Genomic DNA, 54,326 nt, shown 5'->3' with positions numbered 1-54,326 from the left:
ATTCTTGAGCCATCATGGTGGAGCTAAGCATTGCAAGAACAAGAAGCATAGCCGATGCCTTCATTGATGATGCACCGCACATCTGAGCCATCAGGGAAGAATTGAGACAGGGCATCAAGCAAAATGATTGTGTTTTGTGATTAGAGATAATGATTGCTATTGAGGGGTGTATTTATAGTAGTTGTAAGGGGTGTGGTAAAAGCGTGTGGGACATAATAGAAAACGTGGGCAGCCGGACTGAGGGACAGTTAGACAATTGCCACGTTTACTTTGAGTCCAACAAGTAATTTGACAAGAGGAGTAAATTAATTGGGAAGATACGGTAGAAGAGTTTGGAAGCTGTGAGGGTCACGTATCTTTGGAAGTAGGCCAGCTGTAGAGCCATATGGCACGGGTAGGTTTAATTTAACTATTATAAACAATTATCTTACTAAAATCTGAATTTTGGCCTCTCTTAACGTGGAAGTAAGTAAGTTTAATTGGGTAGGCAATGCCTGAGTTAGATGAGGTCAGTATAGATTTTTTTTTTTTTGGGTTCCTTTTAATCCACCAACCCTTCCCATGCCCTTTACTACATCTAATTACGGGGCATGACAATCAAATCTGAATCTGGCAGTGAAGATAATTCTAAGAACCCTTCTTTGGCCATTGAGCACCCCAATGGTTAGCATAGATTTCTGTAGCTATGTTTTGGAATAATTTCAGTGTTTTCCAACTTTTTTTTTTATATTTCTCTATCTTACATCTCTCAATCATTAGATTTCAAAAAGTGTTACAGTATTATTTTTCTAAAATTTTTTCTAAATTAAAAGATGCAATCCAAATCGTTCCAATTAATTATTAGATTATAAGCTCATTCATCATTAAGACATGCTTTTGCGTTTTTGGCTTCAAAGAAACCAAGGCGCTGCAACTAAAACACTTTAATTGGTTCACAAGTTCACACATGCCTCCTAGATGAGAGACTTGTTTTTGTAATCCCATCCTCTTTTGGACAATTAGCCCTTGGTGTTTGATGACAAACACCTTAATTATCCCTTAGCACTTTGTTCATTAATTTGAGATGCCTATGTTCACAAAAATGTGCTAATTTACTAATTAATCATATTGATTATCCTTTAGCCAAATACAGATAAAAAAAAAAAAAATTATCCCGGTAACTAATTAAAAGGGAAGTATGATATTACAACAGCATTGTTAATCATGCACGAGGCACAACTTGTTTATTTTTTATTTTTTGGTCCAAAGAAAGCTCCAAAACCTTGCAAGGAGAAAGAGAAAAAGAGAAGGCTTGAAAGTCGAATCAGGAATCTCACGGTCACCTGATCAATTTCCTTATCGGCAAAACTTTTTTCATTCTTTATTTATTAATAAGGTTGCGATTATACATGTTGAATCATAAATAAATTGAGTGGTAACAAAAAGTTATAGGAGCAAATACAGCATCGTCGTTACAATTCAGTTCCCTTAAAGCAAGAAGAGCTAGCATACATTTGCAGCATTTGGGCTTCCACTTTTCTGCAAGAAATTGCTGAACCATCTTGCAGAGGCCTTGCATGATCTTTTCAGTGACTTATTCCCGTAATTTACACGTATAAGTCCAAAATTGAGAAAATAACCATCGAGCCACTCGAAATTATCCATTAATGACCATACGAAGTAGCCTTTCACCTTTACCTTTTTATCACTGGACAAAACAGTACAGGAGATTATCAAGCTATAATCTTTTGAAGAGGCAATGTATGAAAAAAAAATTAAGGTTTGTATCAGTTTTTAGTTCCGCATTAGTAGAAAGAAATGGTTATAGAAATCACCATTAGAGAGAGGAGTCATATTTGATATAGGTTGAGGTGAATAATTGAACATGGAAACATACAACTTTGGTTGTCCTTGTTTGGAGAATGGTTTAACTTTGGTCCTCCATGTTTTAGGAGAAATAGATTTAGTTCTTTAATAATCAATTTAGACCTGTGAAGAAACATTTACAATTTTACTTTAAATTCATGACTGAAAATGTATTATTCCTCATTGAATCAGTGTATTTAGTTGGATTTGTAGTAAAAATCCAAAAGGTGTGTAATGATACCCCTTTGATCTAGAGGTGGATTTCTTTCCTTCGAGTTGAGTTCTCTCCAAGTATGAATTTTTTTTTTTTTTGAAAATGTAAGATTTACAGTAAAATTCTAAAAGGCGTTCAATGGTATTCTTTTTTTTTTTTTTTTAAATCTAGAGGTGGATTCCTTTACTTCGAGTTGAGTACTGTTTGAGTACTCTTTTTTTTTTTTTTTTTTACGTTTTAAATTCAGGATCTCCTACTTATAATCCTTCTCACCGTATCACCCAGTCCAACCCTCACATCTTTTCAAGTAGAGGTTAAAATAGAATAGTGTAAATGTTGCCGATTGACAAAATAAAAAAGGTTGTATTTAGTTGCTTAGAATTTGAACATAGCAATCAGTTATTGTGATATGATTTTATTAAATGGCTGTAAATTATTAGTTTGGATTCCAAATAGACTACCAAATAAAAGCTAACAATATCAGTTCTCGTAGTACTTACTTGATGGCACGTCGAAGTTCCGTTAGATGCTTTTGATGGTAATTTACTCTCTGCAAATCAAATGGTTTATCCCATTCGTTGTGTCCACAAACTCCTACAAATTGTAATAGGTTATTAAATAAATAAAAGAACGTTGCTCCAACCTGAAAATGAAAAAATAAAAATAAAATCTCTTACCATTTTCTGTCACATAGATTAGTGGATTATTGTATTTCTCTTTTATATGGACTAAAATTTTATAGAAGCCTTTTGGATAAATATAAAGCCAGCCTGCTCCACTCTGCAAAATCGTTCGACACAGTTCAATTTCAGAATTAGTAATGTCTAATAGATACTCTCACAAAAAAAAAAAAAGTTTTTTTTCTTCTTTTACTTACCACATGCTTAATTTGTTAGTACAGTGGGTAAAAATCGTTTTGTCCCAATTGAGGTTTGGAAAATTTTCTTTAGACCCATTACGAAATTATTTTTGTAGATTTTTTTTTTAGTTATTCCTATAAAATGAGTATCTTACCTACATCTTTCTAATCCTAAATCCACTCTTCGCTTACTTCACCAAATAACAAAAATGTAAAGAAACAAATTAAAAGGAAGATTCTGACTAGACCTTATGTCAATTAATTTTATAAAATAAACTTCTTCAATACAATATAATAGCATTTTTATGGTTTAGAAAAAATCTTAGCCTGTTGAGTGTAACAACAACTAAGATTGAAAAACATTCAAAAAAAAAAAAGAAGAAGAAGAAAGGATCGAATTCATCACAGCACTGAAACTCTTAACAACATAATATCTCTTACTAATGCCACAAAAAAAAAATTATGGACTTTCCTCCAAATAAAAAGTAAAAAATCAAATGGAAGTACATTAAGATAAATGATTAATTTTCTATACACTGATAGTGTATACATTTTCATCATTAAATGCATGACACATAATCCGAATTTGAATTTGAAACTCAAATATTATATATGTGTCATATATCCAATCGTGATAGTGTATACACCGTTAACATATATATGATTTACTCTAAGATAAATATAAGCATATTAGCAAAGAAGAATTTAAACATTGGAAAGGCAAAAACTCTAATGCAATAGAATTGCTTTTGCAAAAACCTCATGTTAACGAGATCTCCTTTTGGCTGCAAATAGAAAGTCACAAGTCACAACATTGTATTTTTACAATGGTATTGTCAAAAATGAAAAGGGAAAACGAAAAAGAATAACATATTGAAAAAAAAAAATCAATTAAAGCAAATGTGTTAAGGAGAAGTTAATTATACAAGTAGAATCATAGATGTAGAAATATAAAAAGGCAGGCCTCTCTGCGTCGAAAGAAATGGGGACAGAAATAAAAACCCCCAAGGCCGCTTTCTTGCCTATAGCCTATAGAAAAAAAGGACTTTTCTAAGCAAATGCCTTCTGTAGCCAGCTTAGCTTAACATTACTATAACCTTTATGTCCATCAACATGAATGAAATTCTAAATAACTAATTGATTGTAAGTGATCATACCTGTAGCCCGATTGGTTTTCCATCTTTGGTATCTGTTGAAAATATTTGCAAATTGCAACTTTGTTGGAATCGTATATAGAAGAGAGATGCAAACTATATCATAGATGATTGGTCTAACTTACAAGTTAGAGAAACACACGAGTCTGTCAAATAGTTTTTCTGACTTTTATCACATGGAATATCCTGTGAGTATTGAGCTGTGTAGTAGTTGAGTCCAATGAAATCATAGGATCCTTTCACCATCGCAGCTTCTTGAGGTTTGAAAGTTGGAAGACGTTCCTTATCAACATATTTAACCATTTCTGTAGGGTAAGCACCTCTAAATAAAGGGTCCATATACCTGCAAGAAATCACTTAAAAAGTGTTAGAAAACATGCAACTCAAAATTATGTGGAAAATATGTGTTAATGATCTTTAAATATGCTTTCAACTAATCAAAGAAAGCAGTATAGACGCACAATCCAAACATGAAGTCAAGTGATCGATTTGCCGCGTCAACATCAGTCTGTGAATTAGGATCATATGGCTCAAACCATTGTGTAACAAGGCTAATACCAATTTGACCCCCTTGAATTTTCTGCAATAAATAATATTGGAAGCCATTAAGTAGTAAACAAAACATTTAGGAACAAATTTATTGCCCTTCTATATTTAGTAAGATCTATATTAAAAGTATGCCCTATTCCTGAACTAGATATTTGTACATTAGCTGTTGGTGGTTTAATTGATATCTTTGAAAAAAAATCTACAAAGTTACCAGAATAATTTTTGTATAAGGTGCTTGGCTTACTCTTGTGTAAGACCTGTTAATTATCTTAACACTAAAGTAGTACAAGATCTGGAAGCTTGGGGAGAATGTGTTCAAATTTGATGTTGAGGGTGCAAAGTGAGAATAAATCATAAATTAAGGGTGCAAATACAAAGCAAAGCAATTTGTATACTTTATTTTCTTTAGCTACACTTACCTGGTACTTTTCCCTGTAAATTTTGACAGCAGCAGCATGAGCAAGAAGCAAATGGTGGGCAACTACATAAGGTTCAGTTCCAGAGTTTCCATACAGACATCGAGTATCGGGGCTACCAAATTCCCTATTTGAGCATCTATTTGGAGGAAATTTTCCAAATGCATATCCCATTGTAGTATACGTCCATGGCTCATTCAATGTTATCCAATGCTTCACTTTGTTACCAAATAACCTGAAGCAAAGCTCTGCATAATTTGCATAGTCTTCCCTGTTCAAAATATTAGATACTCATTACCATGTATATATGGCAACTAAGGTTGGGTGAGGTGGCGGCTACAAAATTAGTTCTTTTTTAAGGGATTTTTTTGGTTTTTTTTTTTTTTGGAAAGGGAGGGGGGGGGGGCATTATTTGTGTTTGTGAAGTTGCAAATTCATGAAAAAAGATATGACAAAGTTTTGAATCACTTACACAATCTTTTGGCTTAGGAAACCTTTATATTCTTCTTCAAGTTTTTGTGGAAGATCAAAGTGGAATATGGTCACAAAAGGTTGGATGCCTGGGTAGAATAATCCACCATTATGTCTTAGTGAAATATAGTAATTGATCACAACTAAGACTAATTATCATTGGAAGAAACTCACCTTTAGAGATAAGGTCATCAATTAGTGCACTGTAGTATCTTACCCCGCGGGCACTTATGCCACCGCTTATCCTTCCAGCTTGTCACAAAAACATTTGAGAAAATGTCGGTATAAACTACTCTAAACTTTAAGATATTGTCCAAAAAGAAAGGAAGATATTAATCTACGCGAGGCGTTAGAACAATTTTGCAACCTTAATTAGAATCATAGAGTGTTTGGATTGAAGATATATTATTCGAATTTTTACAAATAATATTGTCAATTTGCATTTGGATCGAATGATTGGATAAGGGATTTGAAATCTTTTGAAATCCCTCTAGTTGTTTAGAAAACTTAAAAAGTATTTGGATATATAAATCACTAATTATTCTAGTGTTTAAAATGTATTTAGATAATTGCCAACTTATAAATCCAAATGCCTCTTAAGTAATCCAAATAACTAGAGCGATTTGAATGGATTTCAAATCCTTCATCATATCGCTCAATCCAAACGAATTATAATGTGATGCATGTGATAAAAAACAGTGATTCAAAATATAGAAACATAGTTAGAAAATATGTTTATGATGTATTTTTTTTTTCAAAAAATGGGAATTCAAACACTTTTAATTGCGTTACCCCATGAAGTCGGAATAAACTAATGACTAACATTCAAACACTTTTCTTTGTTACATGGAAGATATTCGTGATCAACATTTTAACTTTTTCGGACAATTCAAAGTCAAACACCAGCAACTAATAAGATACTTTTGGTGAAATCTGTGGAAAAACCACCCACACTTGTAACTTTTTTTTTTTTTTTTTGTGAAAACCCACATTTGTAACAGATACAACTAGAGTGGAACTTGGATCAATTAAAGACCCATACTGCATTACAGAAAGAAAAAAAGAAAAGAAAAATCGTTACTTGGCAATATTCTGGTCCACGAAATGGAAAACCTGTAGGCGTCAAATCCCAAGCCACTTAGGAGACTAACATCTTCCTGTAAGATGAAACCTTAAGCTTATTAATAATAGCAGAGACTAATGAAGGAAATAAATACACCTTCTTGGATAAAATACCTATTAACATCGGGTGTAATTTTCTAGCTGCAATATTAAAAAAGAACCTAATACTTTCTATCCTTTTTTCTTGGGCCAGGAACTTGTTGATACGTTGAAAATCTAAAAAATAAAAAATAAAAAATCACAGAATACCTTGTAGCGATGATATGAATCAGCTGCAACAAATGCGTCGCTGTGGTTAGATATCCTGTCTGTTGCAAATAACAAAACTACACGTGAGGTTGACTGAGAATTACTTTCGAACTCAATCGATTCTTTTTCTTTGTTTAACCTTTTATTTAATCAATTTCGAAAGTGAAGAATGCAAGTTTAATCTTGGGTTTTAGGATCCACGAACATGTCAAAACCATTTTGCTATATTGTTGCATATGATGTTGTAAATTTGCGAGGAAACATTTATCATAGGATAAGGGCATTAGCATGAGAGTATAAGGCACTGCAGATTCACTATTTGCAGTAGGATTGTGAACGGCCTACCTTGGTGCTTAGAAACGAAGACATCCCAGATATTTTTTCCTCTAAGATTTGAAGCACCTTCAATCTACAAAGCCATACATTAGAATGCTGGTGAAACCTTCAGGGATTATCGGAATAATTAATGAAATCTGAAATTTTAATTCATGGCTATAACATCGCTTACTTGGTAAGCAGATGTTGCAGCTCCAAAGACGAAATGAGATGGAAAGCTGCTTCGATTTAAGCCATTAACAAGAGGCACATTCTCATCACAATGAGACACCGAGATAATGAATGCAAAGAGAAAAAGATGAGCTAGAATGAGCTTATACTTGAGGGCCATTGCTTGTTGCTTTTGGTTATGAGGCATCAAAGGCCTCCCAACCTTGATTTATATAGTGCTATGGCTTCTAGTCGGTGAAGTGCTTTCAAGAAAATTGTCAGTGCGTGAGAAACACAATAATGTGGTTTATAACTTATTTCATGAAAAATGTATTTGTCCACTTTGGCTGACTTGGGTTTTGGGATTTGTTCCTATTACGCGTGCAACTAAGCTACTTTTCACGAAATTCCGATTGAATACAGTTTCTAATTTAATCATCTGGCAGGGGTCAAATTAACTGCAGTTACGCAATTTTATTTATTACTCCCTCTGTCCCGTTTTGGTAGTCTTAGTTTTTTTTTTCACACAATTTAAGAAAAAGTAGTTAATTTTATTGGAATAATAAATTTAGGTTGCTATTTTTCTAAAATACACTTACATTAAATAGAGGACAACTTTATATTAATTATTTATGGAAACTTGAATTGATGATTTATGAGAACTTGAATTGATGATCAAGAAATAATCAATCCTCATTTTACATTATTTCACATTTTGGCTTGAAAGAATAACAAAGCTGGCTTTTCATATATCAATATGTTTTGGAAAATCTAAATGTATTAAATGGAGTAGGTTAACAATCTATATTAAATAAGATAGTTTATACTAATAACAACCTGCATTGAATAAGGGTATTTTAGAGAAATTAAAAGATAACGACATTTTTCAATTGGAAAGTGAACTACAATTTGAGACAGATAAAAAGGGAAAACAGGATTATCAAAGTGGATGGAGGGAATAGTACTCTTGGATTTTCTACCGGGGTCATCATTAATTTGGTTACAATTTACTTATTAAACTTGGATTAGGGATGAAAAAAGAGTTAATCAAATTTATACTTGAATTGAACTCGTTAGCCAAGACTTCGTTCGCACTTATTACGTCAACTGATTAAGCCAAACAGGAATATTTTGTGTGCATTGAAACTTTCAAACTAAGCTCAATTTTGACGCAATTAGCATAATTCCAAAATTTTTATGTAAAAAATTCGAGTTAGTCGCGGTTCATTCAAGGTCAGCTTGATAAAATTTTTAATTAAATTCGGCATGATAAATAAACGAGTCAAAGTTAAATCCAATTTCAATCTTTTTAAAATAAATAAATTAGTTTGAACACTTTTTGTGACCACTAAGCAATCGCGGTTGAAGATGTATTCCAAATTTGATATGATGACTAGTTCGTTGGGTGCAAGTCTGCAAGATCATCACGAAGACTATTGTCAATCAATGCGAGTCTATGGTAAGGGGAAATCATGAAAGCGCCCGCAGTGTGGAAAAATAGAGCAATTCTCTGTCAGCTTGTCTGGTCTAAGATCTCACGATGACACAAGAGTCAATAGGTAATTCTTTTGAAGGGCAAAATATTTTATGTCAAAAAATTTAAGGTCGAGGGTACAAAAAATCAATGGGTTGAAGAATAAGTACAAGAACGACAAAATGTACAAATTACTTACATGACAAATTTTGATTCGCCTCCACAGAGTACCGATAACACACTATAGCAGATGAAACTAAAGCTCAAAGTCCAAACTCCCAATATTAGAACAGATTTTGAAATGGAATTGGAGCACTTGTGAACTAATAAAACGGTATCGTACTGTCATATTTTAACATTTTGCCTGGAACCTGCTTGGTCATGGAAGACATGGAGTCAACGGTTTCTGTGTAACCGACTAACCATTGCCGGGAGAACCTGCTTGGTCAAGGGAGCCATGGAGTCTACGTTTTCTGTGTAACTTTCTGGGTCAAGGTAAATAGGGAGTCAACACGCGGGATCTCTAGCCCGAATGGCACTGCCATTATGCTCATCCATTCGTCAACGGTTAGTTGACCAGGACGAGCCCTTTTCATAAAAGTCGTTTGTCGAAATTCGATAGTCGATGCAAAGAGTGTATGGATGACTGGTCTGAAAAAATTAAAGGTATAATTTAACACGTAATGATAACTAGAGTTGAATACATCTGAATTTTTTTCTACTAAGAGAAAAATTATACTCATCCACTCCGCAAGAATGAGAGACCAAAGAAAAGTTCGTTAACACCTTATATATGTCTGCCCAAGGTTCGTAGAAACTGGGAGGAGACAGCACGGAGACAGATTGACCGGCAGGAAACCCAGACTTCGTCCAAGTCCACTCTCTAGACCCGATTGTGGTGGACCGCGCAGCGCAGAGTGTATGGGCAACCACTTTTATGGTGAGTTTTTCAGATTTTCAGCATGGTAGATGTAAATGTTTTATTTCCCTCTAGAGGTCCATATAGCCATGAGCATTTTAGGAGAGCAATATAAAGGGGAACGAGAAACGCTAACACTGTTGGTTGTTAATTAACTTGATCCAAGGGTTTAATCGTGAAAATTAACTTGTGGTTTTTCCAATGCTTTCGCTGTGAAAATTAACTGCTTCGGGAAATAAATATCGGAATGCATAGATCTTTTTTTCCCTTAAGTATAAATTGTTTCGAGTGTGTGATGCAAAGGCCGTAGCATAATCAACTGGAGATGATTGCTAGCATATTCTTCTTTAAGCAATAACGCTAGGGTAAGCATTTGCCCATGATCATAAAGGCCTTGTGCATTTTGGCATGTCAGTTGGCAATTCTCTTGAAAGCCATGTTTTTAAACTTGGACCGGACTGCTTGTCCAACCGATCGAATCGGAAATTGATCAAGTGCTCGATCCCAGTTATCTTAAAAACTCGGGTTGGTAGAAACTCGATCAAACCAGATCAAAAATTGGGTTTGACCAGAAATTGGAAGAACCGGTAAAAATCAAGTTTTCTTATTTTTCCTTTTTGTTGAATCTTTTTTCCTTCCTTACCTCTAACTCCAAATCCTTGCGAGCTCTCCTCTTCTTTGCAATTCCATTTTCACTCTTTCATTTCAATTCAACCATCAAATCAATACTTTAACCTTTCTTTTCTAAACAAAATCTAATCTTAGATCTTGTATTCAAAAGAAGAATAGACCAAAAAATGCAAAAAAGGGAGTGGAGAAGAAAAAGTACGAAGAAAACGGATAAAAACTTGATATTTCATCAGTTTGAGAATAAATAACTAATAAAATAAGAATGAAAATAAAATTTAAAGAAGAAGAAGAAGAAGAAGAAGAAAGGAACTGCAGAATGGAATGTGTTTGGAGGAAGAGGAAGTAGTTGTGCTCTATGGAATGCGCCAGGAGTAGAGGCAGAAATGGGAAAGTGTGATGTGGGGTCAAAGCATTTTCAATATTATGTTTTGACCCGTAAGTTGTTAAAAATTATTAATATATCTCAAATATTTCATGCTTTCTAAATGTTGTCTTAAAGTTTGGTATTATTTTTCAAACAAGTCCATAATTTTAAGGGTGTAGCTAAAGCCACACCGTCTAGGCGTCTAGTCTAAATCCATACCTTTTACACCAAAATGTCTATAAAGCCCATACTATTTATCAGGATTTCATAGGAATTTTTTCAATACCAAAACTAACCTTTTGTGGTGGGAAAAGATGGTGCCAATTAAGTTTATTTTTCCCCCCACTCAATTGCATTCTTTCATCATCCCTATTCCTTACCTTTTGATATTCTAACCGCACTTTCCTACAAGTATATAGGGTCGATCGTAGTAATAGAATCGTCTGGAGTATTCTAGGGGTCAAACCCAAGAGACGAGTTAATTTTCCTTCTTTAATTACTATGATAAAAGAAATTAGAAGGGTGAAGAACTTAGAGAGAAAACTTGATCATTTCAAATAAACCAAAAAAGGTGGGGTGAAAGTTCTATGACTATTTGAGCTTCAACTTCATCCCTTCTTTTCTTTTTTTTTTTTTGTTTATTTATCTCTTTTTTCAATATGAGTTCAGAAATCTAATAATTCTTTTTCGTAAAACATTTTCATAAAACTAAGAACAAAAGTGTGGCTAACTTAGAGGAAAGGGATGGGTTGGATGGCTCGGAGAGACGGAGTGTAAATAAGAGATCCTGAATTCAAAATCTTTCACTTACACTTTAAAAAAAAGGGTAAAATACATAAAACTCCCCTGTGGTTAAGGAAATTGACACGAAACCTCCTCATTGTTTAGAAACTCCCACTTAACCCCCCTGTGCTTTGGACTTGTTTGGATTTTACCTGCTAACTGGCTGGGGAGCTAGCGAGTGATATTTACGCGACTTAATGGTAACTTGTGTCTAGCAGAAACTCATTTCATTCCAATTTTGTCCTCCATGTCTCTTCCAAGCTTGCACCCACCATAGTTGTAGATCTGCAAATGAAAAATTTCGACAGAGATGCAAAACGAAGACCCAAAGTTTGGACGGGAAGGGCCAAAGATGCAAAACGGAAGAAGGTAACTGTATTGCTGAGCGATGCGAGTTATTACTGGGCAGCTGGAGGAGCAAACAGTTGTAAATCAAAAGTCGCACCATATTAAAACTTCATAAATAGTCTAAGGATTAGTTAGCAAATTTTCCAAGCCTGTAAAAATAGCAAAAACCACGTCTACTGCTTCCCAATCTGAAACCGCAACCCAGAAAATGCAGAAAATCAAAGCCAAGGACAAAACGGGAACCACGTCTACTGCTTCCTCCACGAACCCCAAAGCCGAAACCCTTTTTAGCAACCCTCTCAGCCCTACCTGGGCCGTCCTTGATTAAGCACTTAGCCTCTTGCAACGCCTCAATCAAATCCCAATCCCTCAAGCTAATTCAAGCTTGGCTGTCAGACTCTCAAACCGAACTTCCCGAGGATGATATGAAAAGGCTGTGGAAGGGGCTTTTCTATTGCCTTTGGCATTCGGATAAAGCTCCTGCTCAAGGTTTACTCATCAACCGTTTGTCTTCCTTGCTAATTACGCTTGACCCTTTGCTTTCTTTGCAGTATTTTGGCTGTTTTTTGGTAACTCTTCGTCGTGAATGGACCGGCAAAGATTCTTCCCTTTGCTTTCATTCTCATGTCTATGGTGCCGCTGCCGGTGGCCTATGCGATGGAACAGGCCATTCCTCATGCTGATTTGGGGGATCTTGATCTGGACTTGCATTTGGGTCAACCGGGGATTGAAGTCCCACGGCATCCAGAGATTGACTGGGATGGATTGCAAGAAACCCTTTCCCAAAATTTCCAACTCCACCACTTTTCCGTGCCTCGCTTTCCTACTCCGCCGCTGGTGGAAATCCAAGAACACTTATTTCTGGAAAATAGAAATCTTCCAGAGAACCTAAGGCGTCCCCTGTCCGAGGCTGAAGAACTACTTCAGCTGAAAGACCGAATAATCCAAACTATGTCCAAGGTAGAGAATAACCCGGTTTCTCTCTCAGTTTCTTTCATCCGCTCCAGATTGACTCATTGCATCTGTAACTTTTCACATATTATATATGAGGGTATTTTTGGTATTTCATATTATTACCGGCTCCCCAGCCGGTTAGCAGGTAAAATCCAAACAAGTCCAAAGCACAGGAGGGTTAAGTGGGAGTTTCTAAACAATGAGGAGGTTTCGTGTCAATTTCCTTAACCACGTGGGGGTTTTATGTATTTTACCCTAAAAAAAAATGTGTGGTTAACTTTGTGCTACTATTTTTCTTTTTTTTTTCTTTTTTTTTGGTCTAAAAGATGCGGTATACTGTTTAAGTTCCTAAAGTGACTTATTTTTATACTTCCTAAATTTCTTTTTACTACAAACAGATGGTAGGTTTCCAAATTCTAAACCGAAATAAAACAAGAGCATTAAGCCTCACAAAACCAAAAAACAAAAGACCATTACAAACTTAGAACTCTTTATCCTCATAAAATGACAAATTGAAAGGAAAAGTACAATTTATTTTAAAAGAAGGCATAGAGTAATAAATTTTAAAGACTTGTAGAAAAATAAAATTTCAAAATATAAATAATAAATTCAATAAAAATGGCAAAACAAGCAAATCATATATGATATTCTAATTTTCTTAATTAAACAAATTATATGCCCTCGGTTTACTAGGTTTATTTTTAGGAAAAATGTTAGACGTGTCATTTAGCATGTGAATCCCATAAAATAGCTTTCCAAAATATGAAATAATTAATGCATTCATTAAGCAAGTTGTTTTTTTATCCATATTAGTGGATGTCCAATGAACACTTGTTAGAAAATCTCGTAATTTATGAAATCATTCTCAACCACTACGATTGTTAATGTCTATATCGTGTCCACATTCATTATCTCAATGTCTACATTCATTATGGCTTATGTCCTCATTCTTTGCATTCATATTAGACCATTGATGAAGATTGACATCCCTAAATTGTATGGTTACCTTCGATAGATTAGCCTTTCCAATTTTTGCTCACATTACAAATATAAGCATTTTATAATTTATATACTTTTTGTTTATGTTTTAATACTTGTATTCTTAAGATATACTTTGTATATCGCTTCTTCCTAATCTCTATTTTTTCTTTTGTCCAAAACTTTAATACAGTTACCAGCGAACCATACAGAATACATAAAGGTGCACATTTAAAACTACAAAATACGGGTATAAAGTTTTAACAATTAGAAAATGCTATCAACCTAAAAGAAACTCATAATTGGCCAGGTGTTTGTTACTATCATAAAGTGGAAATCTTTTAGTTAATTATCCGTTTTAATGTATTATAAGCGAAATGAGATCAAATATCTAGTAATTTAAACTACATTTTCGAATATTGAAATCGGAAATAGAGGAGCAAATTTAAATGATTTTTCTATGTGCTTAACAAAAAAAAGTGGAGCCAATTCGAGTAATAGCTTGTTGAAGGATGACTTTAAAGAGTTTAATTGACTCGGTGCTCACACAAAGCATGCAATTTTTTTTTTTTTTTTTCGACATAGGGGTATCCGGGTCAATCCTTACAGGGCCCGACTAATCTCCTGCGGCCCGGGCTCGACGCTCCAACCCAGCCCGAACACGTTAAGTGCGCGGACACAAAGCATGCAATTAGTCTAGTGAAGAAGTGAGCTACTTTAGATACTCAAAAGGCTTTTAGAAGATTAAAATTTGAATAGTAATGACGTGATATTCATCTAAACCTACTTGTATATGAAAAAAAAAATTTACATTGGTAAGAGATTAAAGTTCATCTGATCAAGAACCTGAATCTTTGCTATAGCTTTAATCCAATCATTCAGAAATTCAACTGTTAAAAGCAAGTGCCTCACTATGATCTTTCGCAACGTGTAAACCCTCCAAACACTGAACAACTTCCTTCATGTTTGGCCGTTTGTCCCATTGAATACAGCGCATTGCTAGATCTGTAATTTTTGGTCCGTCCCGCTCATCAAAATTAGGATCATTCTCAAAGGTTGCATTAACAAGTGAACCTTGTGGCTTTCTACTGAAGAATGACTTCTTTGGCATATAAGCTTCCCGTGCCCAGAGATCCACTGAAGTCTCGCCTGGCCTTTCCTTGTCTGCAACTCTTTTGGCTATTAAACTCAGAAGTATAACACCATATCCATACACATCACAATCTAGACATGTCTCTGAACCTGTCAAGCAATTCCAGGGAATTTGGGAAAGGAAGACAAGAAACATTTTATGTCAGTGGATTGAATTGGCAAGCATTCGGCAGCAGGACGAGATGAGACTTGTAACCAAAATGAAGATAACGTATTTAACTAGTCAATTCGTCAGAAACAATCCTGAGAACAGGGTTTGCGTACCAGCATTAGATGATTGTCTAAGAACGGCTCCCCTTAACCTCCTTTTCCACAAAGTTGACATATCACTCACAACACCATCACTCAGTGGTACAAATTCAAATAGAAGGGGGTTATAGTCCTAAACACCAAATGATGAACGATAACGGTGAAAATTTGAGAAACATGCATAAAACATACGAAAGCACAACAAATATTGCACAACAGACACACAAATACGAACCTGATCAATCATTACTTGGGTCGCATCAATCTTACGAACCAAATATTCTGCACCATTGTCGGTCAAAAACTCTAGCAAGCGCGCAAATCCTAGAGCAACCTTAATTCTTTGTAGCCAACCGAAGTCATCTGGAATAGCAAAGTCATTAAGATGGGAGGAGGGCAGCTGCAATCCCAAACAGTTTACTTCTTCTACCTCAACAACAGTTAAGACGTTTTGGAAGCTAAAGAAACAAGTCAGAAAAAATAAATTTGGAACACTAGCTCATATACATTTTGTATGAAAGAGCTGCCAATTTCTATGGGAGGGAATTTAAGTTAACGGAAGCAGCAAATCATCTCTAATACTGGATCAGTAAGCACCTTGAACCAGCAGATTTTGCAATATATCCCGCGGATTCAGGTCGTAAACAACTCCCAGAGGCTCTTCCTGGTCACTATACCCTATCAAATTCACCAAATTGGGATGACTCCTCATTCTTGGCTGCTGCAATACACGTACTTCGTCCTACATCCAAAAAATGAATTTTTCCAATTACAGAAAAATGGAAAATGCAGAGGAAGCTCGAAAAAAAAGGGCTGCAAAGACTAAATGGACAACAACAGGAAATCAGGAAACAAACCTTCAATCTGGAGCACTTATCAATTCCATCGATGTACAAACTTTTTTGGTTCTTCCATATCTTCACAATCACCTCCTTTGTCTGTCCTACCTCTGGGACATTGATGATCTTGCCTCGAAATAACATACCAAACATTGTTTGACCCAAAAAATTTTCTTCGCTAAATCCGGCTGTATAGTGATTCAATTGCTCATTTGTGAGTTCCAAAAGGTCAGATTTCCCAGCCTCTGCCATCTCTGTCATCTGCATATATCCAACTCAACAAGTCAAATATGGTGCTAGTCGGCAGCAAGAATGGCGGCATTCATACATGTCTCTTACCAAAATGAAAAACTCCAACAATTATATTGTACCACACTAGGTACAGTTGGGTATCAAAATATCCCAGGATAAAAAAGATCCCGGAAACAAATTCTTGTCCCAAAAAGTTAGTTTCTTTTTTTATTTTCCTGTCAACGCAATATGAAAATCTCAACTTGGGCCCACTAATTCATTTTCTTTTTCTTTTTCTTTTTCTTTCCATCAATGGATATAACACATGCAACATTCTCAATCTATCAAAAGTAATTTCACAATAAACTAGTCACATATTCATAAAAGAACATGTAATTCTAACAAAGAAACATGACTGCATATGCCAAAAGAAATCAAACAAAGATAATATAGCAGTCACGCAAACACCTCCATTCAACCGGTTGTTGTGAGAAGTACAACCATGTTGAACTATTTTGTTATGTTAAACAGCCATGAGAAGTATATAAATGCTAGCACAACCAAGAGGTACTCCAAAATGGAAAAAAAATCTGCATTGCATATTCTAATGCAATAATTTTCAACAATTAAGTTTCTTTCTATCCATTGTGAGAGCATTAGCTTATCACTCATGAATCATGATAAAGGATCTGTTCCAAGCTTTTCTTTCATTTATCTAAATTTGAGTTCTAACTGAGGACATGCAACCAACATGAGAAAACAACTAATTTAAAATCAGAATAGCTATAAACACATAAAACACTACTGCAGGTGGCCGGCTTACAAGATTAGAGGTTCTGAATGCCTAATTTTTTTTTAAAGTTAATTCTCATGATATGATCATCACAAACATAAAAACATTCCTATAGCAATTAGAAGTGATACCAATAACCAAAAACTTATCTTTTCTATGATAATCAATCATTACTCAACTTGAAGTCTGTGAATCCTTTTACGCGCAATAAAGTAATCTGTTTGCGCGTTCACAGTTTGGTTGCACGGCCAATAGTGTTGAAATCTTAAGAATCCACTTTGAAAAGAAAGTACATTGGCTTCCTTAAGTTTTTAAATGGAGGCAGCCCCCAATCTTTGAGGTTGAAATCCGGTAGGGAACTCAGAACCTGATCAGCAATTTCATGATATAAGTTGTCCAACCTAGGATCAGGAACCATAACAACAGACATCCCAGCATTTTTAGCTTTTACGACCAACAAAAAAAAAAAAAATCACAGCTTATTCAGAAACCATAATTTCTTCTATAATGCATCTATGAATGCATATTGTCTGCATATTCTTTAGAATACCAGCCCTTGTCTGTGTATTAAAAACTTGCAGAATTACCAACTAACCAAATGGAAACACCAATACGAATGGAAAATCTTACTTGAATGTTGGTGTTGCTCGACTGTTAATCAAACCTAAAAAAACAGCATAAGATTTCTGTTAGTTATTAACAATTTGCTTGAATTGAAAAAAAAAAAAAACAATGAGAAGTAAGGTTAGAAGGATTAACACATATGATGATGGCTAAGATTTGAGAGGGTGTAGGTTATCGCAGCAACGCAGAGGGATGGGAAAATTGCTATGCATCAAAGGGATGGAGGGAGAGAGAGCAATCCAGTTTTCTTATTTCCTATGCTCTAAGTGTTCTTATCACTGATCCTCACGCCAAAAAAAAAAAAAGGTGTACAATTTAGGGGAATTGACACGTAAACAGAAATTGACCCAAAATTAATCCAAACAAATATTGATACGTAAGCCTAAAAAAGATCAAAAACAGTAAAAAGAACAACGAGGGTGGGAAATAAACGAGGGTTTTGATTAGGACAAAAAAGTTTTTACTGTTTTTTCTCACCCTCTGCCCCACTCTAGGGTTTTGATTAGGACAAAAAAGATAAACGAGGGTGAGACCCCTGGGCTAGCTGTAGACGGTGGTAGGCCGTAGATGGGGAAGAAGAGAGCGGAGAAGAGGCGTCAAGAGGAAACCCACCTTCAAAAAAATGTCGACGGTGAAGAGCGAACAGGAGGAGGGAAAATAGGACTACAGCAGCCGCCTGTCTTGAGTATGAGAAAATTCCAAATTTATGATGAATTTCAAAAAATTTCTACAAAGGGGGCATTTTTAGTATGGAATTCTGTCCAATGGATCTTTGCATTCAGCAAATGCGAAACTCCTCAATGCGAAGTTACTCTGAATATTTAGACCCACAAAGTCCAAAAAAATAAATAAATAAAAAACCAGACCTCGCAAATTTGGTAGTTGCTCAAAAGAGTGGAACTTTGAAAGGAACTTTTGTGGAAGCCATTTTTCTAAACGTGAGCTGTAAATTTTTTTTTTTTTTATGTTAGTGCTAAACGCGAAGTCACGTGACTTATCAAAACGCGACTTAGCAAAAGTCGCGTTTTCTCCACTTGCATTGCTAAGTCGCGTTTTCTTCACTTTCCTTGCTAAGTCGCGATTAGCACTCCAATCGAGGCTAATTTGGTTTTGGGCTTAGTCTTGATTGATTATTTTATCTGCAAGGACTATATTTTGATTTTGAATAATTAAATTTTGTAGTGTTGTCGTACAACTTTTTATGTTCAAATTATAGATTTTTTTCACAAATCTATAATTAAAAAGAAAAAGGATTTATTCCTCTATGATAAATGTCAATTCAAAAACAAAAATGATTGTGAGCTCCTAAATCGGATTCCCATGCTATCTAAGTAAATCCCTATTGTTAAGCAAGTTATTGTCTATCTAGGCATACTTAGATAGCATGGGAAGTGGTTGAATTTAAAAGGGATTTACAACACGCACGAATCCGATTATGGGATTAGGTCATATTAGTACTCAGTATGTGAAATTCAAGATCAATGGATGATAACCTAAAAATTCATTCTCCGTAATTTTATAAAATAAAAAGCAAAACCCACACTCAACAGAAAAACAAAAACAATTTGCTTGAATTTATATATAAAAAAAAATGATGAGCTTGAATTTATTAATATTAAAAAATCAAAAGGTTTCAAATCTCGCGTATGTTAAATGCGAGGTCTGAAGCAATTGTTTTTTTTTAGATTTTTGCAAAATCAGAAATTCAATAATAAATCGCATTCGGCAAATGCGAATGACGTGCGCGGGGTATACATATACAATTAACTCATTCACAATCAAGTTTTACATTTATAAACTCCTAAATACCCCACACGCGATTTATCGCAAGTATACGAATCATGAGCGAGTATAGGGTATTAAGGGTCGATCCCACAGGGAAGATTGCAATTACCGGTGATTTTCGAACTCCTTTATTATCTAGACTACCATAAATATAAAAGTAATGAAAATTAATACTAGAAAACTCCTAGAGATATGGAATTCCTTACTACTCTTGCAAGTGAAATTACCGGTTAAGTTAATGCTATTATCTTGACTAGTTATGGCGTAATTTCCTATTGTATGTGAAACCTACTCTCGTAGTGAATCAACTATACTTGTAATTAAGCCATACCTACTCTCGTGGTTATGAAATTAACTACAAGTTCATTTCTTCTATGAAATTACATGAAACAAGTCACTTAAACCACATAGGTGCACCTCTACTTTCGTGAGTGCACTCCCTATGTTTATCACTTCCTTGAACTAGTGTTAAATTCCAATTCTTATTGCAAATTTAACACCTTAGATAATCACAATTAATGGCCAGTTAATTATGATTAGAATATCAAAAGTGATAAATAACTTGCTCAAAATAATATCACCAAATAACCAAATAAACATCACTAACAAAATATAGAAAGTTCATCCATACTCTAGGCATTAACTTTAGAAATACATAATAAACATAAAATCCAAAACTTGTATATTAACCATACTTAAGAATCTAATACAAAAGATAAAGAGTTGGAGAAGAGATAACCCATGTCACTTGAGTTTCAACTCCTTCTTCTTCATCTCCATCTTCATCCTAATTTAGCTAATATACAGGAAGGATGAACTAACTAGCTAAACTATCCTACACTAAGGAAATGAAGAACTACATTTTTGTGGTAATTCTTGCACTCTCCAAGCTCCTGCAAAAATTGCTAGCCCCAGAGAATATGACCAGCCTCAGTTTTTATCCTAAAATTCTGATATTCTCCCTTCACCTACCGTATTTTTCTTCTCCCCTTTGATTCTCTAAATCTGGTGTTAACCAAGTCAACAAAACAAAGTTCTAACCTCTTGATTCTATCGTATATTTTTTACTTGACAATAAGCTATTTTTCTTTCTTTGTGCATCAGAAACATGTGCAACCTACGTTTTCTCTCCAACTCTAGCTGGAAAGTAGTGTGAAGATGAGAAAAATGGCTGAGCAAATTGCAGAAATTTGGCTGCCATACGCGTTTTTACTTTTGACCTCAATTCAACTGCAATTTTCTCTATGATAGCCACCGAACTGGCTGTTATGAAAATACAAAAGTTGTAGCCCTTTGAATTAGCGTTCCAATGCTTCAAGAATCATCTAATTTAGAGATCGGTGGACGGAGATATGGTCGAAATACCATAGACTGGTCAATTCTGGGCTTCAGCTTTCGACCATCCAGATAAGTTTCTGTGTTTTGACTTTTTGACCAAGAAAACGACTGAATTGGACTTTGATGTCTTCATACCAAATGTAGATATATCTCTTAACTTCAAAATGGTACCAAGATCACCTCGATCCGATCATTGTAACTCGAGATATAGCCGAAATACCAAGATATGTCGAAACTGTCTTTACTTGAATTCCCTCAATTGAATGTTTTGTACTTCATAGCTTCTTTAAACCACTTCAATTCATCAATTATCATCCAATTTTCTTCTCAATTCACTCCAACTGATGATTGAGTCCTTAAACCTACAAAAACATGAAGTTCTTTCCGTTAAAATCTATATAAGTGAAATTTTTGTCAATCAAACCACAACATAGATATCTTGACCAAAACCCTAGTTAATTAACTATAAAACTAGATAAAACACACCAAAAATAACTAATAAAACATACTAAAAATACGTAAAATATCCACTTATCAGCGAATGATAAGAGTTTATTTTATGTATTTTTAAGTACATTTTATTAGTTAATTTTGGTTTGATTATTCAATTTTATAACTAAAATAACTAGGTTTTGGTAAAAATATACAACTTTTGTAAAAGTGGCTAATATGGCATTTCTATTGATTTTAATGATAAAAACTTCATTTTCTTGCAGGTTAATGATCCAATCACCAAAGGATGTCAAATAAGGTGAAAAGTAGATAATTGGTGATGAATTCAAGTGGTAAAAAAGAGAAATGAAGTGAAAAATGTTTAAGTAAAGAAGTGCGGTTCAAGACAGTTTTGACACTCTTCGGTATTTCGACTATATCTGGAGCTACACTTATCGGATTGAGATGATCTTTAAACCATTTTAAAGCTAAGAAAGAGACCTACAATTGTTATGAAGACATCGAAATCCAATTCTACTGTTTTCATGGACAAAAAGTCGGAATACAGAAGCTGCATTCTGTGGTCGAAAATCGAAATAGGGGTTTGACCAGGTGATAGTATTTCGATCATATCTCAGGCTACAAAGCTCCGATTTGGATGATTCTTAAAGCATTGTAAAGCTAACTCAAAGGAATACAACTTTTGTGTTTGCACAAAAGTTAGTTCGGCCTTCATCACAGAGAAAATCGCAGTTGAAGCAAGGCCAAGTTGAAAACGCGAGTTGATGCCGCGTTTTGTGTAGTCGCGTTTTGTAGCAGAAAAGGTGCAAATTGCTCAGCTATTTCTCTTGTATTCATACTACTTTCCAGCCATAAGCTGCAAGGGAATTCGGTGCACATGCTTCAGAAGACAAAAGGACAAGAAATGTGGCTTATTTTCTAGTCAAAAACATTGGTTATTGACTATCCTAACAAAGTTGGGATTTGGGAATCAAAAGGTGGAATTTGACTTGGAAAAATGGAGCTCTTGAGCAGTTTTTATGTAGAGACATTGGGAGAGGTCTGGACATCCCATACGTAGCTAGATTTTCTGATAGCAAATTCTCTCTAGCTAGCAAATATTGGGAATAGAGAGAGGTACGGGAGAAAGTTTGGACTGCAAAAATGTAGCTCTGCCATTCTTCTTAGTGTAGGATAGTTTAGCTAGTAGTTCATCCATTCTTGTTTATTAACTACCCGATATATACCCTAAACTACTAGTTGACCTGTATACTTGCAGTGAACGGGTGTAATTCGATTTTTTTTAACTTGTACGTATGTAAAATACTCGTCGGCGAACTACCTATACTTAGAAACCCCAACACAAACAACCCCTCAAATAGAAAACTTTTTTTTTCATAATAGTTTTAGAATTTTCTCTCTTGAGTATAGAGTCTATAGACAACAACGTTGTTATTCATCTACACAACAACGTTGCTAGTAGGAATACACTAAAAGAGGAAGAGGACTAAAGAAACCTAATATTTACCCATCCAAAAGGAAGTTACTGCCTACAAAAGGAAGGAGAAAAACTTGCGTACCTGACGATGAGAAAACAAAAACTTTCCAATCTTGTGTCTGCATATATGGTTTGATTGACAATATTGCGGATGTAATTATGTCATTTGTGTTTGACAAAGAGAGAGATGATTAGTTATGAATCAACAATCCTATTTTTTTGTTATTTATACTGACTATGCATCTTCACCTTTAAGCATGTCAATGGATAAGGTCTTGATTGGATTCCTTTGATCAGATCCAAAACCATTTAATTTAGTTAGACCCAGTCCCAGATTCAAACCCTTTTGGGTCTGAAAAAAATAAGTCCATATCCAAACCTTTATAGATCTGGGTATCCAATGGATATCCATGAGTATTTTTTGAACATACTAAAGTAAAAATGTATTTAAAATATATAGAGTTCATAAATAATATAAATACCATCCAATTTTTATTTTCAAATAATAAAATTAACATTCAACAAGTTGAATGCAATATTGTGAATTCAAAGAAAGAATTATTATTGACTACTTCTATATATTTTCAAAGATTCAACTGCATCCACATCCAATGTTTCATTTGTTTGCTTAACCTTTTCTCCTTTTCTTGAAAAAGTTTGTACCAATTACACTAACAACTAGAATTAGTTTTTAAAAAAGAAAAAAATCATAACATATATAAATATTTAGTCTTATTAAAAGAATGTAATTTTTTTACCTCTTTTTCTTATTTAAACCTCAATGTTGGTAGATGTCTCGCAATCCAACATTAAAATAATGAATGAGATAAAAGTCATTTGACTAAGGATCGATGACAAATAAATAATAAAATAAGAAAATTTACAAAAACTTCATTTTTTTGATTCAATCCAATCATCAGTAGTCACTAATATTTCAACCATATCTAGAAGCAATTTGACACAAGTCTTATCAATCACCCAACCACTAATACTAAATACAGATTCTGATGCCATAAAATCTAACTGTATTCGATCCAATAGCCATAAAATATTTTATTATTTTATAAATTTACTAATATATATATTATTTAATTAAATATATATGGGTTTGGGTAAGATCTGGTGTGGATCTGGATTTGGATATGGATTCTAGAAAACCAGACCCTATCTAGACCCACGACTCTCTCACAGGGTCTGGATCTAGGTAGGGTTTGGATTTAAAAAATTAAATCCAAACTCTATCCAAATATATTGGATCTGGATAAGACCCGACCCATTGACATGTCTATTCACCTTCATCTGTATGCATGGATAATGGGGAATCCATTTAAAAATTGTTTTTATATGCTAAATAATGTGAACTTTAACATTTCTTAAAATCAGGAGATAAGATATCCCATAGTAGAAGTGAATTCAAATACAAATTATGTATAAGGGTTATTATCACTTTACCCTTAACGTTTAACGTCACTATCAATTTCCCTTTTAACGTTATGTTTTAGTCATTTTAATTCCAAGACTAACGGGTTAAACTTAACGAAATTTATTAATTCAAGTGATAAGACATATTTAACCTTTAAAATTATTATCACTTTATCCCCATAAACTATAATCTTATTATCAATTTACCCCATAGAGTTATTTTTTAGACAATTTATCCCACCATTAAACCAATTTAATAAGTTAAAAAACTTGAAAAGATAGTACCCTCTTTTTTGTATAATAAAAATAATAAAAAATTTAGAGTGCTCCTCTCCTTTTTAGTATGAAGAAAAAGAAAGTCAAAACATTAATCTCTTTCTTCTTGGCAATCTTATTAACATTGAAAAAAATAGAAAAATAAGGAAGGGAGAGAGAGAGAGAGAGCTCAATTCTTTTTTTTTTTAATACAAACAAGAAAGAATTCAATATTTTTATTATTTTAAAATTACTTTACTTTTCTGTTTATTATCCAATTCCAATCCTAATACCGAGGACATTAAAATAATATGATAATATTAGCTTTTTTCTTATTTTCTTTCTTTGTAAAATCTAATTTTCTGTCTGCTTTTGTCCTATCTCCTTTTCTTTTTCAAGTATTAATAAGTGTGAAAAAAGAAATTTGAGAAAACCCTTTTATTTTTATATTTTTGGAATCTTAGAGTGAAAAAAAGGAAGAATAATTATCCCAACTTTTTTATTTTTAATTATATATAAAAAAAGGTAAATACATTTAAACATTTTTTAACATACTTTTTAGATTAACGTTAGCGTAAAATATTTAGAAGAGAGTAAAACGATTATATCACTATAATTTAAAGGGATAAAGTGATAATAACAATACAGTAATGCTATAAAATAAAAAGGTATTTTTGTCAAATATTTATTAACATACTAAGTTGAATTACCTTTGGGTGAAATGACTAAAAGATAACATTAGGGATAAATTGATAGTAGTGATATAGTTTAAGTGGATAAAATGATAATATCCCTATATATAATTGTACGTATGAAAGATAAACCACCGGTGTATTGGACTTAAAGTTTCAAGTTAAAAGACCAATCTGATTAGAAATCAAATTTATCAATGAGTAACAAAAAATCGGTTTAACCCAATCTCCAAATGATCCGTAAATAACCTGTAAATGCTAATCAACTAGGGGTGGCGCGCGGGTCGGGTACCCGTCCCATTCACCATTTGGCTGATCCGACCCGCACCTTGCAGGTCAGTCATTTTCTGACCCTTACCCGCCCCGCATATCAGCGGGTATCCGATTATAGGGTACCCGCTGAGATAGGGTCGGGTCAGCGGGTACCCGCCCCCCATTTATCATTTAATTTTTTAAAAATAATTTATACCAATTTAATTTTATATTTTACGCATTAATCTAAGATTTAATAAATTTTTTTTCTAAAAAAAGGTTTCTCATCAAGAAACAAGCATGTGAAGAAAATATAAGATAAAGGAAAAAAATTAAAAGAATTCAAAATCAATAAAAGTTTGAAATAAGTAGCAGAATTTTTAATATATATGTTCCACATTAATTAAACTTTTTTCTATAAAATATAAGATCATGACCTCTACAAATGAATCTTGTAAATAAACTATAGTCTCTCATATTTGTAATGTAATTTGTTCAATAAAATTATTTATTTAGTTCTAAATTATTATTTTATAGTGTGTGTATAAAAATAAAAAATATATATATATGCGGGGCGGATCGGGTACCCGCGAATTTTTAATTATGTAACCCTAACCCGCCCCGCATCTTAGCGGGTATCCGACCCTTTTTTGACCCGATCAAATAATAAAAATCGGATATCCTAATTTTTGGATCGGATCGAATCGGATATGACAGATTTTCGGGTTAGCGGATAATTTTGCCCACCCCTATGATCAACGAGAGAGGTGCCACATAAGGAAGAGAACTCTAATTAAATTAATAGCTTCCATATATATATATATATATATATATATATATATATATATATATAGAGAGAGAGAGAGAGAGAGAGAGAGAGAGAGAGAGAGAGAGAGATTACACTTTGCACTCCTATAAGTCTAAAACTCTTTTTTTCTTTTTTCTTTGGGTTGATTACACTCCTTGGGAAACTAGATCTCAGTAACACGTTGCCTCCCTGAGTTTACCATACACATACACTTTAACCTTGAAAAATATTTGAAAAGTTTATTTTGATTTTTTCCGTCCAAAAGTTCCATAAAAATGACAATTAATGCCCATTGATTATGGTTCCATGGATAATGCTACACTTTTTTTTTTTTTTTGGGTAATGCTACACTTTTTCAGTTGGAAATTCAAGCATTTTAGTGGAAAAAATGTATATCATATTGAGATATGCGTAAAAAGAACTGAAGGACAAATCTGCCCAACAATGTTTTGAATGTTTTAGGATTTTTTCTGGATCTAGGATAAATGTTCTTTACATTGATCACACTAGCAATGTTCTCGTCATTCATCAATAACTGACCTGAAATGGGAAAGCCGCAAGATTCTGTCCAAGGCCGACTTGGGCACTAGTAGACAGGTATACTGTATCATTCTGCAAAGGAAAACCCTTGGCATCAACAACTCTCGAATTAGGAACTCCGTTTTTAAGCTGTACTTGCCTCACTTCCTCTGTAAAATTTCCAATTCCTGAGGCCAAACCCACCTGTAAAACAAATACAAACAAACAAAATTCAGATTATTGATTGACAATGTTCAATAGAAGCATTGCGTGATTCATCACGATCACATTGAAAATTCTTTAACGGTTGAAATTTTGAGATTTAGGCTTTACCAAAAATAATGTACAGGTAATTTCTTGAAACACATGTAATTTGGCCCCGCCAAATAAGGATAATATTTAGCACCCTTCTATTCTAGCATTTGGGTGGATCAAATTCATCATAACCAAGTCAAATTTTTGTCGGATGTTCTGGATTCAATTGTTTAATTAAAAGATAGGGATTAAGTTTATATTTCAATCTAAAAATTGTGATACTTAATTCGTCAACCCTGAAAAATAAATCGGCCCGGAGGTCTGCTATGAACTGCTGAAACCTCCCTTCGTATGCATCCGCATCTGCTTTGGCCACTGTATCACTTTCACCCTGGTACCAAACAAGAGTATCAATCGCCCCACCACTCTTTCCAGCAGCCTCAGCTCTTGCTACCAATTGATTATACGCCACAGAGCCTTTCTGCCAATTGATAATTTTGGTCCCAGATATTGCACTAGGAACAAGTCCAATTAGAGGTGGGTAAAAATACCTGATAACTCGAAAATTTGACATACCTGATTTGATCTAATTTGAAAAATAGGATATCTGATCCGTATTTTTTGATCGGATCAAAAGAGAGTCGACTCCCTGCTTAGATGTGAGGCGGGTTAGAATCCCATAATTAAAAATTCACGGGTGTCCGAATCATCCCGCACATATAAATTAGGACTTGGACTGCATTCTGTGGGTATAACACCATCCCAATTTGTTCTTCACAACACCACCTTGGCCAGACATGTTGCTTTGACCGTTTAGATGAAACATCTTTTTCGTTTGAGAATTTGCAATATTCATGATCGTACTGGTGAAAACCAAAAAAATTAGGAACGATAATTTTTTCAACGTGAATTTGTGCTTGGTAGAAGAACTGCTCATTGGATTCTGACTAGGGAAGTTTGAACATTGATTATTTATTGCTCGATACTTATGGGCCTAGCTTAAACCAAATTAGCAAGGCAGGTAGGGCTGCAAACGAGTCGAGTCGAGTCGAGTCGAGTTTTGAGCTAATCGAGCCGAGTCTCGACTGAATTTTACCAAGCTCGAGCTCGGGCTCGAGCTCGACAAGCCGGCAATTTTCGAGCTCGAGCTCGACTCGAATCAAGTCGAGCCGAGCTCGAAAAAAATAAAAAATAATTATTTTATTTTTAAAAAAATAAATAAAATAATATTTGTTTTCTTAATAAATAATAAAATATTAAGGATATATACGTAATTTTACTATGAAAATAAAAAATAAAAAAATATATATATAATATACGTATTTTTATTATTAAATAAAAATAAAAAATATATATATATATACTCAAGCTCGCGAGCTAACGAGCTTAATATTCTGAGCTCGAGTTTGACTCGAGCCGGCTCGAGCTCGATTAATATCGAGCTCGACTCGAGTTTGACTCGAGCGGCTCGCGAGCGGCTCGATTCGTTTGCAGCTCTAAAGGCAGGCATGTCCATTCTTCTATTTTATGCATACCATGTGATTCATCTCATAGAAATATTTGTACGTTCTAGACCATATATGTTGTTAATGGAGCAATGAGAAGACTTTCTCAACTTGGTTTGTTTACAAATCGGGAAAGAATTCTTTTTTTTTTTTGGAGACTTTGTCAAAAGAATATGCTTATCCGCTTCAACCGCACATTTAAATATCAATAAATCATCATTGAGCAGTGAAGCTGTTGAAACTTGAAAGCATATTATATACTCCCTCCGTCCCATTCATTTGGTTATGTTTGGGAATCCAACTTTTTAAAAATAGTGGTTTGATTGTAATGTTTGTGTTTCTCTTTCCAATTTTACTCCTCAAATTCAAATTTTAAATTTGAACGTATGATTAAAAAGAAGGGTTATATTGGAAAGAGAGTGTAAAAGTTGTTTTGACTTTTCTAACATGACAATTGTTTTAGAACATCCTAAAATGAAAAGTATAATCAAATGAATGGGACGGAGGGAATATTTCTTTCCAAAGCGATCAGCTAGGTAGGTGAAAATTCCAAGACAATATTATTCTACTCCGTCCAAACATATTATCATTTCACTCTATTTTTGGCAAACAAATGATTATCCAAAAAATGGACGAAGAATATATGCTTAGATATATGAGTTTGAAAGCTTCTGTCTTCAACTAATTTCATGGGTTTATATATAGCATGTGATACATATCATACATTCTGTGATGTCATTTCAAGTATGGAAATTAACCCGTAATTTTTATATGCCTTTGACAAGGGATTTTTTATGCACCTTGAAAACAACCAATTGTATTAGGGCACTATCAAAGTCATCTCTTAGCACGTCTTATCTTGAGGTATTTTAATCATAAGTCAACTACCTCAAGAATTATAGCCTAATATATTTGTTGTATCGAATGTAATCCACTTTTCCTACGATCCTAAGGCCCAATTTACAAATTAGTGAAAAAAGAGGACTCACAAATGTTTGCTTAGTTGATATGAATAAGCAAGAAAAGATCACAAATTTATAGTAAGTTATGAAAGCTTAGGTTCAAGTCTAACTATATGTGAATTTTTTTTCTTACTATTTATGGTTTATTTTGCAGTGTTATTTGTTTGTAATTTTCACTACTTGTGAGTTAGTTTTACAATAGTTTATTTTTATTACTCCCAATATTATAAGTTAATTGTAGTCTTATCAAAAATAAAATAAAAGTAAGCAACAGCACTAATATATTGACATCAATTGTTTTACTTTAACTTACTGCTTCAATATTTTAGTCTCATATCAAACTTCAACTAAACGTGAAACATGAAATCCAACTTCATTCATACTCAGAAAATGAAAGATCTAAGCGCAACACGAGAAAAAGATGTGCACAATCAACTAATGATATACCCTAATCTAATTAGAACATTATGGTAGGATTTGACATTGCTTTGAATAGTGAAACAAGGAGATGAAGCAACAGTTCTTCCAAGGACTATTTATCGTATAAGAATTTGGGGGACTGAAATGTGCAGCATTGGTACATCTTAAAGGGGTACATCAACGAAAAACTCAAACAAGACAAATTGAATATAAACAATTGGAACCGTTCTACAGAAGTTAATTTTAAGAACTTCTACTTAAGTTTATTTATCCATTTGTTCATGTGTCTATTTCATGAAAATGATTCTTTAGCTCAGCTAGTGAGTCGGCCAACCAAGTTGGAAAGAAAAGCATCAGAAAGCATGTCTCCCAGGCTGCCTTGGGCAAGGGTGGTGAGGTGCAAATTATCAGGTTCCAATGGCAATCCCTTGGCGTCCACACATATTACAATAGGAATATCAGTGTTCACCTGAGCTTCCCTCACTGTATCTGTATAATGCTTTCCTCCTGATGCCAAAGCCACCCGTGTATGTTTCGATACTCATTAAAAAAAATAAATAAAAGCTCATTGAAGGTGACAAATTGTATGAAGTAATCAAGATATACAAGCATTGGGGATGCTCGAAATTGAGCGTTGCTATGACAAGCCATTGGATATAGACATTGGACTTACAATCCTGTATTGCGTGAACAAAAAATGTAATGAAAATCCCCCTTTAACAAGAGCAAAGCTACTACAAATTTCTATTTTTCTTTTTCCTTTTTCGCCAATATGGGGAAATCTCCAAAATCTTGAGAGTTACTAATTATGCATGAAGGGTCTTTTTTTCTTTTTTTTTTTGGGTTGATGGGTAGTTTTCATTTTTTTTTTATAAAATTGTTTTGAGGAAGTTTCCATAAAACTTTTGTGTAGTAAAATCGAATTTTGGTTTTATTTATTACAAGGTCCACCATTCTTCCTCCATTGCAAACATGACAGAAAATAATGAGAAAACGACTTAACAAGTTCTTGTATTTCCTTAAGTTCATTTTTTTTTTTAACAAAGGAACCCACAGTCACTATTCGAGAGTGCATACTAGGTAAACCCCGTCCCGTGTAATAGCCCGTCAATCACACGGAGGGATAAGATGCACTAGGCAAACCCTATGCGACGGGCAAATGTCCCAAGAGAAGTTCGAACCCAGGTTGGTAGGATTCCTTAGTTCATTGTTGATCACTACGTCAGAAAGAAAAATTAACACACAATCAAGTGGGTTTCAAGGTTGTTGTTGGGCAATATTGTCAACTCAACAGCTAGTATATGCAATATTCTTTTTATTCAATACATCCTGAGATTGGTGAGGTAATTGACAATACATACTCACCTATTATTATCTTTTTTCAAACTAATAATTAACTCTAGTCACAGGCTTTTGTGTAATTAAACAATTAATACTCAAGTTCTAATTTTGTTCTATATAAGTGAAGCCATGCTTTCCCGATTCTCCTTAATTTTACTCCGGCGTGGACCCTAACTCAAATTCTTTAAAAAACTATTATTCACCCAAATCATTCTAGTTATTTGGATTGAAGAATTAATTTGATAAAGAATTTAAAATCCATCCAAATCATTCTAGATAGAGGGAGGTATATATTGAACATGAAATTGAAACATAAGGGAAGGTATATAATTGATCATTAAATTATATTGAAACAGAATGGGAGATATATATTGAAACAGAAGGGGAGGTATATATTGATCATGAAACTGAAACAGGAGACGCGCCATGTTTTTGAAGTATATTTGATGCAAAATTTTTTATTTAATGTTTTCTGATATCAATATAGAAGACCAAAGTCCTTCTTTTCTTTTGAGGCTAATTCAATTTAAAAAAAAAAGGCTACAATTTTTAGCTTTTTATGACAAAAAAATATAATAAATTACATCCTAAAGTGTACACGATTTCCCGTGTATGTATTAGCACATTTTCGTGCAAAACAGAGCATGAATACCTTCTATAATATTTATTGGATAATTGCACTATATTTTTTAATTAAGGTTTCAATTGCTCTCTCTTTATATAACATTAAGCTTCAAAAATTGTGGTGTCATAGACAAGTCATCACGTATAAATTACCGTGCGAGAGGTGCTGATGCATAGTTGGAAGCACGAAGCCTATAAATAAATGAAAGGACAAATATTAGTACTTAAGATAATCTGTCAAAAAAATTTTTTTTTTTAAAAATCCCTACTCACATTGGAATTCTGTTTTGTTTTGGATCTTTACCTTCTTAGAAGATCACGAATTGGAAAGGACATCACTAATTGGTCAAATCTAGATGCGCATATCATATTTACAAATAAAAAAAATGTTTAAAAAAAGGCTTGGCTGAGTAAACATCAAAACATCAAGGTAAGCATATTGTCATCTCATCCCTTGCCTCTAATGCCCTAGTCTCCTAGACTCACGTAAAATATATACCCTTTTTCCACCTATGCCTTGCGTTTCTTAACTATTTTTTAAAACAATTCACCTACAGAAAAGTAATTTTGAAACGGGATATCTCTATGTGATAGACACAAATAATTAAAAACTGGATCATCTTTTAGTTTAAATTTATCCTTAGTTTTGAAACAAGATATCTCTATGTGATAGAAACAAGTAATTAAGAAGTGGATAATCTTTTAGTTTATATTCATCCTATAAATCATATATCGTTTATAATAAGGTTTTCCCTTTTATTAAAGGCTATAGATATTAAACAATCTCATACCAAAAGTACATAGAGCATAATTAGTTTAGGTGTAACAACAAATACCCTAAACAACCTCCTACTTCTCCTACTTGTTTTTAAACCACTTATATAAAGAACCATTCAAGGGAGTAGCTTAAACATCTCCTGTCCTCATGGAAACAACTACTTTACCAGCAAATCACCACACATTTATTCCAACAAAGTCCAAAACCACACCTATAAATTGCTTCCATTAACGAAGGAAGAATGCCAAGCAAGAGCATCCAGCATCAAGAGCATCAGAAGCACAGGCATATTTTCAACCGAAAGGGGCAAGGTTGGGTAACTATTCTCAAAATTCTTTGAGGTTCTTGCCCTTCAACTGCCTAAAAAAACCCCAAAAAAATGGAGATGAAGAAGATCGCTTGTGCAGTCCTTGTGGCCGCTGCCTCCGTGAGCGCAGTCTTGGCTGAGAGCCAGGCACCCGCACCTGCACCAGAAGCAGCCAACAGTGCCTATGCTGCATTGCCCGCCGTTGGAACCGTTGTCGGTGCCTCCCTCGTGTCCTTCTTTGCCTACTACATGCACTAAATTAATTGTAAACAATTAGTTTCAGGGGCGAAGGAGATATTGAGAAATGGAGGAGTGGGTAGGAATGTAATAAAGGTGTGTTAGGGCATGATGTCTGGATATCGATACAAACAATCAACTAATGATATACCCTAATCTAATTAGAACATTATGGTACGATTTGACATTGCTTTGAATAGTGAAACAAGGAGATGAAGCAACAGTTCTTCCAAGGACTATTTGTCGTATAAGAATTTGGGGGATTGAAATGTGCAGCATTTTTACATCTTAAAAGGGTACATCAACGAAAAACTCAAACAAGACAAATTCAATATAAACAATTGGAACTGTTCTACCGAAGTTAATTTTAAGAACTTCTACTTAAGTTTATTTATCCATTTGTTCATGTGTCTATTTCATGAAAATGATTCTTTAGCTCAGCTAGTGAGTCCGCCTACCAAGTTGGAAAGAAAAGCATCAGAAAGCATGCCTCCCAGGCTGCCTTGGGCAGGGGTGGTGAGGTGCAAATTATCAGGTTCCAATGGCAATCCCTTGGCGTCCACACATATTACAATAGGAAGATCAGCGTTCAGCTGAGCTTCCCTCACTATGTCTGTATAATGCTTTCCTCCTGATGCCAAAGCCACCCGTGTATGTTTTGATACTCATTAAAAATAAAAAATAAAAATAAAAGCTCATTGAAGGTGACAAATTGTATGAAGTAATCAAGATATACAAGCATTGGGGATGCTCGAAATTGAGCATTGTTATGACAAGCCATTGGATATAGACATTGGACTTACAATCCTGTATTGCGTGAAAAAAAAAATGTAATGAAAATCCCCCTTTAACAAGAGCAAAGCTACTACTACTTTCTATTTTTCTTTTTCCTTTTTCGCCAATATGGGGAAATCTCCAAAATCTTGAGAGTTACTAATTATGCATGAAGGGTCTTTTTTTCTTTTTGGGTTGAAGGGTAGTTTTCATTTTTTTTTATAAAATTGTTTTGAGGAAGTTTCCCTAAAACTTTTGTGTAGTAAAATCGAATTTTGGTTTTATTTATTACAAGGTCCATCATTCTTCCTCCATTGCAATCATAACAGAAAATAATGAGAAAACGACTTAACAAGTTTTTCTATTTCCTTAAGTTCATTTTTTTTTTTTTGTTGACAAGGAACCCACAGTCACTATTCGAGAGTGTACACTAGGTAAACCCCGTCCCGCGCAATAGCCCGTCAACCACACGGAGGGATAAGATGCACTAGGCAAACCCTATGCGACGGGCAAATGTCCCAAGAGAGATTCGAACCCGGATTAGTAGGATTCCTTAGTTCATTGTTGATCACTAGGTCAGAAAGAAAAATTAACACACAATCAAGTGGGTTTCAAGGTTGCTGTTAGGCAATATTGTCAACTCAACAGCTAGTATATGCAATATTCTTTTTATTCAATACATCCTGAGATTGGTGAGGTAATTGAGAATACATACTCACCCATTATTATCTTCTTCCAAACTAATAATTAACTCTAGTCACAGGCTTTTGTGTAATTAAACAATTAATACTCAAGTTCTAATTTTGTTCTCTATAAGTAAAGCCATGCTTTCCTGATTCTCCTTAATTTTACTCCGGCGTGTAGGGGTGTGCATCGAATTCGAAATCGGTAAATCGGAAGTTTGAAATCGGAATTTTTCAAAAATTTGACATGGATTTTCCCGACCGATTTCGAATTCGAAATGGCCAGTTCCGATTTCGACTTCTGACGGGGTTTTGATATACGTACAAGTTAAAATCCGATTTACACCCGTTTGACTGTAAGTATACAGGTCAAATTAGTAGTTTAGGGTATATATCGGATCGATCCCACGAGGAAGATTGAACAATTACCAGCATTACTAAAACTTCTCTATTATTTAGACTATCAATGAATTATAAGAAATGAATCCTACTGAACCTATGCAAAATAACAAATGAAAGCTCCTTAGGTTATGGTATCCCTAACTACTCATGCAAGTGCTATTTTTGGATCATTGGGAACTACTATCTTGGCTAGCTATGGTGTAATTTCCTTATGCATATGAATCCTACTTTCGTAGTGAGTTAATTATACTCATAACTAATCCAAACCTATTCTCATGGTTATGAAATTAGCTACAAGTTCATTTTTTCTGTGAAATTATATGAAATGAATCACTAAAATCACATAGGTGCACCTCTACTCTCGTGAGTGTACTCCCTGTGTTTAACACTTCTTGAACCAGTGTTAAATCTCAATTTTCATTGCAGAAACAACACCTTAGATAATCACAATCAATGGTACCAGATAAATCATGATTTTAAAGAGCTAAAGTGCTAAATAACTTGCTCAAATCATAGCAATCAAATAGCCAAATAATAAACATTAACAATCATAGGAAGTTCAACCAAACCCAAGGCATAAACTTTAGAGACACATAAATAACATAAAATCCAGACTTGTATATTAACCAAACTTGGAATTAAGTACAAAAGATAAAGAATTGGAAAGAAATGTAACCCTTGTCACATGAGTTCATCTCCTTGCCTTCTTCATCCTCCAACCTCCTCTTCCTCTAGCTAATAAACAAGATGGATGAACTACTACTCTATACTAAACTAATCTAACACTCAGAAAATGGAAGAGTTACATTTCTGCAGACTTCAAGCTTTCTCCCGTATGATCTTCTTGAATCTTGCAAGTTTTTTGCTATATAAAGGTAAAAGGTAGTCAAGGAATGAGGTTTACACCTCCCTTTTACAGCTGCAAAGTGTTTGTCACATGTCTAGCATTACATGTGACTTATTAGAGGTGAAATCAAGTTGTCCGCGTAAAGAACAGACTTTTCTAACCATAATCGGGCCATAAATCTGTCCAAGTTCCGCCCGGATTGATACAGTGACCTTTTTGTGCAATTTCTATTCAATTTCCAGCTCCGCTCCAATTTTGCCTCAACTTTAACTAAACTTTTCTTGATGATAGAAGCTAATTTAACTCTTGACCAAAACATAAAACTTGTAACTCTTTGAGTTAGCTTTCCAATGCATGAAGAATCACCTCATTTGGATTTGTGTAGCCTGAGAAATGACTAAAATACTCTTGACTGCTCACTGCCCTGTTTCAACTTCGACCAATAGAAATTGGCTACTGTAATTCGGTTTTTTGACCTAGAAAACCTTCAAACTGGATTTTGATGTCTTCAATTCTTATATTCAAATTGATTCAAGAATCATCTCAATCCGATTACTGTAGCTCAAGTTATAGCCGAAATACTAAAATGTGTTAAAGCTATCAAAAATGCACAAAATGCAAGTAAAAAGTGATAAAAACCTCATTAAATCACTTAAGACATTTTTCCCCAATTATAGCCAAAATTATTCATTTTCTTCCAACAATATAACCAAAGTGACTAAAAATAACATAAAATGTCATTCAATTATTACGTAAATTAGTCACTTATCCAATTCGATTCCGAATTTCGGTGAATTCCGAATTCACCGAATTCAAAAACCTGCTTTCCCAAGGTATATTGGGGAACCAGCTCAGCAAAACCCTAACCACCAAAACCCCGTTGTATATATCCAGCCATTTTGCCATCCCGGCTGCAACCGCGGTGAACGGTATTCAAAGTTCCAGTGGATGCATCCCCAATTGGGGCGAAAAAAACCGGGCCAGCGGAGTGGACTAAAGGCTCCGGCAGGCCATGAAAGCCCTTCAATTGCAGGCCCAAATTGAGAACCTTGGAGGCCGTTAGAGCGAGAGCCAACAGTGTAGTCACCGTCCGAGTTGAACTGGTGAGCAAAGATAGAGCGGGGTTCTGGTAACCAGAGCTTTTGGCAATTATTGCCGGCCTTTTAGGGTTTGCTAGGGAGAAGGAAAGCCGCAGAGGATAGGCAGCGGTGAGGTTGTTCGGAGAAATAACGGTAGGTTTTCGGAGGATTAAGGTCTGAGAGGCTATCAGGGAAAAAGCCATCTGGCTTTGGCTCGAACGAAATCTCCGGATTCTGAAGACTGCGGAGTTGATTCTAGAATTGCCCAAGCCGTCTTCCTTCAATTGGGCTTTAAGTAACCTTTGCGAGCCTTATCTATTCTTTTTTTATTCCGATTAGTAGTACTTTATTGTTAAAAAATATTATATTATAAAATGAAATCGAAATTATATTTTCGAATTCGACCCGATTTCAACCAATTCGAAATCAGAATTACTGAATTCTATTCCAAATTATCGAATTCGAAATTCCGAATTTAATTCGAAATCGGTCGGTAAATCGAAATTTTTCAACTTTACACACCCTTACCGGCGTGGGCCCTAACTCAAATTCTTTAAAAAACTATTATTACCCAAATCATTCTAGTTATTTGGATTGAAGAATTTGATAAAAAATTTAAAATCCATCCAAACCATTCTAGATAGAGGGAGGCATATATTGATCATGAAATTGAAACAGAAGGGAAGGTATATAATTGATCATTAAATTATGTTGAAACAGAAGGGGAGATATTTATTGAAACAGAAGGGGAGGTATATATTGATCATGAAACTGAAACAGGAGACGCGCCATGTTTTTGAAGTATATTTGATGCAAAATTTTGTATTTAATGTTTTCTGATATCAGTATAGAAGATCAAAGTCCTTCTTTTCTTTTGAGGCTAATTCAATTTAAAAAAAAAAGGCTACAATTTTTAGCTTTTTATGACAAAAAAATATAATAAATTACATCCTAAAGTGTACACGATTTCCCGTGTATGTATTAGCACATTTTCGTGCAAAACAGAGTATGAATACCTTTTATAATATTTATTGGATAATTGCACTATATTTTTTAATTAAGGTTTCAATTGCTCTCTCTTTATATAACATTAAGCTTCAAAAATTGTGGTGTCATGGACAAGTCATCACATATAAATTACCGTGCGAGAGGTGCCGATGCATAGTTGGAAGCACTAAGCCTATAAATAAATGAAAGGACAAATATTAGCACTTCAGATAATCTGTCAAAAAAAAATTTTTAAAAATCCCTACTCTCATTGGAATTCTGTTTTGTTTTGGATCTTTACCATCTTAGAAGATCAGGAATTGGAAAGGACATAACTAATTGGTCAAATCTAGATGCGCATATCATATTTACAAATAAAAAAATGTTTAAAAAAAGGCTTGGCTGAGTAAACATCAAAACATCAAGGTAAGCATATTGTCATCTCATCCCTTGCCTCTAATGCCCTAGTCTCCTAGACTCACGTAAAATATATACCCTTTTTCCACCTATGCCTTGCGTTTCTTAACTATTTTTTAAAACAATTCACCTACAGAAAAGTAATTTTGAAACGGGATATCTCTATGTGATAGACACAAATAATTAAAAAATGGATCATCTTTTAGTTTAAATTTATCCTTAGTTTTGAAACAATATATCTCTATGTGATAGAAACAAGTAATTAAGAAGTGGATAATCTTTTAGTTTATATTCATCCTATAAATCATATATCGTTTATAATAAGGTTTTCCTTTTTATTAAAGGCTATAGATATTAAACAATCTCATACCAAAAGTACATAGAGCATAATTAGTTTAGGTGTAACAACAAATACCCTAAACAACCTCCTACTTCTCCTACTTGTTTTCAAACCACTTATATAAAGAACCATTCAAGGGAGTAGCTTAAACATCTCCTGTCCTCGTGGAAACAACTACTTTACCAGCAAATCACCACACATTTATTCCAACAAAGTCCAAAACCACACCTATAAATTGCTTCCATTAACGAAGGAAGAAAGCCAAGCAAGAGCATCCAGCATCAAGAGCATCAGAAGCACAGGCATATTTTCAACCGAAAGGGGCAAGGTTGGGTAACTATTCTCAAAATTCTTTGAGGTTCTTGCCCATCAACTGCCTTAAAAAAACCCAAAAAAAATGGAGATGAAGAAGATCGCTTGTGCAGTCCTTGTGGCCGCTGCCTCCGTGAGCGCAGTCTTGGCTGAGAGCCAGGCACCCGCACCTGCACCAGAAGCAGCCAACAGTGCCTATGCTGCATTGCCCGCCGTTGGAACCGTTGTCGGTGCCTCCCTCGTGTCCTTCTTTGCCTACTACATGCACTAAATTAATTGTAAACAATTAGTTTCAGGGGCGAAGGAGATATTGAGAAATGGAGGAGTGGGTAGGAATGTAATAAAGGTGTGTTAGGGCATGATGTCTGGATATCGATACAAACAATCAACTAATGATATACCCTAATCTAATTAGAACATTATGGTAGGATTTGACATTGCTTTGAATAGTGAAACAAGGAGATGAAGCAACAGTTCTTCCAAGGACTATTTGTCGTATAAGAATTTGGGGGACTGAAATGTGCAGCATTTTTACATCTTAAAAGGGTACATCAACGAAAAACTCAAACAAGACAAATTCAATATAAACAATTGGAACCGTTCTACAGAAGTTAATTTTAAGAACTTCTACTTAAGTTTATTTATCCATTTGTTCATGTGTCTATTTCATGAAAATGATTCTTTAGCTCAGCTAGTGAGTCCGCCTACCAAGTTGGAAAGAAAAGCATCAGAAAGCATGTCTCCCAGGCCGCCTTGGGCAGGGGTGGTGAGGTGCAAATTATCAGGTTCCAATGGCAATCCCTTGGCGTCCACACATATTACAATAGGAAGATCAGCGTTCAGCTGAGCTTCCCTCACTATGTCTGTATAATGCGTTCCTCCTGATGCCAAAGCCACCCGTGTATGTTTTGATACTCATTAAAAATAAAAAATAAAAATAAAAGCTCATTGAAGGTGACAAATTGTATGAAGTAATCAAGATATACAAGCATTGGGGATGCTCGAAATTGAGCATTGTTATGACAAGCCATTGGATATAGACATTGGACTTACAATCCTGTATTGCGAGAAAAAAAAATGTAATGAAAATCTCCCTTTAACAAGAGCAAAGCTACTACTACTTTCTATTTTTCTTTTTCCTTTTTCGCCAATATTGGGAAATCTCCAAAATCTTGAGAGTTACTAATTATGCATGAAGGGTCTTTTTTTCTTTTTGGGTTGAAGGGTAGTTTTCATTTTTTTTTTATAAAATTGTTTTGAGGAAGTTTCCCTAAAACTTTTGTGTAGTAAAATCGAATTTTGGTTTTATTTATTACAAGGTCCATCATTCTTCCTCCATTGCAATCATGACAGAAAATAATGAGAAAACGACTTAACAAGTTTTTCTATTTACTTAAGTTCATTTTTTTTTTGTTGACAAGGAAACCACCGTCACTATTCGAGAGTGTACACTAGGTAAACCCCGTCCCGCACAATAGCCCGTCATCCACACGGAGGGATAAGATGCACTAGGCAAACCCTATGCGACGGGCAAATGTCCCAAGAGAGATTCGAACCCGGATTAGTAGGATTCCTTAGTTCATTGTTGATCACTAGGTCAGAAAGAAAAATTAACACACAATCAAGTGGGTTTCAAGGTTGTTGTTAGGCAATATTGTCAACTCAACAGCTAGTATATGCAATATTCTTTTTATTCAATACATCCTGAGATTGGTGAGGTAATTGAGAATACATACTCACCCATTATTATCTTCTTCCAAACTAATAATTAACTCTAGTCACAGGCTTTTGTGTAATTAAACAATTAATACTCAAGTTCTAATTTTGTTCTCTATAAGTAAAGCCATGCTTTCCTGATTCTCCTTAATTTTACTCCGGCGTGTAGGGGTGTGCATCGAATTCGAAATCGGTAAATCGGAAGTTTGAAATCGGAATTTTTCAAAAATTTGATATGGATTTTCCCGACCGATTTCGAATTCGAAATGGCCAGTTCCGATTTCGACTTCTGACGGGGTTTTGATATACGTACAAGTTAAAATCCGATTTACACCCGTTTGACTGCAAGCATACAGGTCAAATTAGTAGTTTAAGGTATATATCGGATCGATCCCACGAGGAAGATTGAACAATTACCAGCATTACTAAAACTTTTCTATTATTTAGACTATCAATGAATTATAAGAAATGAATCCTACTGAACTTATGCAAAATAACAAATGAAATCTCCTTAGGTTATGGTATCCCTAACTACTCATGCAAGTGCTATTTTTGGATCATTAGGAACTACTATCTTGGCTAGCTATGGTGTAATTTCCTTATGCATATGAATCCTACTTTCGTAGTGAATTAATTATACTCATAACTAATCCAAACCTATTCTCATGGTTATGAAATTAGCTACAAGTTCATTTCTTCTGTAAAATTATATGAAATGAATCACTAAAATCACATAGGTGCACCTCTACTCTCGTAAGTGTACTCCCTATGTTTAACCCTTCTTGAACCAGTGTTAAATCTCAATTTCATTGCAGAAACAACACCTTAGATAATCACAATCAATGGTACCAAATTAATCATGATTTTAAATAGCCAAAGTGCTAAATAACTTGCTCAAATCATAGTAATCAAATAGCCAAATAATAAACATTAACAATCATAGGAAATTCAACCAAACCCAAGGCATAAACTTTAGAGACACATAAATAACATAAAATCCAGACTTGTATATTAACCAAACTTGGAATTAAGTACAAAAGATAAAGAATTGGAGAGAAATGTAACCGTTGTCACATGAGTTCATCTCCTTGCCTTCTTCATCCTCCAACCTCCTCTTCCTCTAGCTAATAAACAAGATGGATGAACTACTACTCTATACTAAACTAATCTAACACTCAGAAAATGGAAGAGCTACATTTCTGCAGACTTCAAGCTTTCTCCCGTATGATCTTCTTGAATCTTGCAAGTTTTTTGCTATATAAAGGTAAAAGGTGGTCAAGGAATGAGGTTTACACCTCCCTTTTACAGCTGCAAAGTGTTTGTCACATGTCTAGCATTACATGTGACTTATTAGAGGTGAAATCAAGTTGTCCGCGTAAAGAACAAACTTTTCTAACCACAATCGGGCCAGAAATCTGGCCATAAATCCATCCAAGTTCCGGCCGAATTGATGCAGTGACCTTTTTGTGCAATTTCTATTCAATTTCCAGCTCCGCTCCAATTTTGCCTCAACTTTAACTACACTTTTCTTGATGATAGAAGCTGATTTAACTCTTGACCAAAACATAAAACTTGTAGCTCTTTGAGTTAGCTTTCCAATGCATGATGAATCAGCTCATTTGGATTTGTGTAGGCTGAGAAATGACTAAAATACCCTTGACTGCTCAATGCCCTGTTTCAGCTTTGACCAATAGAAATTGGCTACTGTAATTCGGCTTTTTGACCTAGAAAACCTTCAAACTGGATTTTGATGTCTTCAACAAAGTTGTAGATCTATTTCTTATATTCAAATTGATTCAAGAATCATCTCAATCCGATTACTGTAGCTCAAATTATAGCCGAAATACTAAAATGTGTCAAAGCTGTCAAAAATGCACAAAATGCAAGTAAAAAGTGATAAAAACCTCATTAAATCACTTAAGACATTTTTCCTCAATTATAGCCAAAATTATTCATTTTCTTCTAATAATATAACCAAAGTGACTAAAAATAACATAAAGTGTCATTCAATTATTGCGTAAATTAGTCACTTATCCAATTCGATTCCGAATTTCGGTGAATTCCAAATTCACCGAATTCAAAAACCTGCTTTCCCAAGGTATATTGGGGAACCAGCTCAGCAAAACCCTAACCATCAAAACCCCGTTGTATATATCCAGCCATTTTGCCATCCCGGCTGCAACCGCGGTGAACGGTGTTCAAAGTTCCAGTGGATGCATCCCCAATTGTGGCGAAAAAAGCCGGGCCGGCGGAGTGGACTAAAGGCTCCGGTAGGCCATGAAAGCCCTTCAATTGCAGGCCCAAATTGAGAACCTTGGAGGCCGTTAGAGCGAGAGCCAACAGTGTAGTCACCGTCCGAGTTGAACTGGTGAGCAAAGATAGAGCGGGGTTCTGGTAACCAGAGCTTTTGGCAATTATTGCCGGCCTTTTAGGGTTTGCTAGGGAGAAGGAAAGCCGCAGAGGATAGGCAGCGGTGAGGTTGTTCGGAGAAATAACGGTAGATTTCGGAGGATTAAGGTCTGAGAGGCTATCAGGGAAAAAGCCATCTGGCTTTGGCTCGAACGAAATCTCCGGATTCTGAAGACTGCGGAGTTGATTCTAGAATTGCCCAAGCCGTCTTCCTTCAATTGGGCTTTAAGTAACCTTTGCGAGCCTTATCTATTCTTTTTTTATTCCGATTAGTAGTACTTTATTGTTAAAAAATATTATATTATAAAATGAAATCGAAATTATATTTTCGAATTCGACCCGATTTCAACCAATTCGAAATCAGAATTACTGAATTCTATTCCAAATTATCGAATTCGAAATTCCGAATTTAATTCGAAATCGGTCGGTAAATCGAAATTTTTCAACTTTGCACACCCTTACCGGCGTGGGCCCTAACTCAAATTCTTTAAAAAACTATTATTACCCAAATCATTCTAGTTATTTGGATTGAAGAATTTGATAAAAAATTTAAAATCCATCCAAACCATTCTAGATAGAGGGAGGCATATATTGATCATGAAATTGAAACAGAAGGGAAGGTATATAATTGATCATTAAATTATGTTGAAACAGAAGGGGAGATATTTATTGAAACAGAAGGGGAGGTATATATTGATCATGAAACTGAAACAGGAGACGCGCCATGTTTTTGAAGTATATTTGATGCAAAATTTTGTATTTAATGTTTTCTGATATCAGTATAGAAGATCAAAGTCCTTCTTTTCTTTTGAGGCTAATTCAATAAAAAAAAAAAAAGGCTACAATTTTTAGCTTTTTATGACAAAAAAATATAATAAATTACATCCTAAAGTGTACACGATTTCCCGTGTATGTATTAGCACATTTTCGTGCAAAACAGAGTATGAATACCTTCTATAATATTTATTGGATAATTGCACTATATTTTTTAATTAAGGTTTCAATTGCTCTCTCTTTATATAACATTAAGCTTCAAAAATTGTGGTGTCATGGACAAGTCATCACATATAAATTACCGTGCGAGAGGTGCCGATGCATAGTTGGAAGCACTAAGCCTATAAATAAATGAAAGGACAAATATTAGTACTTAAGATAATCTGTCAAAATTTTTTTTTTTTTAAAAATCCCTACTCACATTGGAATTCTGTTTTGTTTTGGATCTTTACCTTCTTAGAAGATCACGAATTGGAAAGGACATCACTAATTGGTCAAATCTAGATGCGCATATCATATTTACAATTAAAAAAATGTTTAAAAAAAGGCTTGGCTGAGTAAAAATCAAAACATCAAGGTAAGCATATTGTCATCTCATCCCTTGTCTCTAATGCCTTAGTCTCCTAGACTCACGTAAAATATATACACTTTTTCCACCTATGCCTTGCGTTTCTTAACTATTTTTTATAACAATTCACCTACAGAAAAGTAATTTTGAAACGGGATATCTCTATGTGACAGACACAAATAATTTAAAAGTGGATCATCTTTTAGTTTAAATTTATCCTTAGTTTTGAAACAAGATATCTCTGTGTGATAGAAACAAGTAATTAAGAAGTGGATAATCTTTTAGTTTATATTCATCCTATAAATCATATATCGTTTATAATAAGGTTTTCCCTTTTATTAAAGGCTATAGATATTAAACAATCTCATACCAAAAGTACATATAGAGCATAATTAGTTTAGGTGCAACAACAAATACCCTAAACAACCTCCTACTTCTCCTACTTGTTTTCAAACCACTTATATAAAGAACCATTCAAGGGAGTAGCTTAAACATCTCCTGTCCTCGTGGAAACAACTACTTTACCTGCAAATCACCACACATTTATTCCAACAAAGTCCAAAACCACACCTATAAATGGCTTCCATTAACGAAGGAAGAAAGCCAAGCAAGAGCATCCAGCATCAAGAGCATCAGAAGCACAGGCATATTTTCAACCGAAAGGGGCAAGGTTGGGTAACTATTCTCAAAATTCTTTGAGGTTCTTGCCCTTCAACTGCCGTAAAAAAACCCAAAAAAAATGGAGATGAAGAAGATCGCTTGTGCAGTCCTTGTGGCCGCTGCCTCCGTGAGCGCAGTCTTGGCTGAGAGCCAGGCACCCGCACCTGCACCAGAAGCAGCCAACAGTGCCTATGCTGCATTGCCCGCCGTTGGAACCGTTGTCGGTGCCTCCCTCGTGTCCTTCTTTGCCTACTACAGGCACTAAATTAATTGCTAAACAATTAGTTTCAGGGGTGAAGGAGATATTGAGAAATGGAGGAGTGGGGAGGAATGTAATAAAGGTGTGTTAGGGCATGATGTCTGGATATCGATACAAACAATCAAAATATGATATTGTTTTATAAACCATTGTTGTTGGTTTTTTGTAATCGATTCATTTGACTCAATGGAATAAAGGAACTATTTCCTAGTAAATTTTCTATTTTTGGTTGCATGAACCATTTTAGCTTTTTTTTCATCTTTATTAATTGTTCCTCGAACCTCAACCTTAATCCTTTATGTTTATAGGTTTCAATGATGTCATTTGTCATTTTGTAATTGATGTGACGATTTGTTTGGTAACGTTTTTAATTAGATGAATTTTCATTTGGAAATGCTTCAACAAATTCAACATAACTTCTTATTTGAGTACAAGATACGAGATGGGCTTTCATGAATCATTTCGACTGTTTTAGTAAATAGATTACAAAAGGTGACTTTCTGGATATACAAGTTTGTCATTTTTCTCTTAAAAAGATGTCAAGGAAAACAAATTCTTGGGCAAATTATACTTTACCTTCCCGTGATTTAGTGTTTTTTTACATAACTCCCTCATGATTTCAAAAGCTATACATAATTCCCTCATGATTTGAATTAAAGTGTCAAAGTGATAGAATGATCATTCATAACGGAATCACCTAAAATGTCAAAAATACCCTTATGTAAAATTAAAAATTATTTATTAACCAAGGGGAGTTATGTGTATATTTTGGAAATCATAAGGGGGTTTTATGGTAAAATATTAAACTATAAGGAAGTTATTTAGTGAATCATAAAATCATACGGGGTTAGTGTGTCATGTGTTTATAAGGGTAATTTCGACATTTTTAAAAGTTCCGTTACGACACTTTGACACTTTAATTCAAATCATGAGGAGATTATGTATAACTTTTGAAACCATAGGAGGGTTATGTTGAAAAACTAAACCACAAGGGGATAAAATGTAATTTGTCCTAAATTCTTATCATGCCACTCTTTCACTGTTGCAGGATGATCATCTCACGCTTTCATTGTTTGAAGATGTTCTTGTTTGAAATTCAAACCATCATATTCTTAGCACCGTATATTTTACTTTTTATCTTTTAGAAAATATAATTTGATGGTTTTCGACAAGTTTTGCGATTTGGCATCAAAATCCTATTTTTTCCCATTATATGTATGTCTTATTTTGTGCACATGGATTTTTCTGTGCACATGGGATTATATCTTACTTTGTGCACATGATTTTTTTTATGCAAATAGGATTTTTTGCAAGTGTAGATTTACGATGAAATTCTATAATGATTGTAATCTCCGGTAGCAGGAATAACACTAGCTGGCGAAAGTGCTAAGTTCATAACAAATTTTTTATTCGTACTCTTTTTTTTCAAATGTGCGTGTATGCCAGCAAAAATGATTATATGTGCACATATGTTAATCATTCAATAACGTTTAAACTGTCTCCCATTATCCTGCATTATTTAGTAGAGTCTCATTCTTTTTCAACAAAGTGTCTTAGTGTTCCATTATCCTAGATTATTTAGGAGAATCCCTAACCTTTTCAACAAAGTGTCTTAGTGTCCCATTATCCCCTAATCCCTTACTTTTTCAACAAAATGTCTTGATGTCCCATTATCCTAAATTATTTAGGATAGTGGCAGATTATTTAGGAGAATCCCTTACTTTTTCAACAAAGTGTCAAAGTGTGGGGATGGCTCTTTCCATGTTAGAGTAAGTGTCTTAGTGTCCCATTATCCTAGATTATTTAGGGAGTCCCTTACTTTTTCAACAAAGTGTCTTAGGCCCTGTTTGATAATCCCATTCAACATTTAAACTTAATAGATTTATATAGTAATGTGTTGAGATACGTTTGATAATAAAAAATTGAACATTTGAATTAATTAAGTAGCACTGAATTTTCTAGGCAAAACATGCTCCCAAAAATAAATAATAAGCTATTCACTTATCACTGAATGTGACATACACTCAAATGTATTAGATTTAATATTTAACAATTCAATAACTTAATAGATTCAGATTTTAGATTTCAGTTTAATCAAACACACCCTTAGTGTTCCATTATCTTAGATTATTTAGGATAGTCGCAGATTATTTAGGAGAGTCAATTACTTATTCAACAAAGTGTCAAAAGTGTGGGGATGGCTCTTTCCATGTTGTTCGATGAAAATAGTGGCAGATTATTTAGGAGAGTCCCTTACTTTTTCAACAAAGTGTCAATGTCGTGCCCCATTTTTTGAAATAAATGAAAAGGTGTTTAAAAATGAGTTTTTCGATTTTAGAAAATAAATAAAAAAGGCCTAAAATGGGATTTAGAGAATGCGATAGTTTGGATCCAAAATATTAGTTTAAAAAGGATTTTTGGAAAAAGAGAGTCGCCATTTGATATCGAGTTTAGGTGTACCAAATCACTCAAAATATATATATTAAATGAAAACAAATAAAACCCTTCTAGACGATTTTAGGTTTTTGAAAATAAGATAAAAGAGTTCGGGAGTCACGGTTGAAGAAAGGGAAGACAAAGATTTGATTGATCCAAATTTAAAGCAATTTTTCAACCTAACCAAGGCTAGATATGAGATTTAGTCAAAAATTTTCCTAATTTAATATCTAAATTTATCATATTTGGATGCTTCTATATGGATGCAAAGCTAGACCTAAGAGATATCTTTTTTTTTTCGGAAACGATAGGATTTTCTATTTTTACTAATAGAGAAATACAATGTATGAGCAAGGGCTCAACTTGTCCTTTACAAAAGTGTACTAAGACACTGAGGATCAAATAACTCCTCATCAAAGAGTATTGATAAGTGACTAATTTACGTAATAATTGTATGATATTTTATATTATTTTTAGTCACTTTGGGTATATTATTGGAAGAAAATGATTCATTTTGGCTATAATTGGTATAAAATGCTTTTGTTCAATTAAATGAGGTTTTTATCACTTTTTACTTGGATTTTGTGTATTTTGACAGTTTTGACACATTTTCGTATTTCGGCTATAACTTGAGCTACAATGATCGGATTGGGATGATTCTTGAACCCATTTGAAGATAAGAGATAGATCTACAACTTTGGTGAAGACATCTGAATCCAGTTTGAAGGTTTTCTAGGTCAAAAGGCCGAAGTACAGAGTCAATTGCTATTGGTCGAAACTGGAACAAGGCATGGAGCAGGGAAGGGTATTTCAGTCATATCTCAGCCTACACAGATCCAAATGAGGTGATTCTTGATGCATTAGAAAGATAACTCAAAAGGCTACAACTTTCGTGTTTTAGACATGAGTTGGTTCAGCCTCTAACATCAAGAAAAGATTGGTTGAAGTTGGGCCAAAAATAGAGCAAGTGATCCACACTCGGATCCACTATTCATCCGAACCCTCGGTTGTTTCTGGGTTAGTGGAACCGAGCTCGGATCCATACGGATCCGAGGTACTGTAGCAGCTCGGATCACTGTAGCAGCCCAGATTTACTGTAGCAATCCGGCCTGAATTTGGCCGGATTTGTGGCCGGATTCCTGGCCGGATTGTGGTCAGAAAAGGCTGCTCTGTACGCGTAAAACTCAATTTAACCTCCACCAACTCACATGTGATGCTAGACATGTGAGAAACATTACCATCTGTAAGGAGAAAGTGTAAAGCTTCATTCCTTGACCAACTTTCATCATTAAATAGCCAAATTCATTAAAGAGGAATGAGATGGGAGTCCATAGCAAAATATAGAGAGTGAGCTACGGGAGAAAGCTTGAAGCTGCAGAAATGTAGCTCTTTCATCTCTCTAGTATTAGTTTAGCTTAGTATAGAGTAGTGTAGCTTTTCCATTCTTGTTTATTATCTAGATTAGGATGAGGATGGAGGATGAAGAAGGCAAGGAAGAAAGCTCATGTGACAAGGGTTGTATTCCTTCTAAATTCTTTATCTTTTGTATTTGATTCCAATTTTAGTTAATATACAAGTTCTGGATTTTGTGTTCATTATGTGTTTCTAAAGTTTATACCTTGGGTTTGGTTGAACTTTCTATAATTGTTAGTGTTTATTATTTGGTTATTTGATTGCTAGGATTTGAGCAAGTTATTTAGCACTTTGGCTCTTTAAATCATGATTAATCTGGTACCATTGATTGTGATTATCTAAGGTGTTGTTTCTGCAATGGAAATTGAGATTTAACACTAGTTCAAGAAGTGCTAAACATAGGGAGTACACTCACAAAAGTAGAGGTGCATCTATGTGGTTTTTAGTGATTCATTTCATGTAATTTCATTGAAGAAATGAACTTGTAACTAATTTCATAACCATGAGAATAGGTATGGATTAGTTATAAGTATAATTGATTCACTATGAAAGTGGGATTCAAATGCATAAGGAAATTACACCATAACTAGCCTAGATGTAGTACTTAATGATCCAAATATAACACTTGCATGAGTAGATAGGGATACCACAACCTAAGGAGCTTTCATTTGTTATTTTGTATAATTTCAGTAGGTTAAATTTGTTATAATTCATTGGTAGTCTAAATAATAGAGAAGCTTTAGTAATACCGGTAATTGTTCACTCTTCCCTGTGGGATCGACCCGATATATACCCTAAACTACTAGTTGACCTGTATACTTGCAGTGAACGGGTGTAATTCGGTATTTTTTAGCTTGCACGTATGTAAAATACCCGTCAAGTATATGCATTGTTTTCTTACTCAGTTTATAACTGAGTGTATTAGTACTATCATTACTAGACTGACTATCAAATGAGCATGTCCTAAACATTGAGCTAAGATCGGCTATGCATTCTAGGTGGGCTGCTATATGAATGTTACTTGAGACTTGCCGGTGCATGAGCTTTAAAATCTGATTACATGGTATCTGAAGCTTTATGTCCGGCCATCCTCGTTCCTTTAGCTTGCAAAGTGCTAATTGTATAGCCATCAAATTGTCCAAAACAACTTATCCAGTGCTTTTTTTCTTTTAGCATCCACGCTGCACATATCTGGTTCATGACATTTGCCGCTGTGATGCCAATTCCCATATTCTGTCCTTCAATGTGTTGTCCCACATCTACTCGAATGATCAGCAAGTTTGCATCTGGTCCCACCTCTGCGTCTTGTTCATCTGCTGTATCTGTTTCTGATATGCTCATCTGTTGTTCAGCCTGTTGGGATTGATGGTACTCCTCCCATTCCTTGACTGCCTTTGTAACTACTTCCATCGGATGTCTTTGTTTGTCTTCAAATTCTGCTTCATTCCTGGCTTTCCAAATCTGCCAGAGGATGCCGACTGTTAATGCTATGTGTTGCATTCCTTCCTTCCTGGCCTTTACTTCCATTAAACTACCTCACCAGTTCCTGAAGTCGTTGGTGAACTCATTCAGTCCATCCCATTGTAGTGGAGCCATCTTTCATACCATCCTTGCCTTTGTGCAGTGAAAGAAAATGTGCTCCACTGTCTCACTGTTTTCACCACATTGCTTACAAAAAGTGTCCCCTTTTCCTGTTCTCCTAAATATTGCCTCTCTTCCTGGTAATACTTGGTGCAGACTCTTCCATAAAAACAGCTTGTGCTTGTGCTTTATTCTGAGTTTCCATAGCTGTTTCCAGATTTTGTCACTTCCTCCTGTCCAGCTTGTTTCCCCCTTTCTCCTCTGTTGAGGTTTGGCATGCCTATGTTCACGTACTAGAGCTTCATAGGCAGACCTGACCGTGTACTGTCCAGTATTGCTATAATGCCAGAAGTAACAATCAGGTCTACCTGCTAGACTTATAGGCGTTTTGAGAATGTGCCCAGCTTCGTGTGTGCTAAAGATCTTAAAAATGAGTGTTGATTTCCATCTAAAGTTGGAAATCAGTTCACTCACTTTTGTGACCATACAACCTGTGGGTTTTGGGGATTCAATTCTACCTCCCTTGCCTTCCAGTAGCCAAGCATCATCCCAAATGGTGGTGCTCTTCCTATTTCCAATTTTTTTTCCTTGCTCCTCGTTGTACGTCGTCTCTTGCTCCCATCAGACTTTTCCATATCCATGATGCATTGCCTTTTACTTCACAGCTGAAAAGTAATGTTTTGGGATAGTATTTAGCTCTCAAAACTTTGCTAAATAATAGATTCGGGCATGTAAGAATCCTCCAAATCTCTTTGCCTAGCAAAGCTTTGTTAAACCCTTGGAGATCTTTAAAGCCTATTCCTCCAGTGTTCTTTGCAGTTGTCATTTTTTTTCCATGAGCACCAATGCACTTTCCTTTTCCCGTTGTCCTTCCCCCACCAAAATCTTGCCATCAGAGAATTGATCTCTTTGCATAATCTCACTGGCAGCTTAAAACACGACATTGCATATGTTGGCATTGCCAAAGTTATTGCTTTGAGCAAAACCTCTTTTCCTGCTTGACTTAGCGGTTTATTGCTCCAGTTGGATATTATTTTTTGACATTTATCTCTGATGAAGCCAAAAATTTGGTGTTTGGTTCTTGTGACTACCATTGGTAGCCCCAAGTACTTCCCTCGCTTCACCACCTGTATGCTTTCTAAGTTGCTGCAAATGTCTCTTTGTTCATTCATCTCCACATTTCTACTGAAAAACAGTGAAGACTTTTCCATATTGATCACCTGTCCGGATCCTTTTTCATAGGTCTTTAGGATTCCCATCACTTCTTGAGCTTGCTTCTTGTCTGCTTTGCAAAAGACTAAAAAGTCATTCGCAAAAAAGAGATGAGTTATTGATGGACCAGTCCTACTTATCTTCAAACCAGTCAGCCTTTTGCTCCTTTCCGCTTGATCCAGCAAATTTGAGAAGCCTTCTGATACTAGAAGAAAAAGATAGGGTGACAAGGGATCTCCTTGTCGAATCCCTCTTGAAGGTATCACGTATCCTTTAGGCTCTCCATTTATGTTGAAAGAGAAAGAAGTTGTTGTGATGCACTCCATTATCCAGTTAATCCATTTATCACAAAATCCCAGTTTGAGCATGATTGCTTTCAGATATCCCCACTCAACTCTGTCATAAACTTTCGACATATCCAACTTTATAGCCATGAACCCATGAGATCCTTCCCTTTTATTTTTGAGGTAGTGCAAGTACTCATGAGAGATGATAACATTATCCAAAATCTGTCGTCCAGGCACAAAAGCAGCCTGGTTTTTACTAATACAGTTGTTCAAAACTTTTTTCAATCTATTTGACAAGATTTTGGAAATGATTTTATAGAGCACATTACACAAGCTTATAGGCCTAAACTGCTTAACCCCAGTGGGGTTATCAACCTTGGGGATGAGGGATATGTTTGTATGATTCATAGCTTTCAGCATATGGCCAAAATGAAAGAAACTTTTGGTTGCTTGTATGATATCATTTTTGAGAATGTACCAAAATTTTTGAAAGAAAAGAGGTGTCATGCCATCGGGTCCAGAGGCTGTGGTTGGGTTCAAGGGAAAAAGTGCATCTTTAATTTCTTTTTCCTTGACTGGTTGGGTTAGTTGTATATTCATGTGATCGGTTATTGACTATGATATTCCCTTCAGAACCATATCAGTTTGAGTCACTCCCTTACTCGTGAAAAGCTCCTTGAATTGCTTGACAACTTCATCTCCAATTTCCTCTTCTGATGTAGTCCATGTACTGTCCTCTCTTTGTATCTTTTGCATGGTGTTTCTCTTTCTCTTGTCTTTCACCTTAGAGTGGAAAAATTGAGTATTTTTATTCCCATCCTTCAACCACTGCACTCTAGATTTTTGGCTCCAAAAAAGTTTCTCTTCATCATAGGCCTCCTTTAATTGTCTTCTAAGGTCCTTGTTGCTTCCCTTTTTGTCTTCGCAATTACTGACTTGGAGCTGTTCTAGTTATTTTTTTAGATTGTCAATCTTTTTCCTAGCATTTCCTTGAAAATTATTTCTCCATTTCAGTAGAGCCCTTCTGCAGTTAGCTACTTTCTTGTGCACTTTGTACATATTAGAACCTATTTGTTCCTCCTCCCACGCCTTCTTTATCACTTGCTCCACTCCCTCTTTTTTGAACCATCTTTTATCAAAAAAGAAACATTTCTTCCGTCTCTCCTTGATAGGTTTGGAATCTATTAGCAACATACTGTGATCTGAACCAAAGTTATCTATATGTTTAACTGTTGCTTTATCAAAACTTTGACTCCAATCATTACTTACCAAAGTTCTATCAAGCCTTTGCTTAATTTCACCTTCTTGAGACCAGTGGTTACTCCAAGTCCTGGGGTTACCTTCGAAACCAATATCAATGAGTCCATTTTGTTCAATGAAGTTTCTAAAATCTTTAAATGTTCCTTCCTCTCTCTTTCTGCCTCCCCATTTCTCCTCATTTGATGTAATGTCATTGAAATCACCTGTGATCATCTATCTAATACCCCATAGTACCTTCCTTCGTTCTATAACTTCCCACTGTTTCCTCCTGATTTGATCATCAGTACTCGCATAAATGCCTATGAACCACCAATCCTCATTGTTGTCTGTATCCATTATATGGACTTCCATAGTGAAAACAGTAGTTTTGACCTCCAAAACCCTCACTTTAGAGCTCCACATAACTGTCATGCCCCCAGCTTTGTTCATAGATTCCACCACTACACCTTCATCAAACCTCAGTTGTCTTCTAACCTTTTCCATGAACTGTTTCCTGTTTTTGGTCTCACACAAGAAAACCATTTGTGGGGAGAGGAGGTTGCAAGCCTCCCTCAACTGGGGAATTGTCAAGGGGCTCCCAGCACCTTGGCAATTCCACACCATTGCTTTCATTTATCCATGGGTGACCATGTTAGGCTGGCCACCACCCCTTCAGATTGACTTGCACAGCTTTATTGATCAGTCCCCTTTCTTCCCTTTTTTCCAACTGTTTCAGACACTTCAATGTCTACCATATCTTCATCTATGAGTTGGACTTTTCTCTTCCCTGTTATCTTT

General features: G+C 34.9%; 6 protein-coding genes and 2 pseudogenes across 15 annotated transcripts; 3 read left to right on the top strand and 5 right to left on the bottom strand.

Moving 5' to 3' along the window:
* Positions 1 to 1,389: 1,389 nt before the first annotated feature.
* LOC140036187 (beta-glucosidase 13-like) lies at positions 1,390 to 7,546 on the bottom strand. Its single transcript, XM_072077490.1, has 13 exons — positions 7,388 to 7,546; positions 7,225 to 7,288; positions 6,880 to 6,938; positions 6,590 to 6,665; positions 5,683 to 5,760; positions 5,510 to 5,597; positions 5,041 to 5,308; positions 4,534 to 4,652; positions 4,198 to 4,415; positions 4,076 to 4,107; positions 2,737 to 2,839; positions 2,560 to 2,653; positions 1,390 to 1,687 (listed from the first exon to the last, which is right to left on the bottom strand). The coding sequence occupies exons 1-13, from the start codon at positions 7,544 to 7,546 to the stop codon at positions 1,483 to 1,485; spliced, it is 1,563 nt and encodes a 520-aa protein (XP_071933591.1). The 3' UTR covers positions 1,390 to 1,482.
* Positions 7,547 to 14,537: 6,991 nt separating this feature from the next.
* On the bottom strand, positions 14,538 to 18,612 carry LOC140036950 (probable serine/threonine-protein kinase PBL10). Of its 10 annotated transcripts, none has more exons than XM_072080214.1 (8): positions 18,316 to 18,611; positions 17,710 to 17,743; positions 17,259 to 17,480; positions 16,074 to 16,316; positions 15,814 to 15,958; positions 15,452 to 15,579; positions 15,232 to 15,349; positions 14,538 to 15,057 (listed from the first exon to the last, which is right to left on the bottom strand). In XM_072080214.1, the coding sequence occupies exons 4-8, from the start codon at positions 16,314 to 16,316 to the stop codon at positions 14,702 to 14,704; spliced, it is 990 nt and encodes a 329-aa protein (XP_071936315.1). In that variant the 5' UTR covers positions 17,259 to 17,480; positions 17,710 to 17,743; positions 18,316 to 18,611; the 3' UTR covers positions 14,538 to 14,701. The 10 variants fall into 10 exon arrangements, with proteins under 10 accessions (XP_071936315.1, XP_071936314.1, XP_071936317.1 ...); XM_072080213.1 differs by having other exon boundaries at positions 17,259 to 17,446; XM_072080216.1 differs by lacking the exon at positions 18,316 to 18,611 and adding an exon at positions 18,181 to 18,286 and having other exon boundaries at positions 17,259 to 17,446.
* A 4,379-nt stretch (positions 18,613 to 22,991) lies between these two features.
* Positions 22,992 to 27,533, bottom strand: LOC140036186 (probable carbohydrate esterase At4g34215). The gene is made up of 3 exons (XM_072077489.1): positions 27,255 to 27,533; positions 26,726 to 26,908; positions 22,992 to 23,108 (listed from the first exon to the last, which is right to left on the bottom strand). The coding sequence occupies exons 1-3, from the start codon at positions 27,531 to 27,533 to the stop codon at positions 22,992 to 22,994; spliced, it is 579 nt and encodes a 192-aa protein (XP_071933590.1).
* A 5,313-nt stretch (positions 27,534 to 32,846) lies between these two features.
* LOC140037254 (arabinogalactan protein 23-like) lies at positions 32,847 to 33,302 on the top strand. Its single transcript, XM_072081439.1, has one exon. The coding sequence runs from the start codon at positions 32,969 to 32,971 to the stop codon at positions 33,152 to 33,154; it is 186 nt and encodes a 61-aa protein (XP_071937540.1). The 5' UTR covers positions 32,847 to 32,968; the 3' UTR covers positions 33,155 to 33,302.
* Positions 33,303 to 36,604: 3,302 nt separating this feature from the next.
* Positions 36,605 to 37,162, bottom strand: LOC140036185 (ylmG homolog protein 1-1, chloroplastic-like; annotated as a pseudogene).
* A 1,774-nt stretch (positions 37,163 to 38,936) lies between these two features.
* LOC113729764 (arabinogalactan protein 23) lies at positions 38,937 to 39,393 on the top strand. The gene has a single exon (XM_027253998.2). It carries the CDS (start codon positions 39,060 to 39,062, stop codon positions 39,243 to 39,245), a length of 186 nt encoding a protein of 61 aa, XP_027109799.1. The 5' UTR covers positions 38,937 to 39,059; the 3' UTR covers positions 39,246 to 39,393.
* Positions 39,394 to 42,720: 3,327 nt separating this feature from the next.
* Positions 42,721 to 43,236, bottom strand: LOC113728862 (ylmG homolog protein 1-1, chloroplastic-like; annotated as a pseudogene).
* Positions 43,237 to 45,057: 1,821 nt separating this feature from the next.
* LOC113729765 (arabinogalactan protein 23-like) lies at positions 45,058 to 45,575 on the top strand. Its single transcript, XM_027253999.2, has one exon. It carries the CDS (start codon positions 45,181 to 45,183, stop codon positions 45,364 to 45,366), a length of 186 nt encoding a protein of 61 aa, XP_027109800.1. The 5' UTR covers positions 45,058 to 45,180; the 3' UTR covers positions 45,367 to 45,575.
* Positions 45,576 to 54,326: the final 8,751 nt, after the last annotated feature.

This window comes from Coffea arabica, chromosome 2e, assembly GCF_036785885.1.
Source record: "Coffea arabica cultivar ET-39 chromosome 2e, Coffea Arabica ET-39 HiFi, whole genome shotgun sequence".
Lineage (NCBI taxonomy): Eukaryota > Viridiplantae > Streptophyta > Magnoliopsida > Gentianales > Rubiaceae > Coffea > Coffea arabica.
Note: the sequence above shows the minus strand (reverse complement) of the source record. Positions and strands in the feature narration are given on the sequence as shown.

Bases quoted from the DNA above. Each gene is read 5' to 3' on its own strand.
- LOC113729764 (XM_027253998.2), top strand. From the start codon at position 39,060: ATGGAGATGAAGAAGATCGCTTGTGCAGTCCTTGTGGCCGCTGCCTCC.
- LOC113729765 (XM_027253999.2), top strand. From the start codon at position 45,181: ATGGAGATGAAGAAGATCGCTTGTGCAGTCCTTGTGGCCGCTGCCTCC.
- LOC140036186 (XM_072077489.1), bottom strand. From the start codon at position 27,533: ATGTCAAATTTTCGAGTTATCAGGTATTTTTACCCACCTCTAATTGGA. The intron at 26,909-27,254 runs GTTGACGAATTA...TTTGTTTTACAG, and splicing joins GGGCCGATTTATTTTTCAGG to GTGGGTTTGGCCTCAGGAAT. The intron at 23,109-26,725 runs GTCAGTTATTGA...TATTTTTTTCAG, and splicing joins TTGCGGCTTTCCCATTTCAG to ACCCAAAAGGGTTTGAATCT.
- LOC140037254 (XM_072081439.1), top strand. From the start codon at position 32,969: ATGGAGATGAAGAAGATCGCTTGTGCAGTCCTTGTGGCCGCTGCCTCC.
- LOC140036950 (XM_072080221.1), bottom strand. From the start codon at position 16,316: ATGACAGAGATGGCAGAGGCTGGGAAATCTGACCTTTTGGAACTCACA. The intron at 15,580-15,813 runs GTGCTTACTGAT...TTGCTATTCCAG, and splicing joins GCAAAATCTGCTGGTTCAAG to ATGACTTCGGTTGGCTACAA. The intron at 15,058-15,231 runs GTACGCAAACCC...ATTGCTTGACAG, and splicing joins TAGACAATCATCTAATGCTG to GTTCAGAGACATGTCTAGAT.
- LOC140036187 (XM_072077490.1), bottom strand. From the start codon at position 7,546: ATGGCCCTCAAGTATAAGCTCATTCTAGCTCATCTTTTTCTCTTTGCA. The intron at 6,666-6,879 runs GTATTCTGTGAT...TTCATCTTACAG, and splicing joins ATTCATATCATCGCTACAAG to GAAGATGTTAGTCTCCTAAG. The intron at 2,840-4,075 runs GTATGATCACTT...ACGATTTTGCAG, and splicing joins GAAAACCAATCGGGCTACAG to AGTGGAGCAGGCTGGCTTTA.